The sequence below is a fragment of the Crocodylus siamensis genome, chromosome 5 (assembly GCF_052110815.1).
Source record: "Crocodylus siamensis isolate JL-2025a chromosome 5, ASM5211081v1, whole genome shotgun sequence".
NCBI classification, from domain to species: domain Eukaryota; kingdom Metazoa; phylum Chordata; order Crocodylia; family Crocodylidae; genus Crocodylus; species Crocodylus siamensis.
This window is the reverse complement of record NC_143399.1, coordinates 24,177,455-24,248,637: the sequence shown is the minus strand read 5'-3', so window position 1 is coordinate 24,248,637 and position 71,183 is coordinate 24,177,455. Positions and strand designations below refer to the sequence as shown.

The 71,183-nt window shown below is 39.9% G+C and overlaps 1 protein-coding gene across 1 annotated transcript; it reads left to right on the top strand.

The window, feature by feature from the left end:
* The first annotated feature begins 14,016 nt into the window (after positions 1-14,016).
* LOC149863615 (vitellogenin-1-like) lies at positions 14,017-67,699 on the top strand. Its single transcript, XM_090048504.1, has 36 exons — positions 14,017-14,056; positions 14,400-14,420; positions 14,644-14,795; positions 17,318-17,569; positions 19,697-19,858; positions 20,321-20,472; positions 22,595-22,745; positions 22,856-23,013; positions 23,120-23,285; positions 25,580-25,705; positions 30,208-30,426; positions 31,934-32,151; positions 32,244-32,341; positions 37,693-37,817; positions 37,906-38,004; positions 38,090-38,209; positions 38,438-38,627; positions 38,718-38,811; positions 38,930-39,115; positions 45,930-46,074; positions 47,920-48,139; positions 48,936-49,085; positions 51,172-51,440; positions 51,618-52,256; positions 52,343-52,399; positions 53,153-53,275; positions 54,489-54,695; positions 55,646-55,788; positions 56,490-56,628; positions 57,934-58,069; positions 58,979-59,165; positions 60,563-60,660; positions 61,535-61,629; positions 61,970-62,129; positions 64,285-64,446; positions 67,526-67,699. The coding sequence occupies exons 1-36, from the start codon at positions 14,017-14,019 to the stop codon at positions 67,648-67,650; spliced, it is 5,784 nt and encodes a 1,927-aa protein (XP_089904630.1). The 3' UTR covers positions 67,651-67,699.
* The last annotated feature ends 3,484 nt before the right edge of the window (positions 67,700-71,183 follow it).

Here is a 71,183-nt window from a genome sequence, read left to right as displayed (position 1 = left end):
CTAAACCTAAACCTAGGAGTGGTGCAGCAGCCACAGAGGCAGCTGGAGGTAAGTAACTTGGGGGTGGGGGTGGAGGGAGATGAGGCAGGAAGGGACTGGTGGAATCGGGGGGAGGGAGATTGATGGGTCCAGGGCAGGGGTGGGCAAATTCCAGCCCATGGACTAGATCCAGCCCACAAGGCAATTTCATCTGTCCTGCGGGTGGGTGCTCACCAGTTTGTATCTGGCCCAGGCCGCAGCTGCCCCTGCTGTGTTGTGCATGGGGCTGACCCCTGTCCACTCCCACTGGAGCATTAGGGTGCACTCTAACCCTTGTGCACAGGACTCCAGCCAGCACATAGCTTCCAGGGGAACTGTTCAGCTCCCCCCACCTCCAATGGCTGCTCCTCCTGTCCCTGTTGCAGCACCCCAAATATCAAGTAGGGAAGCAGAGGCAAGCAGGGGGAAGCTGCAGCTGGGTGGGAGTGTGAGGCCGCGACTAGTGGTAGCATGGAGCCTGGACTGCAGGGCCTGTATGCAGTGGGGCAGCAGGAGCATGGAGCCTGGGTTGGCCCAATTCCATTGGGTGAGGCTCCCCGAAGCTCATGTGCAGCTTCTGGGACTCACACACCACTGGGGGCAAGCTCCACATGATGGAGCTGATGACCTTCCCCACTTCCTGCTGCCATATGCAGCTCCTGGGAATCCACAGAAGTAGTGGGGAGCCCTGCACAAGGGAACCAGGCCAGGCCTGATTCCTGCTTCCTGGCAGAGTCAGGGTGGCAGGGAGTATGGCCAGGCTACCAGCTCCATCACATGTGGCTTCTCCACTGTGGCACATGGCTCTGGCTAGGTTCTGAGAGCTGTCCATGCACTGTGAGGAGCTCCACACAATGGAGCAAGTGGCATAGTCCCACTCCCTGACACCATGTGCACCTCCTGGAACTGGCTGGAGACATGTGCTGTCAAGGGGGCTCCACTTGTGCAAGCCATGAGCACTGCAAGGGCCCACTTCTGCTGCTACTCCATGGTGGTGGATGTGTGCCATGGAGGGTAGCATGTGGGGGGTCTCCACACGCACACCGTACCACACCCACACCCATATGCCCCCACACCCACACCCTCTCCCACAAACTCCACACCACCACACATAACCATACCCTCCCCCCACACCCTCCTCACACACATACACCAACACCACCCACAAACCCCATACATATACTCCCACACAATCCCAACACTCACCTACACCCCACACACGCACACACCACAACCTACCACACATGCATCCATGCCCAGTCACACCCCTCACACCCCCCCACACACATCCCACACACAATAGACAAAAGTATGACTTTATTTTGAGCTATTATGTAATCACTTCTATATACACTATGAAAAAACACATAAATCAGGACAAAAATATATTTTAAATGACATAAAAATATATAATAGCAGGTGTTTGATTTTTAGCATATGATTTGTTTTTTTTCTGGTTCCAAGATGCTCCCTCTCAACCAAGGAGTACTTCCGGGGGCAAAAGGAGGGACTTCCAATGGCAAATGTACAGAAGAAGTCAGTCTATGAAGTAGATTTCATAGACATTACGGCTGGAAGGGACCTTGGGAGATCGAGTCCAGCCCCCTGCCCAAAGGGCAGGAAGTCAGCTGGGGTCATAGGTTCCCAGCAAGATAAGCATCCAGTTTTCTCTTGAAGGTGTTAATGTAGGTGGTTTCTTGAAGATAGGCACCACATTGGCCTTCTTCCAGTCTTTGGGCAGTACACCAGAGCACCAGGAGTTCTCAAAGATCCATGCCAGAGGCTGGGCTCTGATGCTCACCAGTTCCTTGAGTACCCTGGGTTTCTGGGGTTGGGGTGGGACTTCTGGTCCCAAGATGGTGATCAGGGGACAGAGCACCTGTCAAGTGGCAGGGCTACCTTTGTGGTCCTCAACAGGCCACCAAAGTAATTAAGCAGCCCTCCAGTTGGAGTAATTGCCCACCCCTAGTCCAGAGGGACTGACCAGTCTGCAATGGGTCCATGGGATGCCAGATCAGGGTCAGGGTTACAGGAGTAAACACAGCAGAGCCCCGGGGCTGGGGTGAGTGGCTGGGTTCTCCCAGCCCTAGGGCTGTTCTGTGAACATGTGCAAGTGTTTCATAGATTTCATAGATTTCATAGACATTAGGGCTGGAAGGGACATCGGGAGATCATCGAGTCCAGCCCCCTGCCCAAAGGGCAGGAAGTCAGCTGGGGTCATAGGATCCCAGCAAGATAAGCATCCAATTTACTCTTGAAGGTGTTCAATGTAGGTGCTTGAACCACCTCCGATGGCAGACTGTTCCAGACCTTGGGGGCTCAGACAGTAAAGAAAGTCTTCCTTATGTCCAGCCTGAAACGGTCTTGCAGGAGTTTGTGACCATTCGACCTAGTCATCCCTTGGGGCGCTCTGGTGAACAAATGTTCCCCCAGATCCTGGTGGTGACCCCTGATAAACTTATAGGTGGCCATCAGATCGCCCCTGAGCCTGCGCTTTTCCAGGCTAAGGAGTCCCATGGCTCTCAGCCTGTCATCGTAAGATCTGTTTTCCTGACCTCTGATCATGCGCGTGGCTCTCCTCTGGACTCTCTCCAGCTTCTCCACATCCTTTTTGAATTGTGGAGCCCAAAACTGGACGCAGTACTCCAGCTGTGGCCTCACCAAGGCCGAGTACAAGGGGAGAATGACGTCCCGGGATTTGCTTGAGAAGCATCTATGGATGCACGCCAGCATTTTGGTCGCTTTACTAGCCGCAGCATTGCATTGCAGGCTCATGTTCATCTTGTGGTCAATGATGACCCCCAAGTCTCTTTCTTCTGTAGTGCTAACCAACGTAGCACTGCCAAGCCTATAAGGATGCTGCAGGTTTTTCCTCCCAAGGTGGAGAACCTTGCATTTTTCGGTGTTAAACACCATCAGGTTCTCATCTGCCCATTTGCTGAGCTTGTCCAGGTCAGCCTGGATCACCCGCCTATCTTCTGGCATGGATGCTTTGCCCCAAAGTTTGGTGTCATCGGCGAACTTGGCCAGTCCACTCCTGACTCCAATGTCCACATCATTAATGAAGATGTTGAACAGTATGGGTCCCAGGACAGAGCCTTGAGGGACCCCACTGGTCACAGGGCACCACGATGAGTGACTGCCATCGATTACAACCCTCAGTTCACTAGACTGGGTTAGCACATTTTAGATCAGGGGCACTCAGGTCAATTTAAAGTTAATCACTTCCTGATGTGAGCTAACTGAGATTGGGTGAGCTATTGTGGGTGATATAAGCCCTGTGAATGCCTGAAACAACCAGACATGTCCATCAACCTAACCTTTGTGAGGTCAATCTAAATATAATACTTGTACATACTCCTAGCCTCAACAATAGTGTTATCAGTATTGCTCACTTCTTTCCTTGATGATTTTCTTTTCCCTCCAAACTACCCACTGCCCAAATTGATCCATCTTAAAGCTAATTCTTCACTAAGCCAATGCTGTAAGACAAGAAGCAAACTGACCATGCTTTGCTTCCTCCTCCCCCCACCAACAAGCTTCTAGGGAAAGAGCAGAACGTACCAAAGTCAAATTTTCTTCCCAAGCTAGAAAGCCAAGAATAGGGGAAAACACCCATGGTTATCTGCAGGCTCCAGAGATGGAGCAACTTTAATAAACAGGACTTTATCTTCATTTTGGATTGATTTTTTTCCTCATCCATTTCTGCTATGCCTGTCCTAAGAGCAGGATTAGTTTTAACCAACAGTTTTTCAAAGTCAGCGTTTAGGATTTAATCAGGATTTTCTCAGCCAAATTATTCACAGTCTCAGAGCTATTCTCATGGCTACTCTCTACCCTCATCTTCCAGTCATCTCTATTAAACCATGTTTCGTATCCTAAATAATCTTCTTGTGAAAGGGGACATCCGCTTTTTGTCTCCAATGGGTGATCCTTGGCATTGTCTTCCTCTTCCTAAATAGGCCTAGATGTATGTTGATGCAAACTTCCACCCCTTCAAACGATTGTCAACAAATCTCTCCTTTTATGTTGTTTGTGGCTGACAGACCTACTCCCACTTGCTGTACCTTCAGAAGCAGTGCAAGATGTCAGAATAGTTCTAGGAATAACAGCAAACATTTTCTTTGTGTTGTGATATTTCTAGATGGGCACAGAATATTCTCTGTTTCAATACTTTAAACACACAGCTTCATTAATTATCATCTGGGCTTCTAAGGTTGAATCCATTCCTGTGGTTTCAACTGTAGTGTAGACAGTTCTATATTTTTCAAGTTGATTAACCACTAACTTACAGGCATGGGGGTTACTTTATTCAGCAAATGCTTTGCAAGCCTTGAGCTCATAACCTATTTGCTTGTTTTTCCTTTTTTCTTGTTTCCCAGGTGACTGATCTGGCTTTTCAGACTGTACTCTGAGATCAGTTTCTTTTCCATGCTTCATTAACATAGAACATTTGTTACCCTCTTTTCAGACATTGCCTAAGTATTGGTGCATTCACAACCATCATTCCCTTTTATCTTTCTATATATTTTCCATGGCGTTGGGCGAGTCAAAATTTATAGATGGAGTTGCTGATGTGTTTTCACATAGAGAATTTTTTTTTCACAGCAGTATGTCTCATAATTTATTTTTCATTGTTGTTACCAGACAGTAACAACTTTTGCACCTGAAAGATCAGACTTACCAGACTCCTCCACAGCTTCTTATAGCAATGTTGCTTTGTGGACTGGCTATTGGGAGATATTGAAAGGATGCAAGTTCAACACCTTCCAGCAAGATACTGAATTATACAGTATCAACTTCAGCATTCAACCTGAAATCAGAACTTCTCCTGATTCTAATGAGTTAGGCACTGCAATCCCTGCAAGCTACAAATCAGTCTCATGCATTGCTGAATTTTAAACAACCTATTGAAGTCTCTGAAGTAACAGCTTATGTCTTCAAAAGAAAACCTAATTATATTTACAATCTTTCTCTCACTATAGTTACTAATCAGTAACCAAACTTTCATTAGGACAACCTGGTCCTAATTGTCATCACTAGTAACAATCAGATGAAGGGGAAGGTAAAAAGGCTGAAGAAGCAGCATTTATATCAAGATGTTTGTATAACTTGCTAGTGTCAAGCAGCTTGTTTGTACCAGGTTGGATCATGGACAAATTGCATTTGTCCATGCATATGCTATGTAAACTAAAGAAATCAAGACCTAGTTCTACATAAGATAGGTGACAACTTCCTGTTTGCTTCCATTTTTGCTTTCTTACTTTCCATTTTTGCTTTAATGTCAATGGGCACATCTACACATGCAAATTAATGTGACACAATAAACTCCGGCACAGTTTGCTCCAGAGTTTATTGCTCTCAGGTGCCGTGTTTGCACATGCACCTGGGACCTCGACATGTTGAGCCAGGGCCTTGCAGGCCAAGCTGATAAGAGGCCCAGGGGGTTAGCCTGCCTGCCCAGGGCTGCTTCAACCCAGCTCAACGTTCTGTAGAGTGGCTGGTTGGGGCACAAAGGTCCTTCAGTGTGGAGCTAGCCAATAGGCAGCCCTCACACTGAAGCACTCTCATGCCCCCACCAGCCCTATCAGCATCTACACATGCATTGCAGCAGAGTAAATAATTCCACTATAGGATAGTACTTGTATCTGGCACTACTAACCTACAGCAGAATTAGTTACTTTACTCCAGCCTAACACCTCTGCATGTGTAGACCAATGACACTTTACTATGGAGTGAATTAGGCAACTCCACAGTCTGAAGTGTCTCATATAGATACACCCACTGTCTCCAAAAATTCTGGGAAAGACATTTTGAATCCTGAAACATGTAATAGGTATATTTGAGGGATGTTTAGGTTTTTACTATTTAACTTCTTTTGCCATTTGGAACTCCATGGTTACTATGTATGATTTGGGCAAAGTGAATTGGTATGCATCCTATTACAAAAAAATAATGAAACTACTTTTGTTACACTAACCAGCTTCTTCCTGCGTGGAAAATTAGAAACAGTGGGCTAGATATTCAACTGAAGTAAACTGGCGTAATCCTGCCAATTCAGAGGAGTTATGTCAATTTTCCCCAGTTTAAATTCTAGGGCATGAAAGCCTACAATACAGTAATTGTCAGAAATAAAGTTAAAGAGTAAAAGCAGTATAAACCTCATATGGCAGGACATCTTTCTGTTTATCTCTGTCCATTGCCTGCCATGTAGAGTCATACAGGTTGATGGTATTATCAAAATTTGATTTCTGGAATCAGTATTATTTGCACCTTGGTTCAGGAACTGGCACAGAACAATTCAGAATTTGCTTTCCTAGGTATTTGCCTATGTAGCCAAGAAAAGAATAATCCTGCTAGTACTTTTCCCAGAGAGGTAAAAAAGGAAATGAATTTAAATGTTACAGCATCTATGTACCAAAAACTGAGAAACTGGATAGTTGCTGAAATAAGGATCAGCCTTAAGGGGCTTCTAAAAATGTGCTGAAATATTTCATGTGTCAAGGCCAGATTTTGCCCTCCAGATTTTGGAGGAGTGTTTTATTCCTGGAAAAGTCCCATTAAAGTTAAAGAGACTTCTCAAAGAGTAAAACATAAGACTTACCATGTGCTTGATTTAGCTCCTGTTATAGCCAGTGGACACATTTACATGAGATGCTACATCCCTTGTAGCTCACTGCGATGGTGACATAGCGTTAGTGGGCACAAACTGTGGCACAGATGCTACTGCACAGTAGCAACGAGATGCTGCGCAGTAGCTGCTAAGAATAGCCATGCGGCATTGGGACTGTGCAGTAATGTAGCTTAAGCAAGTACTAAATGACTGCGCAGTAACAAATGTGCAGGTTAGTGCACGTGTGGATGTGCCCAGGGAAGAGTCCCCGCAACTCCAAAGATCAGGCTTTGAAAACAGGATTGGCAGAATTTGGCCTTAACCTTTGCATAGGCATAAATTAGGATGTGAGCTTGGTTTGCATACATCATACAGCATGGAGCAAAATGTACCATTCTGTCAATGTCAGATTTCATCTGCCCTACAGAAAAGGAAGACCTTTTTGGCAGAGCATTGGTCTATGCCATCTATTCTAATGGGCAAGAAGTAGACAGCCTTGGTAGGAGAGGAGAAAATTTAAAAAGCCAGGACACAATATAGGCATGAGCTATATAAAGCAAATCTGAATCTCACTACAAATTCACCTGGGGGATTGTTCAGGCCCATCTCTTATACTGAAAAACAGAACTAGATATATTCCTGATGATCCCACCTCCTGATAAATCAATGAGTTAATACCAAGAATAAATTTGTCTCGTATTATTTATGACTGGTAGAATTTTTGATATTGCTCAGTGTTGCAGGGAAAACTTTGAATCATGAACTAGCCATGAGCTGACAATTATAATTTAAAGACTTTTAGCACTATACAGCATATTACTATGGGTTTAAGCTTGCTTGGTTAATAATACGAATATCGTTTCTGCATTTCACACTTTGGACTGAAACTGTCTAAAACAGAGGAGGGAATAATAATTAATTTAAAATAAAGCAGAAATAGTTTTTTTCAATGCAACAAGTTTCTTCCAAATTAATTAAACATATGGTACAGTAAGTATTAATTAATTCATTTCTATGGTAGTGATCAGATTAATTTTAAAATTAAATTGTGTTCATCTGTGCTGTTGTCATCTTTTTATACGATTACATCCTGGAGTTTTTTAAATCAGAACAGTAGATCAAATGCTGGTAGGTGATTTTGTATTTTTTGAGGGTAAAGTCAATGTCTATTATTTGAATTGGCAGAAATATGTGTGCTGCTTTCTTCGGAGCTATAAACTGCTTATCTTATCTGGCCTCTGACCTGGTGTCACAGTGACCCAGCACTATGAAACGAAGGCATCATACTCTTATACGTTCTGCCCCTAAGCAAGATTATATTGAATTTGTAATGTAGTATCATAACCTCCTTTGGCTTTCAGTAATACAGGGAAGTTTTGTATTGTACAACAACTGGATAGTCCTGATTTGCTATTCTGTTACAATAGTTTTATAGTGAGATGAAATAGAGATTCAAGCCCAGGGCCTACAAAACAAGAAAAAAATGTAAAAGCCCTCTCTGAGAAACATTGTTCTGTGGAACAGGTGCAGTGGCTTCATTTAGAAAGCACCTAGTATATTTGGGATGGTGCTACAAAGAAAGAAACAATTTATTTGCAAAGTAGCATAAATCTACCCCAATTTATTTGCAAAGTAGCATAAATCTACCCCGGATAAACAAGTAATGAGCAAGTCTAAGTCCTTTCTCAGAAGACTTTAAAATCTTAGAGCCCCGCATGGGATTTACTGAAGAAGAAAGGGTGCACAGGGAATTCCTTTCTTCCTTACGCAGTTTTGCCAGGGGCACACAATTAATTGGTTCCTGTGCTGTCAAAGGATAAGAACAGAGTCACAGCCACACCTTCACAAAGATGGGTGCATTATGGAGGAGCATGTGCTCCCTTTTACAGTGGCTGATGGACTGTAGTCAGTGTGTGGGACTCACAGGGACTCCTGTGACAGCTTATAAAAGCAGCCATTCCGACATGCACCGAGTCCTCCTTTTTGCTTTACTGCTATGGCAGACAATAGCTCCCCAACCATCTCTGCACCTACCTACTGCAGGGGATGGTGAGAAAAGCTTAACACTTAATATACCCATGCAAAATATATAAGAATAAAACATTACACCAACATTTCTTTCCCTGAGGTGTGTATAATCCACAGTAATCAAAGCCAGTAATGCAAATATAAGTATTGCCCCTGTGTATATAAGAACATTATTTGGATTACATGCATTTAATATTCTACTTCCATAGTGACCATGTTATTACCAAAATGAATTAGGCAAAATTATATTTGCCTGGTATAGCTAAATTGCAATGTTACCCATGTCTCATTATCAATGCCACAGAGATTACCTGACCATGTAGTCTAAAGTAGAATGAAGGTGAACTTGTAGAAGGTATCTTCTAGTGTAAAAGAATTACATAACATCAATAGCTATGATGTTATTCAAATAAGCTGCCTGGCACTTACCAATATCCAAAGACTATCTGAAGGAAGAAAGGAAGGAAGAACTGTAGCCACATTGTAAGAGAACTGTAGCCACTGTAGTCATGCTGTTGATGAAGGTGATGGTAATGAATAATGAAGTTCAACAGCAGGCATAGTGATGGTGAGATTTGACATCACTAAAAAATAGCAAAACTGAAATGTGTCAAAACATCTATTTTCAAGTGGAAAAGATTAGGTTTTCAATTCTGTTCTCTCTCTCTCTCTCTTTCTCTCTCTCTCTCTCTCTCTCTTCTTCCCCCCACCTCCCTTGGTCTGTGGAAATGACCAGAGGTCTCAGAATCTTTGTCAAAATTGCTACATCTCCATTAAGCATTTTGGCTTCAGAATAGAATATTCTGATGGAAAAAGTCAACAAAATTCTATCACTCAGCTGTACCGAAAGCACTGCATGAGCGCCCCTTTTCATTGTCCATATTCCAAAAGAAAAAGGAAATAATAAATAACATTGCCACCAGTTGAACTGCGTAGACTCGTGGTCCAATCCTTGCTGCTTTAACTTCATTGGTATCACAACAGAATAAAAGTGGGGTCGCAATGGAGAAGCCGGCCCCTCTAGTGCATAGAATGGCATTCAGAACAGCAGAAGCATCTTTTAAAGCAAGCAAATATAGCAAAATCCTTCTGCAAATGCACTAGAATCAGCATCTGGCAGCTTGTCTCAGCCCAGAGTGTATGTTGGTTGACCAGAGGCAGCAGAAAGAATGCAAATGTTATCTGGGTGGCCACACAAAAATTGTGGCTACACAATACTTTTACAATTTCTCATCAGGCAAATGTTAGATATGCAATATATATTATTTACTTATGTAGTTTTAAATATTGCCGTATATTTACAAATTGGGCAAAACTGAAAGTTAAAATCACTTAGCTTAGCCATCTGATTCTATCCATTTCAACCTACTGCGGTTGCTTGGGAGCTGTTTTGCTAATCCCCACTTTGTCACTAGAAAGTGTTTTAGCAGGATGAAAACGCACCATAATTCAACAACATAAAAACAGAGCAAGGAGGGTGTGGGGCTATCAGCAGCAGTCCAATAATAGATAATGAGACTCTGTTACCCAAGCAGAATGTATTATGTAAAGACAATGACCATGTGGCAGAAATCGTTCTAATCAAGTTAATTATGCTTTATTCATGTTTCATTTATGGTGCAAGTACCCTGTAAATTCAGAGCATCTTAGCTCATTATATTGCCATGCAGCTTTCTAAGTACATGCCTCACTCATGCTTTCTGTAACTGTCTCCGCAACAGTCCATGTTACATGTGTTGCTGTGGGAATGGCACTAGAGTACTAGGAGCATTATGAACTTCTTTTCTTAAGAGTGCTCCCATGAGATTTCCTCTGCTATTTTAAAATTCTCTTTTTCTCTCTGCTTATATTTTAGCAATCCTTATACAGCCGGCAAAGAGGCTGTGACAAGAGGAACATTTCCATCTATCATGAAAGCAAGCACCAACAGGTTTGTTTGTGTGGATGTCTTTAACTGTATATATTGTGGGATATTATGATGGTGTTCATCTCCACACCATCTGAGTTCCTGAAAGTATTTAAGATATGTATGCTTTTAGAAAGCATGGCTCTTGGACATACTCTTTTTCATCTGATTTCCTAAATTGGTAGGTTATTTGTTTTTAAAGTCAGAGTTGGATGTCATTCTAACATGACTGCTTTGGAGAAATACTAGTTTAGGCTAACACTCAAAGTCTTTAGCAAACTTTAATTATGTCTTTCGTTTACCTGTTGAATGTATGTGTATTTATGTGTGGTGTGCCAGGCTGCCCTTTGACAATACCAAAGGGTGTAGTGAATTTTTTTGAATCTCTCCTCAACCCCAGGAAAAACAACTCACACGGGGGTGGAAGAGAATAGTGAAGGGGAAGGCAAGTGAGGGGAAGGGAAGAAATGAACCGTTGATGAACTCAACATCCCTACGGTTGTTGTCTCAGTTAAGTATCTAATATTTGGGTTCTTATACAAACTTACCACAAACTTTGACCCTTTCAGGTTTCACCTGCCATTAAGAGCAATGCAAATTTTTCATTATCAGATTAAAATGAAGCTATTTATGTTTTCATCTTTGTAATAAAGCCTTTTTAATATAAAAATAATTTTAGCACTATATTAAAATGTACGTGGCCATTCTCCATTATTCCAGTTTTGGGTTGAGTCTCTGTTCAGTTAATTACCTCACTTACATTGTTTCAACATTCTGTACTGTTGTACAGCCAAGCTGATTGGAAGAATAGTAGAAGCATGATAACAGAAGCAATAGAATTCCATATGTTATGACTCCAGATGTATTCTGTTGCCTCTCTCTATATCTGCTTTTTCATAGAATGCAAATAATATGACTCCAGGGAAATTTTTTCCTTTATAAGAAATGACCTTGTATTTTCTTAAATACTTCTTCCAAAAATGACAATTGCCTAAGATCCTACAAACAAAGAAGCATGAAGACCTACATATCATTTTGAAGAGACAACATCCAGGAAAACATAACATGCACTCGATGTTTCGGGTCAGATGTTGTTCTACCGTTTGAAATGGCATGGAACCAATTGCCAAAGTATGACTCTATCATGACAATTCATTAATTTATCCTCCATATTTTAAAAAATATTTATAGTTTGAATAGATGAAGATATTTTGTTTTTGTCCACTAGAACATTACGATTGCATACAATAAGCATATCCAGATACACACACACACACACACACACACACACACACACACACACATATATATCTCTAGATACCAGTGAAGGAAAACAGTGGTAGAAAACATATGATGAGGGCACTACTGTTTGTATATCTTTATTACTGCTTACCCTGGAAGTTCTAAACAATGTTTAAATCAAACTTTCCTTCCATAAAACAAAAGCTATACACACACACACACATACACACATGCACACACACACACACACACACAGAGACTATCTAAATTATATAAAATCAGAATATCCAGACACAGAGAGAGAGATTAGATAGATAGATAGATATCCATCTTGAGATCTATATACTGATTATGTAGATATATTAGATGTTGATATAGAAATATAGATATATGTATGTGTGTGTCTGAATTTTCTTATTCTGTCATCTAGATGATATATATATGTGTATGTATGTACGTATGTATATATGTGTGTATACATATGTATATATACGTGTGTGTGTATCTTTTGTTTTATGGAGGGCAAGTGTGATCTAAACATTGCTTAGAACTTCCAGGGTAAGCAGTAATAAAGATATACAAACAGTAGTGCCCTCATCATATGTTTTTGCCACTGTTTTCCTTCATTGATCATCTATTCAACTGCAGTAGTGAGGCAGTAGTTGCTGCTCCATCTCTGGACCTCAATGCCATCTACCAAGTAAATGACATAGCTGCTGCTAGGCAGAACAATACACAGATGATTGTTCACTACACATTTGCATCAGGTTATTCTGCATAGTTGACTGCTCCATGTACTCCACAGAAAAAAAACTTCATCTCAGGTGCACTGGCACAGCAATAAGCTTCATTATTCCTGCAGCCGGGCGGCACTACTCCAGGTAAATGGAGTAATAAGGTATAAAGAAGGCTTTTTGATGGGGACCACAGTAAATCATTTCTCAGGATCAGAACTGAGGGCCTGAGACCTGTAGCTCTGGTTTTATTCTTCTTATTTCTAGTGAATTAGAGGCCTTTCTCCTATGGATGCCATTTACCTGTCTGCATGAGCACTTTACTAGCAAGCAGTTTTTACTTTTTGCATCCTTAAATGAATATTAGATGCCTTTTGCATTCTTCCCTCAACAACCTTGCAGCCAAAATGTATAAATGAAATCTTTTATTTGCTATGTAATTTATATATATCATTTGCCCAGAGACAAAGTTGTATTCTAAACTGATGTAAACTATTTCAAAATGTACATAGCTGAACTTTATTTTTGGAGAAATGTGGTTTATATTGTGACCTTTTTCTAAAGGAAAAACGGTGTGCAGTCATTGTTACAATGGGCTAGGCATCACAAGGTTCTAGAAGATGAATTGGGAGGTGGTGGGTAAAATTTTCAAAATGGCCTTAATGATTTAGTGGCCAAAATCCCTTTGGAAATCAATGGTATATGGCCTAACTCACTTAGGTGCTTCTGAAAATTTACCCAGTTCCTTTTCTCGAAGTCTCCTCTTAGGAATTACACAGAATATACAGAGGAGTTGCTTTGGACTCACATCATTGTGACTTAGCAACAGAATCCAAGATATTACTAAGGTTTCTCGTCTGGATTCCTGGGCTAAGGCCCTATTCATGCAAAAGAGGATCGTGCTAAGGGACCCAGGCAAGAACTGTTGGGATTAGTGTGGTTCAGTTTGCTGGACTGACGTGTAAACCAACTTACAGACCTCTCAGTGACTGGGAAATTAAATCATGCACACATTCCTCTCTAAAACACAGACCTTCCACTAAGAACCAACGTTCGAATCAAAAAGCTTGTGGCTGAGATTGTCACCTGGTGTTAATCACCAGAATTTGCTGATGTCAAAGGAATAATGCTGAGGTGAATTGGCTATAAAGCTGGCCCGTGTTTTTTAAAGTAACTCAAATATGTGTCATTAGTTGATGAATTATTGTATGGAGAACTGGGGAAAGAAAGAAAAGTAAAAACAAGAAATTTCATAAATTGGTTTTATTAAATCATAGACAATATAGATTTGGTCATAATTATCCAATAGTCCAGTGTTCTCAGCATTCCCATCCCAAGAAATGTTTGTTTTTGGTTGATCAATAATGATTCTAAGACATGCTTAGCCACCGAACTGACGTGCCAAAAAAATCACATGGTACTGTATGCCTCTATAAAAGAGGACCCAACACATTTACTTTTACCTTAGCCTCACAATGAGGGGCTTAATAATAGCTCTGACTTTAGGCCTTGTCGGTAAGTATTTTACCTATCTGGATAAGTTTACAGTAGTTTCTTTCATTAATATGGCTTCAGAGTCTAATTGTTGTCCTCTGTAAGTATAACCATCTCAAGTTAGATAAAAGGAAAGAGATAATGATAGCAAATTCCCCATTGTCTAGGAGAAGGTATGGAAATCTTAGATACCTTCTTAAGTTAAAATATAAAACTAAGTTTAAAATTTAAATTAGAATTAACTGGAAAGCACTATGCAATGTGTATTTTACAGTTAAGGTATAACTTGGGACTGTGAAGTACAGTTTATTTTTCTTTTCTTGTTCTTGATGTTTTAATTTCACTCTTGCTTTTTCTCTTTCAGGGAGTCAGTCTCTTAATTATCGTAAGTAATTTTCCTATCAGCTAATGTAGATGTAATGACTGCAACTCAAAATAGAATCTGAAATGTATATGGATGTGTAATTTTATTTTACAACTGCTAATTTTCTTCAGAAGTAATACCAAATTGATCTTTGTTATTTGGAATTGTTCATAAAATGTAATAGGTGTACTTGAACGTGTTCATAGGCTCTCTCTAATATTTGTTGGGCATTGTTGCTTTACAGAACCTGTTTTCAGTGAACGAAAAGTTTATAGATATGATTATGAAAGTGTACTTCTCAGTGGACTCCAAGAGAAAGGACTTGCGAGATCTGGAATAAGAATAAAAAGTAAAGTGGAAATTAGTGGCATTGGGCCAAAACTTTCTCTTATTAGGGTAAGAAAATGTATCCAATTTGGAAACTAAAATTACCTTCCTACATTACTTTTTCAAGCTTTGGGGAAATAATTAAGTTTCATCATATGTTTTGCTTACTCAGGCAGAATGTAACTAACACTATTATTTTTTATGCAGTGCCCTAAATTCTATTTGCACTTTGCCAGGTAATTCTCAGCTCAAGCCAACCTTGGGGTTGAAGGATTTCTTCTGCTTTGTGGCCAGGGAGACAATAGAATGTAATTTCAAATGCACAATAATTTAGAATTGGATCAATTCGATTGTTCCCAAACTGTATAACCTAAGATTATTTAATCAACCGATTTTATAACCAGAAAACAAAATGCAGTACACATACTACAATAGCCAGATGTCATTCAATATTTGGCATAATTAATTTCTCCTAGCTATTTCTTTAGCTGCAGGGACACAAATGACATTTTATGCTGCACTGAGATTGCATTCCTTTGCTACATGCTGACATTAAAATTTCTGAGTAATTACTAAGATTTCTGATTATATGGAAACCATTTTTGCCTTCAATGTAAGCCTGTATGCACTTCTAATGAATGTATTGGAATATACCTCTCTATCACTGCAGACTCCACTTAATTTTATGTGTGTGGAAGAAAACTGATCTCTTTAAAAGCTTTCACTTAGCAAATTGAAAATTATGGATAGAGAAGATTAATCGCTGTGTCCTAATAAGTTTCTAAAAAGTACAATAGCTCTACAACCAGAAGTAGCCAAGTACTATTACGTATTATAAGAGAAAATGAAAATTTAGTTCAGCATTTTTTTCCACGCAACAAGCTTCCTGAAATTTCAGGAAAAAAAATCCACCCTATATTGTGATGAAGGCAAGCTCTGTCCAGGTTTCTTTGCAAAACAGAAATAGGGCGCATCTACACCTGGGCATATGGTGCCTTTGGTACTGCGCTGTCATTTATTCTGTGCTGTGCTGGCTGCACACGGTTATTTTTAGCCACTACATCAAGGCAGCGCATTGCTACGGTGACGTAACGGCACCGTCACAGTTTTTACCAATGGACCCTATGGTGCTGTAGTGCATTGCTACAAAGCCATAGCATCTTGTGCAGATGTTCCCATAGAAGAAAAGAAAGATCCACTCAAGAGTTAGCAATAGCATCTCACTCATGTAGCCTGTAAGAGAACCAAGATCAAGTCTCTGCTTTTCCATTCTTCCACAAAGAGGGCGATTATTACTGTCATAGGACTGGTCAATCTCTCTTGCCACAGTTTTATCCAGAAAATTTATCCTGGACCTAAGAAACTTTTTTCCAAAGAAAGTTTAATCAAAACTGAAATATTCTTGAAAAAGATAAGGAAAAAGTAGAGGTTTAGAATATTGCAGTTAGTGACCAAAAAAAAAAAAAGAAAATTAAAAATGTCTCTTTACATATGTAGTGAGGCGTTCATTTTGATTGTAGGAAAAGTTTACTTTTTCTCCCATGACAATTACATGATATGGTTTGGGGAGAAGGAATAAATGAAGGAATTAATCTTTAACCTTAAAGCTGCTGCTTCAGATCTGGTTTAAGTCAAAATTAGTGAATTCAGTGTTTTCATCATCACTAAACAATACAAATACCATTTCTTTTGGCACTGTCATCACAGACAATGCATTGAATGGATCCTGGAGACTGAGCTAACACTGCCCTAAAATAACCACATAGATTTGGTAGAAGCACACTTGAATGACAGTGTTGAAAGCTTCTACTGACACAGCCCACTCTGGAGACTACAGTCACCAGGGTTGTCAATGACTTCCATTAAAAAAAACAAGGAAAAGGGTCTTTAAAAAAATGAAGTCCAATGGCTACCCAACCACACACAACAAGGAAAAGAGCTGGTCAAGATCCCTAAGCTTATAGCAGTACTGATGCTGAGCTTTCTCTCCTGGTACCACCAGGAGTTTGGACAGCCCCTGGGTGAGACTAGAATGTGAAGTAGGGAACAGAGTTTCTTACATCCCCATACTAATTATGTTTTTATGGTTCACCTAGCAACCATGTTGTTATTAGCTTCAAACTTCAGCTCTGTTGTGTGACCCCAATGGCAGAGATCACAGAGTGCATGCCAAGAGTTAATACTGCCCCTGAGATCTGCAGTTTTGAGGGAATATTCCTGCTTTGTGCAGCTGTTCTTTGGCATATTTCTAGGTGCAAGCCACCTTGGATAAAAAAAACAGTCTAGTCTATGTGGAAACATCCTGTTTAGCTACTTTTTACTTCTGCACATCCCTATCATGGCTTCTGTAAAGTATTGCTCCATTCTCTCAAATGCTTCTTTCTCTCAATCTTTCTCTCTGTCTCTCTTATATACATACATGCCTATAAGTACTAACAATGTTAATGATAAAGTTAAACCTTCATTAAAAAGTGGTGCCCAATAAAGAGACAGGCATACTTATTTACATAGTTTAGTTACATGCATTCAAAAAAAGTTAATGAAACATTATTTAAGTGAACATAGTCCCACCTTTCTCCCTTATTTCATAGATTCATTCATTGGAAGCAGCAGAGTACAATGGTGTCTGGCCCAGAGATACATTCACTCGGTCATCTAAACTGACCCAGGCTCTTTCTGGACAAGTGAGCTTCCCCATCAAATTTGAATACAGCAATGGCCATGTTGGGAATCTTCTGGCTCCAGATGCCATCTCAGAGGATGGTCTTAATATTTACAGAGGTATTCTAAATGTGCTGGAACTCACCATGAAGAAGACACAGATCACATATAACTTACAGGAGGTGAGCACTTTGCTTTTTGCTTTGTTTGGAGTGTAATTTAATTAAGCATGCACTTCTGGCTCTTTCAGTGCATTTATTTGAATTCAGTATTGATAGAATATTTAATAATAAGTGACGTCTAGACTTGGAGGTAAGTTGTTTAGCTATTCTTTCTGCACCTTCAGTAATGGTGCAGTATCTAAATGGTTCCATGAAATGGATAGATTTTTAATCTACTTGATCAGCTGATTTCAGTAATGCATTTGTGATATTGTAACCTACAGAAACCAGGTTTTTGGCTCCAGCAAAAGGAAATGACTCTGAAAGCTGAGCCCACATAAAATCTGACTAATACATTAAAATAAGATTAAATTCTCAGCATATTAGTAAGACTACAGCTAGAAATAACAGCAATTTGACTTTTCTAAAACATCATATATGCATTAATCCCTTTTAACCCCTTTTAGGGGGAGTACAATATTATGTTGTGATATTATAATGGCATTGACAGCTGCAGTTGACATTCTGTTGGAATTTCCACTATTGTCCAGGGTTTGATACTTTAGTCATGTTAAATCACCTGACATTACAATCCACCACACAAATTGAAATGTATATAATTTTGCAAAAAATATATTTACATTAATTAGTCTGGTCTTGGTGAAGAGATCAGTAAAAAGCTTGACATCATTGTGATTTCACATTATTTTTATTGCAACTCCAAACCAAAAGCACTTTAATTTAGACAATTGAATATTTAATATGATTAGGGTTAAGTCTGGAAAGGAGCTTCAGAATCTAGTACTTTCCCAGTAGTTGTCCCATGTGAGACACCCTCTTAAGACACTGTGGCTGAAGTATATGCAGTACCTAGTTTCTTCTCCTCATCTTGTTTTTAATTCAGTTGCTTCTCCTTCAGAGCTCTATTGTTGAGCTGTACATGTAAATTTAACTCTTTTAATTTTCTTTGACCTTTGGCATCTTTACCTGACAGTCTCAAAGTATTTTACAAACGACTGCCAGGATTAGTTTCAAAACACAGACCTGTGGGAAAACGAAGCATGACCTTGAGTGTTTACACTCTGCAGACCGCAGTGAAGTCAATAAGAGTTTGGGCTGTATGAGCACTGCAGAAGCAGGCATTGCACAACGTGCCAGACGTGACTTAATGGGAGTTCTTTCTAAGTGACAACTGCTGGGTGAGGGTTTACACAGTGAAATAAAGTTTTAATTATACAATGGTTGTGCATACCTCATCTTGCTTTAATCTAACTAGCACCTGTAAGAATAGCAGTGAGGACATGGTAGCATGGGGTAGAAACCAAAGTATAAGTTTTCCAGGACCCCTGGCTATGTACAAGTCCAAATGGAGCAACTCTACAATATCCCCTATATCCCTCACTGAAGAGAAAAAGACAGGAAAATAACTCTTCTTCCAAATGCATTTATGTACCATCCTTTATCACAATTAGATGTTCTAATCACAGACTAAAGAGAACTAATATCCCTTATAAGTATAGAAGCTTTAAATATTATTAAAAGACTTCAATTAAAGCTGTAATGCAAGAAAATCCACAGTTGAAACTCCTCAGGTCTTAAGTGATTTTTAATTATTGCTTCTCGTATTGTATGTCAAGATCATTTGCTATTGCAGTCTCTAATGGAAGAATGTGTGAGCTATAGGTTAGGTATGATGGGAATTTTAAGAGCCAAATATCTACCACAGTTCTGAAACTCCTTACTTTTAAAGTTTAACCCTTACTGATCAAATTATTTCAAATTATTCATAATCCTGGATAATGTCTCATAGTCAATAGGTTCTGACTGGAAATTTCTACAGACCTCCCACTGGGCCAAAATATTGTTTCACTGAAGTCCATGGGCATTCAGTCAGAGCTTTCAATGGGACCTAAATTCAGGCCTTTGAAAAATATAAATGGTGGGGGAAGCATGAAATAAAGATGATCAGCTCTTTACCGCCTGATTATACTGTAATAAAAAAATAGTAAATACTTCTGAAAGGAATCTGGGTATATGCAGCTGATGCAGCCGATAAAACTAGTATACACAAGCCCACGCTAGGTGTTCAGCAATCCTGCTGAAAGATAAGCATTCTCTGAAAGCTGTTCAATTCTCATTTTTTGGCAGGCTGGAATTTCAGGAGTCTGTAACACTACCTATGTGATTCAAGAAAATAAGCGGGCAAAGCAAGTCTATGTGACCAAATCCAAGGACCTAAACAGCTGCAATGAAAAAGCTCAAATGACTACTGGTTCTGCATACACGTATCCATGCAAGACCTGCAAAGAAGTAAGATAGATTTATGTGTAAACAAGTAGTGGGACTACACAGACATTGATTTTGCATTGGTGGTTCCTGACTTAAACCCCAATGAGTACAGGAGATCCAGGGTGGTTATAACTATATTTGTTCTCTATGTGTAATTCATATATATATATTTAACACAAGGCCTCTGTATCAGCCAAGTCCCCTTCGTAATTTTTTAAGGTAAGGGTGCGTGCACCTTATACTAGCTGCTCAGAGAGAAATTTTGGTCTTGTAGAAGGAGACCACCTCCTCTATTTAGGGAAAAAACAATTGCAGTAGAATTTCTTATTGGTGTGAGCAATGGGACAGGGCTGTACAGTTGAGCTCTATCTTGTAAAATTGTCATGCTGAACAAATGAGTCACGGTGCATGATATACGAAGTAGTATTTCATCACAGAACTTAAATTACTTTGTGCTTCTTTTGTCACTCTTCCATTTTGAAGAGTAACAGACATTCCCGGGCTACTGCTACTTATAGTTACAAAATCAAATCTACCCAAGATGAAGCTATAATTGTAGAAGCTGATGTTCAGGAACTCCATCAGTTCACACCATTCAATGAGATAACTGGAGGAGATGCTGTTGTAGAAGCAAGGTACTGTAAACTGATCCAAAATTTTGCATTGCTTCAATTCACTAATTCCACCTCTAAATAATCTGGTCAAATTCCCTAAATTAAACTAATCCACTGTGCTGACTATACACCATTTGCCAATATTTCATTATATAAAGCCTCAAACAGGTCATAAAACACAATCTTCAATGATAGCCATAAATTTGAAACATACATGTGCATTCCTATCCAGATTTTCTTAGCTAAAGTTGGCGGTGTTTGATTAGTTTAATTCCCAGGGGTATTTGATTTATGTCTTAAGGGCCAAAACAAATATATTTTCATATGAAAAAATTGAAAACTAATATCTTTTCAGTAAACTATTCTGTGACACACTCACTGAAAGGAAGATCTCTGGAAAGCAGTAATGCTAAAAGGGACTCAGGAGGATAGTGCATAGGAAACTTTGTATAGGAGCTTGATATTGATATGCTATCTGACCCGCTATGGGCTGGTTGAAAACTTTTCCACAAACTTTGATAAAAAATGAGTTTTTAATGGTTTTTCTTGTGTGAGTGTGACAGAGAGAGAGAGAAAAGTGTGTGTGTTCCATGGATAATTTTGTATTTCCATCAAAAACGCTATAGCCAAAACCTAAACCTGTTTGGCTAACAACTTAAACCTTCTGATTTCCAGTCCAACCCTACTGAAGTTTCAATAGTTTATTGAAACCAACTTTGTTTTAATTTTTTTTTAATCTTCCACGGGAAAAATTTATGAGGATCTTTATTTATTGGCTTTAGATGCAGAAGGGACTGGGTTTTCAGACTTGCTTACCATTGGCCTAGCTGTCCCTGCTGAAGTCAGTGGGAGTGTTATTATTGTTTTACCATTTAATTACACTGTTCATATTCATTTGCTGATATGTGTGGAATACAACATTTTCCCACCTCCTCCCAGTATATCAAAAATCCTTATGAAACCCTGATGGAAACAGTCTGTGGAAATGTTTTAGAAGATCTCTATAGAGATTCCGAAAGTAAGCCTGCCAATTTTCAATGGAGATTTAAGATACTCTTGTGTATGATTCTGTTTCTGTTGACTTGTTCTCAGATGTCCAATGCAAATACCTAACTTTATTATATTGTCTGGTAAGCCTCATTTTAACTGTAATCAACAAGCCATCTTTGTCTGCAAGCATAACCAATAGAACATTTTTACAAAGACACTCTTCTGTTGAAATTTTTCTTGATAATGAAAAGTGAAGGTTTGGTTCAGTTTGAAAAGCACTTAAAGCCTTAGATACTTTTCTGAATTATGCCAATTTTTTCTGAATCTTTGCTCCACAGGAATCAGGTTGGAAATCTCATGACAACACATTATCTTACAAAATTCCCTGGGACATTAGACTTAGAGATGTCTCAGGAAAATAGAAAGACTGAATTGCTTCTTGCTGTACTTGACTATTGTCACTTCCATGCAAAAGGAGGAAGCTTAGAGATGTGTGAGAACATTTCTGAACCTTTCAAAAAGGTCCAAATTCAGCAATGAATTCTTATGGCAGCTGCCGTCAATTATTGCTGTCTGACACGATGGGATAATACACATCTCCCGTTCAACTTCCATCCTTCACCTCCTGCCCCTGTTCCCTTAACCAAGTAACCTCATGTACCTATGTCCCAAAGGCTCAGACATAGCAGCATCTCGCCTATGTGAGATGCTGACTGCACAGTTGTTACTGCATAGATGGTTTAGTACTAAAGTACTATGCACAAGTACTAAATGATTTTGCAGTAACTGAAGTTACAGCATGGTAGTGTTGCCAAACAGCTTTCAGGTGGTGCGGACTGCGCAGTAGCTACTACTGAGCAGTAGTGTCTCATCATGCTTCGTGCCCCGCAGTGCTACTGCACAATAACAACAAGCTACTGTGCAGTCAGTGTCTCATGTAGATGTTGCTGAAGGGGAGCAAAGTCTGAATCTGATCCTAACCAGTTCTGAGTAACGCATTCATTTATGAAGCCCTTGGTATCTTGATAGAACAATATTTTTTGTAGCTATATTGTTATATTAAATGCAGGAGAAGCATATCTGCTGCCCCTCTTTTGTTTTATTTTTCATTATGCATCTTGTGATGTTATTTCACTGGGGTCCTTTATTGCAGACAAAAACTCATTTTGAGTGATGTGCAAAAACGCTCCCCAGAAATCCCATCAAAAGACTTCCGAAAACAAGGCTTACTTCGATACAGCTTTGGCAGTGAATTGCTCCAACTTCCCGTCCATTTATTCAAAATAAAAAGTGTGGAAAGTCAGGTAAAGTTTAACCACTAAAATGAACTATTTTGCTGTAAGTCATTGTCATTACTGTGTATGGAAGAACTGGGGCATATTTGATTTTGCTGTGTACTTTAATTTTTATGCAGATTGTAGAAACCCTGCAGTCTCTGGTAGACAACATCCATGAGCAGGTTCCCAGTGATGCACCACTGATGTTCCTAAAGCTTGTACAATTTTTCCGTGCAGCAAGTTATGAGATTTATGAGTCAGTTTGGAAGCAGTTTTCCAGTCAGCCGGCATACAGGTAATGATATAGTGACTTTAATTCTCAACAGTGGGATTGAAGAATATCTGAAATGAATGTGTTCAGATGCAATTCTGGAAAATGATGGTTGCCTTTCCTGTTATAGGCGTTGGATTTTGGACATAATTCCTGCAGTTGCTGATCATACCGCAATCAAGTTCTTAAGGCATAAAATTGAAAGGCAAGAACTCACCGAGTTGGAAGCAGCTCAGGCAGTGCTTATGGGCCTGCATTTAACTACACCAACCCGTGATGTGGTGGAGGAAGCTGGGGTAGGATACATTAAAAACTCTCAGATCTTTCTTTACCAGTTCTAGCATCTGTTGTATTTATTCCTTTGCCAAGATTGCAAAGGCTTTAAAAACACAAAGCTGTTATATACTCAACAAGGCTGAAAGGAGATTATTTCCTGACTGCCTTGAAAGTTGGAAACTGCAAATCACAGGCTCAAAAACAAAGCCAAAATGAAACAACAAACTGTAGAACACTCCTAAATGGTCTAAATCTTGGCTGCATTGATTTATGGTATTCTTTTGTCCTGGTGAACAGTTACAGATTAGTTACAGCAGATTAGATCTTTCACTCAGGGTGTGAACAGATGTACAATTACATTGGTTTTAAGGTAGCAGGATTTACTGCTCAAAGGCATATCAACCGATCCAGAATAACTGTTTAATTTGTTTACTTGTAATCTGAAGTAAGTGAAGTTAAACTATAGTAATTTATCCCTGACTGAAACAGGGATAAAATTACTGTAGTTAAGTTTCACTTATTGCAGGTTAGGAGCAAACCTGGAAACAGTTACACAAGAATCAGCTGCACCTTCATAAGTCCGGCCCCACATATTATTTTAGATTTGCCTCAGTGTCCATGCACTGAGAAACTCTACAAAGAGCAGACAGCAAGGCCAGTGTTAAAACGTAGGAAATGGACTTGATGGCGCAGTAGGACCCTTCCTGCTCTGTGTTTCTACGAAATATGCTAGTGTGAAACTGGTGAAAGAAAAGTAGAACCATTGTACAATTTTTTACGTATTATGTGGATTCAACTCTGCTCTTAGAGGTATATGTATATCTCCTCCATTATATATATATAACCTCTGCAGCATGTCCAAGACTGCTTCTGGAATTGAAAACTGCCCACATGCACCTGGGTCCTGAGCCATTTATGCTGCTTAATTTGCCAAATGTCACAGTATGAATCCAGAATCTATATAAATATAATTTAACAGTACATTTTTTCTTGTAACACTCCTGGCATATGTTACAGTTATGAAGCAATTAATCTATTAATTGCACTGGAAATAGTAACAGTGTTACACATTCAGCCAATTTATGGCACCAAAAAGTATCAAACCAGCTGCAAAGATATTTCACAAAATATGTGGCACATCTTTGTTGCTTGTTTGTATGGTGCCATAAATTGAATGTGTAGCACCCCAATCTGATGCTGATGCATCAGCAATGGAGGGAGGCAGCAATGGGGATACTGGTGTCACAATTGGGATAGCCCTAGACCTGATGCCAAAAATTGGATGCCAGGAGAGCTGGTTGCAAGGTTCCCTAAGTGGAAAAGCCAAAGAACTCCAGCCACTGAGAACCTGGCAATCACTGGACACAACAGCCTTTTTCTGCCTTGATCTGCAGCCCCGGCATGCCTCGACTGTGGAAAGCCAAGCTGAATCTGATGGCTTTTAAACCCAAAGCTCACCAATCCTGGGGTTGTAAAAGCCAAATGTGCAGCTGAACTGTCTTGGTGCTGGGCCAACAATCAGCTGATTGTTGGACCTGGCCCTGACTGCCCCAGGTCATGAATCAGAACTGGGACTGTTGAGCTGTGTACCTGGTCCTGGGTCTGGGACAGGGTTGCCCCCTGCTCAGTCTTCAAGATTGGATAGGGAGCAGCTCAGAAGTGGTGCCAATGGGGTTAGAAAAATTTTGTGTCTCATTTGAAACATTGCACCTCCTGCAATGCATGTGTACAATGACAGGAAGTGCAATGTTTGGTAATTCCTCCAACTGCAAACTGCACCATTGTTTTAACAGTTGCCAGGAGCCTAAGAAAGTCAGTGGAGATCAGGTACAGAGCAAAAGGCAGTTGGTTGAAGTCTCAGGTCAGCACTTTGTGTCACGTGAAGAATTCCTTCTGTCTATAGTACGAGGATCTAGTTAGAATGAATCTTAGTTCTTTTGTTCTTTCTTTTTCCCTTTAGCTGAGCTATTAAAAGAGAAAAAGGGCACCCATGGCTTTGTGAATTTTATGAACTCTTCAGGTCTTATTAATAGCAAAAGTTCACCTTTCCTAATGAAGTGATTTTTTCATCCTTTAGATAGTAATGGGAGTGTACAACCCATTTTTTTAAGGTATTCTTATTAAAATAACAAACCTCACCTGAAAAGTCTCTGAATTTTGTTAGGGTCATCATACACCAGGCCTATCTTTTCAGGGAATCTTAGTTGCTATGCATTTGTCCTGTCTTGAATTCACATTTGTTTAAAATATGCTGGAAGGCATTTTTTCTTTCTTGATTGCTAATGGTGGTAATTATGAAACGTTTTCTCCATAGCTCATCCTGAAAAAAGTGCATCCACGCTCAGGTACTTTACTTCACAAAATTTCCTATCTTACCTATGGATCATTGGTTCACAAGTACTGCTTTGTCTCAGAATCCTGCTCTGGGCCAGCTCTCCAGGTACACAGCCTGAATGTCTTTTATTTATCTTTCAAGGGAAAAAAATAACATTTAACGCTTACTTTGTATTTATAAATCTGTATGGACAAAGAAATCACAGCTAATTAAACACAGGATTTCCTCTTTGGAGTAAGAGAGGAGAAAGTCTAGGGAAAGGCCTTAATTCTCGATGCCTTCATGGCCTCATGACTATCTCAGAATCCTTTATAACCTTTTATTAAGTCCCCTCATACTCCCCTGAGGTATTTACAAATATAAGTACTTATTAGATGTTAAAACTAAGGAATATGAAGACAATGACATCCCTGCCCTATTTACTCAGTGATTCACCTATAAAGCAAGGACTGTGTCATCAATTCAAACTGTTAGATTACCCTGATTACCTTGGCCATGTCTACCCATGTGCATTACTGTGGAGTAGATTAAATAGCTGCAGAGTAAATCATCAATGTCAACATGTGCAAAGGTATTAGGCCACAGTAAACCAATTAACACCACTGTAAGACGGTACTATCACTGACAGTACTATTTTACAGCGGAGTAATTAATTGTGATTAAATGCACATATAGACTCTAACCCTGGGCATAAATTGTGCCTGGTCAGTACAGGCAGCAAAGGGCCAGACTCCTGCCTGCTGCCTAACCATACAGCTCCACACTTTCAGCATCCTCATACCCCAGCCAGCCTCAACACCACCTGATTCCCCCTCTCCCCACCTCCCATAGCCCAAGGCAGAGAAAGGCAGGAGCAGCCCCAGTTGTAAACTGCTCTGCCACAGCTCAGATTGCTGGTGTCCTAGGCACCCATGTAGACACTGCACTCAGGAGTAGTTTACTCTGGCTCAAACTGCTCTGAAGTTTATTGCTTCAAATTAATTGCATGTGTAGACCCACTGACAGTAATGTTTAATTTTTATATCGTGTTTTCATTATTACATCCTCAAAGCACTTCACATGGGTGCTAAGTAGCATTGTCTTTCTTTTAGAGTAAGAAAAACTGAAAGGAACATAAAGGAAAAGTGATTCATTCAGAGCTTTGTGGCAAGCAAATGACAGGTTTGGGAACAGAGCCTAGGTGCCCTGAGTCCACTGCTACTTGGTCACATTTGTACCACTAACTGTACCAGGCATGGTGATGGTAAATACTAGGCCTGTGTGAAGCAGCAAGTATTCACTTTGGATTCAGATTCAGACAGTTTGGGGGGACAGTGATTCAATTAATTGATTTGAATCACTGTCCCAATTCAATTTAGCTGATTCAGTTTCAAAGATTCAGTGCTGATTCAGAGATTCAGCCGTAGATGATAATGGGGAAAAGCTATAACTAAAATACCTATAACTTTGTCATTTTTTGAAGATTCAAATGAAAACAGCAGGGATGGTAGTCCCTTCTGAGGGCATGAAGCCTGCCAGGTTTCAATGAGATAGGTGCAGGTGTTTCTGTGAAAGTGCACCTCAAACTGTTGAAAGGAAAACTCATATCACTTGTGTGTGTTAAGGGAGAGCGGGATGAAAACAGCAGGGATGGTAGCCCCTAAGGCAGGCATGAGGCCTTCCATGTTTCAGGCAGAGTAGTGCAGCGGTTTCTGTGAAAGTGCACCTCATGGTACTGAAAGCAAACTAAAATGCAAATAGGTGTGCAGTGAGGTGGGTGGCACTCACTCCGTCTGAACATGGAGCTTGGGAAACCCGAGCAGCGGGAGGTTCACCTTCAGGAACAGCAGGATCCAAGGAGGTGTGGTGGGGTGTTTGCTGCAAGCCTTCTGAATCTGCTATCTCTCTGAATTGATTTGGAATGGGTCTCCTGATTCGATTCTGATTTGGAGATTCAGGCCAAATCTCCTCCGAATCGAATCAGCTACCGAAGCTTCGTACAGCCCTAGTAAATACCTCTGTGCTGCTCTGAGTTCTACCTTTGAACCAGAAGTATTATACCTGTGTTTGTATGTCAAAGCTGATAGGCCCATCTGCAACACCGTATTAAGGTAAATACATTACTTTAATTTAACTACATTACTTTAATAAATCATGTGCCAGAGGAGAGCAGCATGATATGTTTCAGCATGATACCACCTGGCACAGTAAATTAAAAGTAGATACTTGCCAACTGATTCCTCAGCCACATGGCCTCCCAAATGATTAAGGCAAATGTTTCTGAGGAAGGTGGGAGATTTTTAAACCAAAGCAAATGATCATACAGTGCTTCTCAACATGTTTGAAATGTTGGGTTTGACTCAGTTTCATCCTGTGTACCTGTAAGTTCTTAAATGCATCAGTGGATCACAAATGTGATAGCATAAAAACAAGAGGTGGTCTTTTATCCCATTTGATATATAAAAAACAATCTATGATATTTTGCCTATTTTTAGAACCCTTACTTACACATTGAGAAGAGTTTTGTACTATTCAAGAAAACCAGCCTGGTTCTGGCCACACATTTAAAAACTAAGTGTTCTTATCCACAAATCCTTATTCTATCCCATGAATAAAATGTTTCAGGATCTGGTTGCTTTCCAAGAAATGATGTAAAATGGCCTGGCCGCCAGGTTGTTATTTCCTACTATGAAAGTTGCCCTTACAGTTGTTTCTAGGCAATGTTCCCTCTAAGGCCGGAGTGTCCAACCTTTTTGAATGTGGGGCCGGATCGTGAACTTTTTATCACCCAGTGGGCTGGCAAGCCATATTCAAAGACCTCACAGGAAGTGGTATCACCTCACCCCCATGAAATGAAAGTACAGTGTTTACTTTCATATCCCATCGCAGCACCTCAGGTCTCAGAAAATGGCTTGGAGGGCTGCATGGCAGCCCACAGGCCATATGTTGGACAAGCCTGGTCTAAGGTGTAGTGATCTGTGAGTGCACTGCTTCAGTCCATGAGCATGCCGTTTCAGTCCTTCCTCCCCCTTTCAGCATGCACTGCTTCAGAAATCACAAGTGCCTGAGGGGCACCCTGCATAGACCCCCATAAGGGTCAGGGACCCTGGGACTGTAGTAGAGGGTGAGTAGCCTTGTCTAGAGTCAGGGACCCCAGGGGACTGGGATGGATGGATTGATGGAGAGGAGCCTTGCCTGGGCCAGGGACCCCAGGGGACTGAGATGACATGTGGAACAGGGCCAGGGATCTGGAGCCCAAAGGGGCTGGGGAGCGCATTGGAAGGTGAAGCATTGAACTCAAAATATTCTAGAACTCCAGGCTGCAAGAATAAGAATTGGAGTTAGCAATTACAAGGTAATTACAAGGTAATGTATTTATGGGGAACTGCAGTTATTTCAAACTGAAAAGCTATCAGTCATGTAAGATTCTTTCAAGAGCTGTTACAGAAGTCAGTAGGAGTTTGCACACTACCAAAGATGGAACCCCAAATCCTATCTCAGGGGTGGGCAAAATATGGCCCCCAGGTCAACCCCATGTATTCCTATGGCAACTAGCAGGCGCAATGTCAACCCCCATGTATTCCTATGGGGAATCTTGGCCCCCAGGTCAACCCCATGTATTCCTACGGGAACTAGCAGGCGCAATGTCAACCCCATGTATTCCTATGGGCAAATTAATCCAGCCCATAGGCAGGCAACCAATTAATTGCATCTCGTGTGCCCTGCAGCTGCCCCTGCTACACTCCACATGGGGCCAAACCCAGCCCATTCCCCCTGGGACAGTGTGCACACACCCACCAGCAGGAGGGCCCCCCCAGCCAGTGTGCACAGCTTCTGGGCAGGGCAGCTACCAGTGCTGCATGCTGCAGACACAGTCTGTGCCAGTCCCCAGCCCCCGCCTCGCTTCACCTCACCTCTCCTTGCCTTGGGGAGCAAGGAGGCTGGGGAGTGGAGCAATTCCCTGGTGCCAGCCCCAGCTCCTGTCCTCACCTCATCCTGGGCTTTCTCATAAGTGTCCTGCACTGGCCCCGGTGCCTCCGCTGTGCTCTGCACCCAGCTTCTCTTTGGGCTGGCGTGCAGCATTAATAAGGTAGTGCATGGCAAGATTTTAAATCATGTGCAGTTGCACACACGCACACCTTGGAGAGAACCCTGCTTCTAAGTGACGCCCTTACTAGCCATATCATTAGATAGACCATTGATTAATGAACCTCAAAAATAGTTTATCTTTATGCCTCTAGGAATGGTCCATAAATTGGCAGAAAGAGATTTTCAAATACACAACATCTAGATTCCAAATTCTCATTGAAAGTCAATGAGAGTTAGCCTGTGCCTGACTTTTGTGCCTTCATAAATTTCACCCATTGTGTTTAAGGTGTATTGATGAGGAAGAGTTGGGAGCTGTTCATCACTGCTGCCTATGTTGCATTTGTTCCATGAATAAATTGCAAATATCAGTCTCCAGAGGTAAAAATCTAGCTTATTTAGGGAATACTAAAGGTACTTGAAAATATTTTAAACATAAATCAAGCCTCAAGCAGCAGTGAAAGTGGGGATAAGGGGTTATGAGGAAAAGAATAACGCAGCAGCTAAAAGTAACTTGTTTAAAAAAAAATTTTTTTTTCCAGCCACTTCATGACCTTGCAGCAGAAGCAGCCAGCAGGTCCAATGAAGAAGAAATTATTCTGGCTCTGAAGGCCATTGGGAATGTAGGACATCCAGCCAGTTTAAAGCGCATCATGAAATTTATGCCAGGTTACGCAACTAGTGCCACTGACCTCCCACTTAGGGTCCAAATTAATGCTGTGCTGGCCCTAAGAAACTTAGTTATAAATGAAACAAGACGGGTAAGGAAACAAAAGCACCTTTGTTTTGCATGTGCTGTAATAAGTGGAGTACATTCCTTTTATCTGTTGCTGGGCAAAGGTAGCATTCCATATAAGCGAATAGCAGATTTTCTTTAAACTCTTTAATCATCATTATGCTGGTGCCTCTGATTTCTTTTGACATTCATCTACAGTGTTTCAGAATGCTGGAGAAACCTGAGTATGACAATCCCTTCATTAGTCTGTTGTTGAGGTTGTCAGCATGGTAAACTCATATTTTCCAAGGACATAAGAGAGAAAAAATATAAGCTATATTTAGTGCTATTTTAACTTGGCTGTGTGAGAGAATGTACAAGGAAACAGCAGCTCAGACTGCATATGATATGTGGGCAAGGTTTGAGGAGTGGTGGATGGTACCACAGTATCTTCAGAATTAAAAAAAAGCCTGTTTTGGAGTTTCTGAGCAATATTGGGGTTGGGAACCGCCCATCCCACCTGCCCCCACCTCACCCACAGCCTCCTGGAGCCTGGCAATCCTTCTATGACCCAGACAGCTACTAAGTTACATTTGTGCGTACATACTGCGTGTATTTGAAAAACCTGATCTAGAGCATTCCTAAAGTCTGTTACTGGGATTTTCACCATTCAGGAAACAGCTTAATTCCCAGGTTTGTGGCATATAGCACACCCACATTTTCATTAATTACTCCTGCAATGTGTCATTTTATTGCTCGGTTTTGAAATAGTTACTTACATTTAGAAACTACTGCATCCTTCTCTCCAGTTTCATCTTGACATTTACTAATGCACATAATTGAAATAGCATCATGTTAATTAGGTTTGATCCAAAGTTCTTTAAATTCTTCTGGATCAGGGCCTTACATTACACAGCTTGGATGCAATGTACAGGCTAGACCATACTGGTCATGATAAAAATGTGCAATACATTGCATAAAATGAGGCTGCAACTTGATCACTGTCTAAAAGTACCTACATGGGATAGTGATTTCATATAGCTGACTGTTCTTTAATTTAGCTGAAAAAGACATAATGGTAGTGTGGAAATGATGTAGCTGTATCCTAATGAGATCACGTGGTAGGAAGTTGAAATTTGACAAATTCAAACTGGACATAAGGCAGAAATGTTAAGTGAGACTATTTATTGGAATGCCTTAACTTGGGTTGTTCTTTAGGTGAAGGTTTTGATTAAAGACAATGCCTTTTCAAGAGATTTGCTATTTTCTCAAGGAGAAGTCAAGTGTTTGATTTAGAAATTATCAGGTGAAGTGGTATTTTCCTGAGTTATGAGGAAGGTCAGACTACAGTGTTCATAATGGCTCCTTCCAGCATTAAATTCCATGAAACTATGAATACATGTGACTTGTTTCAATTAAATAAAAAAAAAACAATGGATATTTTTTTCTAAAACAAGTGCTGTATTTTACTAGTGAGAAAGGAAAGAAAAACTAAACTATCATCAATGAAACTTGAAACATACAGTGGCTTACCATTTATCAACTATTTTCAGATCCAAGAAATTACCCTTGAAATTTTCCTGAATTGCAAAATCCATCCTCAAGTCCGAATGGTAGCTGCAGTGGTTCTGTTTGAAACCAAACCAAGTCTTCCGGTATTGATGACTTTAGCCAATGCTATGCTAAAGGAACCGAGCATGCAAGTGACAAATTTCATCTATTCTTACCTGAGGGTACTGGGTAGAAGCACAGCTCCAGATCTCCAAGTAATGTAAGGGGATTACACACTTTTAATTTAAAAGAGGAATTTGATGCAACCTGTCATTGAGATGTTAATACAGTACAATTCATTAAATCTTACAGGGCTTCTGCCTGTAGAATGGTTATCAGAATACTAAGTCCCAAACTTGACAGACCTCACTATAGGTTCAGCAGAATTTTCGGCTTCAGTATATTCAGAGGTAAGGCTCCATTTTCTTCACCTGATGTTTCTTGACTTTGCAGGAAAATGCAGATGGGGTCAAGAGAAAAATCATGCAAACTATGGGACCAGTTCTACCCAGATGTTACTGAATAGCTTGTTAGTTGCATGATAGACCTACAAATTCTTCCCTCCCTAGATTAAAGGTTTAGATTCCTGCACATTTCATATTGTATTTCATCAAGGCAACACAGTTTATAATGGCAAGTATTGGACAAAGCAGGCATAGGCCAAATTTCCAAACTATTGTTAGATACCAGACTAAAATTGGGTACCAAACCTGACATTTAGGCAGTGGCCTGATGTCTAAAACACCTAAGAATCTATGACATTCATTAAGTCCAACTGTTCCTATAAATGCTCAGCCCTTGCCCATCTTAAATATCCAAGTGTGAAATTATGTATCAAACCATTACTAGGATGTTTGTTTTCCCTTATGAAATACTAATTTCAATAGACATTCTTAGGTTTTTTTTGTAACTTGATACTCATAATTCTCCACGACAATGCAGTAGATTCTGCACCAAAAGTGAATGATATACCGCTTCTATCAATTGAAGTTGCACATGTTCAAGGACAGGATATAGCCACTAGTGGTAGGAGTGAGCCAAAGAAGATCACTACTTCTTGCTTGCAAAGCTAGATTACAGTTATTTCCATTCAAATGATCTTTTAGAATAGAAATTAAGTGCTCCCTTATTATGTTGACCATGGCATATAACCATCAGGTTAGGCAGATTATATCTAATCACATGTCCTTATGTATGTAGCTTATCCAGGAGAACTCTTGAATGTTTGAGTGCTTTTGTAATTCATCAATATATTTAGAGCTATTTTTTTAAATAAGCAGTAGAAAATGTGTCCTTGAAATACTGTAAGCCTGCGGTGCTAAATGTAGATGTACATTTTTTGCAATACCTTAGTAAACCTTGTTATAGCTTTGCCTCCATTTCATGGATTTTACATGACCATTTAATCTGCTGTACAATAAAAATAAGTATAGTACATACCACTGTGACCACAGTAATATATGATACACATGCTTGCTACCTCAGAGAGGCAGACAGAGAGTGCCTGAAGAAATACAATCATTAATATGTTCTGTGTGAACTTTTTTACCTTTTAAAATGCATTCAGGGAGAGAGACATTTTCCAGTAATAAGCAGATACATGTTTCCAGTTTTAGGCACACGTTTCCTTCTTTTATTCTTGCCTTTAAAATAAATCAGTTTGAGCACGAGCAGTAACTGTGGGGGTAGTGAGAAGGGGCACTCTGTGGGAATAAATTGTTTTTTCTGGTTGTGGCCAAGGATTGTAGCAAAGCACTGATTGTTACTGTTTTATTGATTAAGACAAGTGTTAGGAGTTGATGAGAGAGAGAATTTAATGTGCAAACTTTTCAATTCTGGAGACTTCAAGGCCCAATTCTTTTTTCTCACATGCTAATTTTTCATTTGGAAAACTCAGTTGGTTACATGGAATCAGTCCTCTATTGCACTGATGTAGGAGGAAACTACTGGGTCACATGTAAAATGTGTATTTAGTGACTTCATCTTAGAGGTGTTACCATAGTGACTACAATAATACAGTGTCTATTATTATGCTAAGAGCAGAAGTATGCTCTTGGTATTGCAGATGCTTAAGGTGGTAAATGCTTAGTTTTTAATGACAACCCACTGTATATCATTTGAAAATAACTCTAACCCAAATTCTTCCCAACATGGAATGGTACCTTCAGCCCCTGAGTAGTACCACTAAAATCAAAAGGAGGGCTCAGTGTGTAAGGTGTCACTCCAGATATGGACGAGGGGTAGAACTTGGGTCTTCATACACTAGAATTTTTGCAGCATTGTGCCAGAAAATATATATATTCATATTTTTTGGATTTCATTTTTGAATGTTGCTTTTTGTCATCCCTGATTTTTCTGTCAGTCTCTCAGTCTTCCTTGGAAGATGACATCTAGTCAGATACAAGCGGGTGTTGTCACATCTCTCCAGATATAATAGCTGCAGTGCATCATCTGACAGTGTCAACATGATTTTTTTCCATTAGTAGATATTTTCTGTGCACACTGAAGGAGTCTGAGTTAGTAGCATACACTGCTGGTGAATGAATAACTATGTTCTCTTCAAGTTAATATATTTTGTGCAATCATATAATCATTTATAAGCAATGCTTCTTATTAAGTGTCAGTAGCTGCATCTACACAAGACACTGACTGCGCAGTAGCTCATTACAGCTGTGCAGTCAGCATCACCAAAAAGTCATTCAGGAACACTACTGTGCAGTAACACCAGTTATTGTGGAATCAGTTAGTGCTTGTGTATGCAAGTACTAAATGACTACACTGTAACTGCATAGTCAATGTCTCAGGTAGACACAGACAGTAAATACAATAGTCATTTCAACCACAAGGATTCAGAATGTAAAAAACATGCACCTATAAAAAAAATGGTTAAATGTATCATGTCCTACCCTTATGGGTGGGCAAGTTAGAGAATAAAGCCCACCACTGCTGAGCTAAACGAGTTCTTTCTTTAATTTACATGGTGAAGATCCATTCTCCTGTTTTGAAAGTCTTATTTTCTGCCAAATTGGAGTCAGTATTAAAATCATAGCCATCTAGCCATTAACTATTAGATTTCTACATTGCATGATGGGGCTGCATCATATGGGCCAATGAACATTAAACACCTACTTAATTGTTTTGAGATACTTTTTGGAGTTAAAGATACAGCATAGTCAAATAACACATAATGGGTAAAGGGAATTGGATAAAAACATTTTAATATTCCTTTTCATTTAGCAGTATGTTTGGCATGTCCTAAATGTGCACTGTGATTTTAAAATACATAGGATAGAAATGAAATTAGTCCTAAGGAGTTACGTGTGAAAACCAGACAAAATTACATGGTATTCAGTAACAATACAGTATGATGAGTCTATGCAATAGCAGGGTGAACACCTGTGTTGGAATAAATAAGTTTAAGGAGGAGGAAGTTGATGACTGGTTTTCAAGTGGCAGGCTGTCTCAAATGTAGTGGGGGCTCACAGATGGCATAGGTGCTGATCTGTTGCATATTTGTGAACCAGAGGATACTTCTCTCTGATCCTTACATTTTAGCTAAATTTTTCATGGAATTTAAGTATAGTCCTTTCCTTGAAGTTAATGGGAAATGAGAGGCTAATTTCTACACATAACTTTAAAAAATATATTTCCTAATACTTTAATTCACTTTTGCCTGAGCATCCTCCAGAGCAATTCAGTTAGTTTGCGGGTGCAATTTTTATGTAATCAGTCCCTAAAACCAGTTCTCTACCATATGGAGAATAATTCTGATGTAAAGAGAATTCTCCAGGGACAGATATCTCATGTAGAGGGGAAGTCTATATGAGATGCCTTACTGCAGTAGACTTTTCTACTTTGCATTAGCACATTTGGGCAAAAAACATACTAATGCACAGTAGAATTAGTCTAGTGCACCTTAAGCATCACAAAAAAAAGTTTGCCTTTGCTACTGCACATTGGCATAACTGCTGAGACTTTATCTAATATTTCATATTAGAGGTACTAAACTAAATGCGCAGTAGCAAGGATGCATTAATGAACATGTAGACGTACCATTCAGCCTCCTTGCATCTGGATTAGTAATGGCACAGGGAGTTAGGGGAGGAATTATGGCAGAGATGCCCAAGTGCCTATGTTGATTCCAAATTGTGATTTTAATTTTGTTGTTATTGAAACCCAGGTTTCTTAGAGAAATGTGCAGGTTGTTCTAATAGGCTAGGGACAGACATTACACATAAACTGGTTTAAGTGATCAGAAACTGGTTTAAACCTGTAACAGCAGATGTTCAGTGCACATAAACCAGTTTGAAAATGGCTGAAACAGGTTTGACATAAACTTGGTTGAATGTAGTATCAGACTGAACTGATTTGACTTAAGCCAGTTCATGCAATGTCTGTCCCAGACCCTTTTATGGTTTAAGGTAAATCATACTCCTCCAGCATCCCGGCATGCCTCTGGGCTGGGCTCTCTGCTCCACAGCAGGGCTGGCTTCTCCCCTCTGCTCCCTAGCTGCAGCTCCAGCAGAGACTTGCAGGCATAGCATGTCTGCTGGCTTCCCTGTGCCCCCTCCCCACCCTCACCACTTGCTGCTTAAGCAAAGATCCCTTCCTGCTCTCTCCCACATCACAGACTATAGCCAGCATGTGGTATGCTAGCTAATGCTGTGTAAGGCAGATAGGACAGTGTCCACTTAGGGCTATTTGGAGGTAATCAACAGTTCAGATTCCTGCAGTCCCTGCATTCCTTCCTTTGGAAAAAGCTGCTTAAGAAGAGCATGTTCTGAGCAAGGCTTTGTTTTCTGATGGGGTGTTAAATGGAGTGATAACAGAGCTGATGAATGCTCTGTCCTGCCAGGGCCTGGCCATGCCCCCCTCAGATCAGCCCTTCAAAAGGGAAGGGAGGGCTGCTGTATTGCCCCCCGGCTTCTAGCCTGAGCCACTGCAGGCATGTGCCTGCATTTCTCAGATGTCTGTCTGGTTACAAAATGGATTTAGCCTAGCCAGGTTAGACTAACCTGCAAAGATTGAATCAATTCAGGCTTTTTGAATGTTTGTCCCTAGCCATACAGCTCAGGGAAAGTAGACTGCACATAACTGCCCCACTTTGGTACACCACCATCTAATTGTTGCTCTGAACATTTGCTGTATACAAGGGCTCATTTAATTGTGTATGACAAATCTAAAGAACAGGAGATCTATATAAATTATGTTTGCTCAGTGTTTACTTGATAGGTAACAATTACTGAGTAATCAGTGTCACTTCATGGAAAGAGTTGCAGCATTTATAACTAGATGTGTTAAACTGCCTTAGAACAATTTAGAGACAAATCTACACCTCACCATCTGTCCTTATAGGATAACTATCTCACGTTCCTAAACTTGGAATGTCAGGATGGCAAATCTGTTTCAAATCCCTATCCCCTTTGTCAAGTTGCACTGAATGATGTCTTGTAAACTGATCTCATAAGCTGATATTACAGAATCTACCCAATGTAAATGATATGGCATAAGCAATTGGGAATATAGCATAGCTGCTCTGCAATGAGCCAGGGAGATGTAATTTTGTCCATTAATAGTTCAAATATATAGAACATTCTGTTTGTGACAGTTTTATACTATCACTTTTATGGCTGAAATTTCTGGCCCTTTTCATATCATGCTGCATCAGTCGTGTTATGAAATTAGCAAATTAACACAATCTGCACTTTGTGTTTTTAAAAACTGAACTTGTGTTTTATTGTATGTGTTCTTTACTCTTTAGAATCTCTTATGACTGGATTGGCAGCCAAATATTTGGTCACGAACAATGCAGGCAGCATTTTCCCATCAATGGCAATGTCCACATTTAAGGCACATTTCCTTGGACACATTGCTGACCCCTTTGAGGTAAATGAACATTTTCATAATTTGTCCCTGATTAGCTTCACTTATTCCCCCAATCCTATCTGCATTTATATTTCACTTCTCCTCACAGGTGGGAATGAGAGCTGAAGGAGTACAGGAGATATTAGCAAAAAGAAGTTTCCAGGAAGGTTCTGCCAGTCCATATGACTTGAAAGAAATCCTGAGAGCAGTAAGTTCTTAGGGAGCTAAAATCACTTAAAGATTAATTCTACTAATGCTTTCAACAGTCTAACGAACTTCCTATTCTCTTCCAGCTCTCTGATTGGAAGGCATTACCCAGTGATAAACCACTTGCATCAGGCTACATGAAAATGTTTGGACAAGAATTCCTCTATGGTGCACTTAATAAGAACACCATCAATAACGTATTTCAGGTACCCTTTGATAGCACCATCAGGCAATAATCAAACAGCTTAAAATGTTGTTCCACTTTTTCTTTGTTTTTTTGACTTTACACCCATGAATATTTTTGCTTTCAGACTTTGATCCTGTACAATAAGTTAAAATGTTGATCAACAGTAGTTATGATCACTGATCACTCTCTCCCAGAGTATAGTCCATGACACAACCCAGGATTTCCAAATTCTATTCTCTAATTGCAGGCATGGTATGGACCAGAAGGAAAAAATCCCTCTATAAGGAAACTCATAAATAATCTTCAAAGTGGTGTTGGAAGCCAGTGGTCCAAAGCTTTATTGTCTGCTGAAGTCCGTCATATTGTTCCTACCTGTACTGGATTCCCAATGGAGACAAGCTTGTATCATGCTTCTGTCACTAATATTGCAGGAAATGGTAAAGCATATTGAAAAATGTGTACTGTGTACAGTGTGATTGCAAAATATTTTTAACACAGGTTAATTTGCTTCATTTTCATTATAATAGTTCAAGCACAGATTACACCCACCCCAAGGTCAGATGTTAAAATATCAAGCTTAATGAATGCCAACATTAAACTAAGATCCAAGCTGGCCATAAGGTAAATATTTATCATAAAGCAAAATGATCATGTTTCCAAGTGACTCAAGCTGGTTGTAAATATTCATCAGCTGTTTACTATACGTATGTAATTTCACCATGCTGTTCTAATTTTTCAGCATGGCCAAGGACATGATCTTCATAATGGGGATTAATACGCGCTCGGTCCAGGCTGGATTAGAAGCACATGCCAAAGTGAATGTAAATCTCCCTCTGAATGTTGCTGCTACCATAAACATTAAGGAAAAAAGCTTCAAATTTGAAATCCCACCTGTCAACCAGGACACTGATGTAATTACTCTAAGGTAGGCTGTATCATTTATTATCTTCCTCTGTAGCAGCACCAAATCTTTAAAAATGAAATATTTCATCTTTTTAGGGATCACCCCTGTGGCTATAATAGTTTGGCTGACTGGCAGTGTTTGGCCTAGTTTACTTAATAGAAAGTGAAAGTCTTGAATCAAAGTTATGCTTAAATAAATGCCACTTGTCTGTAGTGGTCTTCATTTGCTTTTCTCTTTCAAGCCACTTTAAGGCCCTTGAGGCTCACAAGAAGTTTATAACATATATTGCATTAAATATTGTGTGTGTGTGTGTGTGTGTGTGTGTGTGTGTGTGTGTGCATGCACACACATGTGTTTGCATGCACACACATGTGTTTGCATTTGAAAGCACCAGGTTAGATTTAAACTACACGAGTCTCATCAATTATAATGGGAAACTTACTTATACACACATTCAGTACTTTAAAATTGTACAAGTTTTGGCATTTCTTGTTGTGTTTTTATCTGAATTTCCTATGGTTGGCATTTGATCTTCTTGCCTGTTAGGTCTACTTGATTTACTATCATTGCCTGCAACTGCAATACACTCTGGAAAACTATTGTAGCCAGATGCCAAACAAATGAAAACAGATGGAAATACAAGCACAAAGAGAGGGAGGGAAAAGAAAAGAGTATGTCCAAGGAATCAAAGCAGTAGACCAAGGCTTAGAAAATCTTCACAGCACAAAAACATACTGAGAAAGCCAAGATGAAAATTCATTACAAAAGAAAAAATACCACCAGCAACAAAAATCAGCTATTATTCAATCCCCAGAAATGTTAACAAGTTTCTGTTCTAGGAATATAGCAACCACAAAAGAACTCAGTCCTTGATCCAGCTGAAATTAGCATTCATGGCTGCTGGCCCATGCAAGCTCTGTAGGCCTTTTCAGTTTAGCAGCTGTGGAAACTAATCATTATTCTTCCTAAAATCCCCTTTCTCTTTACTAGTTGCAAACTGTCTTATTAGGCATTCCCTCTTCCCCTCCAAAGATGACTCCTTTACTCTGTGAAGCATGATTGTAATCAAGCTCTCCAAAATGACTGGAATTTGAACAGGCCCAGGAACTCTTCAAGATGTCTAAACAGAGGAGGATGATCCATAATTCACAAAGTATTAATTCAAAGGAGTCATGGTCCAGTGCTGTTGATTTATTCTTGCATGGACCACAGGACTTTTCCTGAAGTCAGACAAGAGGGGATGTTCATGCCAGTCATTTTCATTACGTCCCAGTGTTGGAGAGATCAGGTGGAAAATAATGAAACAAATAATAATAGTCAACATAAACATTAAAGCTGAGCAATTACATTGTGTTTACAACTTCAATTTGCTGTACAAGCATTAACTAATGAATCCTGCAATCTCTTCCTCAAAGTGAATGAAATGTATTGTTCCTGTATGGCAGAAGGGGAAATGAAGACAAAGATAAATTAAGTGAGTTGTCTTAGGTCACAAAGGGAGCTAGCAACAGAAGAATGGGATTAGAACACAGGAGTCCATGGGCTCCTATTCAAACCAATTCCTGCCTGTAGAGTGTTAGGGCAGACTCACCCTGAAGTATTACCATCTATCAAACCATACTAAGTAAAATAGGACTTGATGGAAATAACTACATAAGTTTATGTACATGTGTGCTTTAATGCACCTTAGCCTATTTTAATGTGTGTTAAATGTCACTTAAAAACTGTGCTATTTAGTTAATGTACATTAAGACAGGCTAATGCTCATTTTCCTCATATCTCACAATGGAGGTACTAGATTTAATGTGCATTAACTAAAGCAGGTTCCTGCACATGTAGACATGCCCAGTGGGTGCATCTACATGTATACTTTACTGTGTAGACTCATTAGCTCTGCAGTAAAGCATCATCATCCATATGTGCACGGTATTAGGGAACAGTAAAATAATTCACTCCACCATAACTTAGTGCTGTTGGGGACAATACTATCTGACAGTGGAATAATTAACTGTGCTGAGACACATATGTAGATGCTCACCACAGGTGTAAATTGTGCACAGTCAGCCCAACCAACCAGAGGCCTCCTCTGCTCTATATCAAATTGCTGCTATCCAAGGTGCACATGTAGATGCTGCACCTAGGAGCAATTTACTTCAACTTGAAATTCTCCAGAGTTTATTATTTCACATTAATAGCATGTGTAGATGCATCTAATGTCTAAATGAATTGGTAAACTAATGGCATAACACCCCCATCTCCAAATGAGCAAAAACATCAATTTTTCATATAAAAATATTCCAATATAGTGTTGCCAAACAAATGACAGAATGTGCATTTAGAATAAGACAGCAAAAGGACAAGAACTAATCAAGGAAATAGCTAAAGACTATACTCCAGAACCATATCACTACATGCTTATGGGACACAATAAACTCTTAGGGCCTTTGTACACACCAGGTTTTTTGCCCTTCCTTGTGCTGCAAATCTGTTTGCACAAGCAGGTTCTCCAGATGCTTTAAAAGACTTTCTGGTGTATTAAATGAAAACTACTTGGATGTAGTTTAGTTTGGCTCCCCGGAAATTAAAGCATCGCGATCATGGATTTGTTGCATGAGTGCAAATGCAAAGGCACTCAAAGATGTGTAATGAGCCTCTTTGCCCACCAGAAGGCACTGCAACTTTTTTGTAGATCACCCCTTCAAATTGCTTTTGCTTTCAAATTGCTTCTGTTTTAGTTTGATTTTTTTCTTGTGTGGTTTTGCCAGCTCCCTGCTTCCACTGCTGAATGGAAGGGCAGGGGCATGGGGTGGGCGGGGGGCCCCAGGCCTGGGGGGCAGTGCTGAACCATCCTGCTCTCCTGCAGTGCCAGCCAGGGACTTAATTCATTCAAAAACCTAGTACATGCAAACACAGATGCGACACTCCAGGGCTCAATTTGTTGAAAATCTAATACATGCAAACACAGATGCAATGCTCCAAAATGAACAAGCTGAAATTTTATAAACCTGTTTGATTTAATGAAGATTAAAGCCCGAGAATCACCAAGAATTCTTAGTAGATTGTTGACTTACACTATATTATATTTTGAATAGTTTAGTGCTTCCTAACATGTTATAAAATATACTGGACTCAATATTTTGGACATGATCTGATGCTACCTACCTAGTTTACACTCTTAAAGGAACTCGTGGAAATAATTCTAGAAGAAAATCTATGAAGTTCGTGGCTTTTGCTCTTTTAGCTGATCCAGGCAGCGAATAGGGCAGCTTACCACTGAGACCAGCTGCTTCAGAGAGACATAAGCCTTCAAAAGCAACAACCTACTTCATCACATGCTAGGAATGGTTGAAGTAGGTTGTTGCCTATATGAGTTCATGCCCCTCTGAACCAGCCAGCCTTCACAGTGATACTCTTTTCTATCTTCTGCCTGGCTTCAAACTAGCACAACTCACTAACCCTTTGAAGGACTGTGAACAACTTTGAGACTATTTTATTCTATGGTACTTTGTTTGCTTCTATGCATGCAATAATATTTCAGCTAGTCAGGAAACGTCTGTATTAGCTTTCCCAGTTAACCCCAGCTGTTCCTACTAGGATCCATGTGCAAACAGTAGAAACATAACTTCAGTAGCAACATAGATACAAGTAAAATTAGGTTCAATGTGGTCTGTTATAGTGTTCCTTAGTGTGTGAGAACTGTGAAACTTAAGACAGTCTCCAGCAACCAAGGGAATTTAGACAGAATTACTGGTTTGAGTGGTAAAGAGATTGAAGGTCCAATATAAAGTAGTACATTCTGAATTAAAATCTCCTTCCCAGCACATAAAAGAAATATAAACAACAAATTTAAGTGTAGTCCTGTCAAAGATAAATTAAACTCTAAAGAAATACAAACTTTTAACATATTTATTTGGTGTATTATATTTGGTTTGCCAACAGATGGCCACTTAAACATATTTTTATAATGTTTACAGGAAGAAATAAAAGTAAATACATTTTGGGAAAAATTAGAGCCTTCTTTGTGATTAAAGTATAAATATGGAGAGATGCCAGCAAAGGCAACATAAACTTTGAAAATCTATCACACATTTATACTGACAAGATATTGAAAAATAATCATAAACTCAAATAGAGCATATGGCCTGGTTTTTAAAAATTGCAAGTCTGAGACAAATTGCTTCATAAGGGCATCTTAGATTAATAATAAAAATAGCAAAAATTTATATGACATGAGAGAATACATCTTTTACAAAAAAGGAAAATTTTAATGTGTCTGTGCATGGTATGTGATATCACGTGAGGTAAATGCTATATGTTTACATGGTAGAGAAGCAACATAGCTGTCTAAGACATCCTCGGGCCAGACTTTGAGCTGATTTTCATTGATATAAATCAGAAGGAACTCTTCTGGTTTCAGTAGTGGTTCTGTTCTAAGGGGGTGGGGGGACAAATGAGATGGGAATCTGGCTTTACTACTGTTATCTGCCTATAAGTTATGCAGTTATTTGATAAAAATGTTCATGCCGTTGCTTGAAAATAAAAAAGTTCAGTAGTGTTACTGATAGAGGGACCAGAGCAGCAGTCCTGAGCACTGCCTTTGTTGATGGGGTGCAACAACAGCTACAACTGCTGCAGCAGCTGATCATACCACTACAGTGGGCACCACAGTCACCAGCACTGCCCAGGGCAGAGCTGCCCACCTACACCTCTGAAAAAGAGATGAGTTTTTTAATGAGCATTTCTACTTAGCTCTTATTTGACAATCTATTTTAAGTATATAAGGACACCACTCATTGCTGGCATAAATGGATCTAATTCAGCTGAACTGCCCCACTTCCACCCCTGCAGTGAATATGGCTGATATTATATCACAGAAAAAACGAACACTGGTTTTTTTTTTTCTCTTATCCAAGTACACTAATACTTATATTGGAATATCTCTCTTTTATTTTCTCCCTTGTGTGGGGATCAGAGGGAAGAGATTCTTTCATACCATAGCTTTAGGCCTTCTTTGTAACTGTTTTTCTTGCTAAAGCACCAGAGCTGCCTCTCGTAGCCTATTTTTACTGTGGCTTGTGATTCTGCAGACATTGACATGTGTCACCTGTGATACAGCTACATTTGTCAGCTCTCTGTGCTCAACGGGGAGGAATCGATCCTCCATTTTCATTAGGTGGTAGGAGTAGACTATTGGCATAAAAAATACTAAAATATATACATATATATATATGTATAACTATCAGAGTTTTCTGCCTGGAGACCCAGACTACTGTTCAGTGGTCATTTAAATTATTGAATGGCACTAAAATAAAAGCCATTTCCCTTTTTTGTCTCGTTTGCCCAAATAATTCAGCTGAAATGCAAGTTGATTTCATTTTCTTTTTATCCACTCAGCTTGTTAGAAAGAATATTTTAGTTCAGATTCCATTTTTCGAAGTTCTACTCACACCCAGCATGAAGCATTGCTGTCATGTCCTTATCTTTAAAAAAAGAGAGAGAGAGAGATGGAAAAGAAAACAAAGCCCACGGGTGACATACGTTTTATTGAGGTGTTCCACATGAAGTGCAATTGTATGCTTTACGACGCGCACAGCACGGCAGGAGTCTTCAAGAGGAAGAGAGCCTTATCAAATGAATACAGATTCACATTTCAAATAGGCTAGATAGGAAGCTCGCAGGCTTTAGTATAGCATAGACTACATTATAATAGAGATGATCTTATTGACCAGCTCCTCATCTGTGGGCAGTGGCAATCTTCTCCTATAACCATATTCCAGCTATTCTAGTGATTCTTCACATATGGAAAAAAACACACTTTAAGGGACTTTAAGGTAATTTTAGCTGTATTTTTAATGCTATTAGTACTTGGAAATTAGCTACTAATTAGCTCATTGCTACTAGCAATTAAATGTGGGAAGCAAACAGTTTCCCAGCCAGCAAAAACTGTCAAGATTTTCTCATCAGGAGAAAAAAAACAAAATAGTTCATATTTTTTCATGATAATTTTTTTTAAATGCCCAGAATAAGTAGCCTACTAGTTAGGGCATTCAACCTTGAGAGGGGGAATGTCATCTCATGGTACTAGTACCAGGCCCAAGTGTTCTTAACTACCACAAGTCACTACACCACACCTAAGGGAATTCAACGAAACACAGAGAACTGAACATTTCCACTTAAGATCTGGGCAATTCCTTGGAAAAGCAGTGAACTTAAGACAATGCAGTTACACTCAGTTTGAGACACATTACTCCTCTGACAGTAATCTTCAGGGACGCCACACCAAAAACAACATTTTATTATCAACATTTTCTGGAGCTGTTAATTATAAAATTTAGAAAATAAAAGGATTTTCTGCGGGGAGGACATCCAGATATTTAGTCTCCTATAGACTGTTTAAAAATTGTTTAATCATCTGTTTAAATAAGAAGGTCAATATTTCCAAATATGGGAGCCAAAGGGTTAAGCTGTTACATCCATAATAGGGCACCTCAATAAGTATCCTGATTCATCAAGGTGTAAAGGTGTATGCCAAAACCTGTTGATTTAGATGGTTTTTGCTGTTACTCGACACCTCTGAAAATCAAGTAAAAATATTTAAAAATCTAAAGTTGATGTGCCTGCATTTAGACACCCATGTTTGAAAATGTTGGCCTAAATTTTAATTCAGCTTTGTGGGGCTTGCAGATCCTGCTAGCAGGATGAATGCTTAAAAATATCTATGAAGCAATTTGCAAGGTGGGTTATTTGTTACTAAGTACATGCCGCAAGATATAATTCAGATCTTTTCCTCAGAAGTGCTTATCAATACAACAGCCCCCTAATGTTTATTCTGCAGATCTAAGACATATGCTGTTACAAGAAATGTTGAAGATTTAGCTGCCATTAAAATGACTCCAGTTCTTCTACCTGAGGCAGTGCCTAACATAATGAAAATGTCCTTCGATTCAGATTCAGCATCAGAGGAGGCTGATAAAATAAGGGTAACTCATCCTGGGGTTTGATTATTTCTTTTGTTTTGTTTTTTATGTTGTTTAGTTTAGCTTAGTTTAGTTTTGATCAGTGTAAGTCTGTCTGCTTTATCCATAGGAGAATTTGTATGAATGATTTCTGACTGGTGTTGTTTCTTTCAAAATCAGTCAAGTTCAACCTGGGGCCAAAAATAATCCCATAGTAACATTAAAAAAAACACTGGAATTTAATCACTGCATCAGGCTAAAATAATTGTTTTCAGAAACTATCCCATTCTCTTTAGTAATTAATTTTATAGTGCCATCTACAGGATAGGCTCACAGCTGTATAAAAAGCATTGTAACTATTGCTATAGCTGTCCCATTTAATTCTCCGTACATTACCAAGAGAGTTACAAAATATTCAGTCAGGCTATTGGAATATTCAACTTGTAGAACTGAGATTTAATATTAAGACAAATAGAGCATTACTAATCCAGGGATGAAAGTCATATTTTCTGCTGAGGTAAATGACAGACTGTAATGCCATTTTAGGGCACAGTTTTCAGCCAGGGCCAGATTTGGGGTTCCCATTAACATCCTTTAAATTACATTTCTGTAGCACAAAACAGACACTGGTTCTATGCAGGATTTCCCAGTGAAGGAGCAATATAATACAGCCTTATACCATTTCCCTTACAGCCACCTGCAATAAGGATATGCTGGGAGTAGATTTTCAGATGGGATGGAGGACAACTGGGGAGTGGTTGTGGTTCTTTGCCTCACAGAAGCCGATAGAAAACAGGGGAGGCAGCTACGTGAGTGCAGCCTCTGGGACTCGGGAATACACACATTTCTCCCAGGTTGCACCTCAGTGCTGCTCCTACTGAGAAGTGAAGCTGTGAATCAGTTCCTAACTCATGATCTGGTGCTAAATGAACATCAATTTACTAATGAAACTAATTTGAACAATTCCCAGCTTAGTAAGAATTTGCCTAGGCAAAAAGTTACTATTAAAACTTCTTGTCTGAGTATGTCTCAGGTGGCTCAGGAATTTTGTGGGGCAGTACACAAAAATGTGCCATACAGAAAAAAATTACACACTCCTGAAAAAAAAATAAAATTAGCTGTAAAAGCTTTTCCTACATGTAAAAAGGCATCATACCCCTGGGTGGTAGAAACTCATAGTTTGCCTCTAGCTGTTTGCTTCATTGCTCAGGGAAAACATACATCTCATTTCATGGCTTTAGTTCCAACTTTAATTACTTGTAATTAATTGCAAGTCCTTTGTGACCCATTGTTGCTACATATGGGGTGTTTGTGGGCAGCAGTTTCTAGTATCATATACTCTGACTATCTTTGAGATCTCTGTGGCTTTCTTAGCTACTAAATCCTGCAGTCCATAGTAGGCCTTATTCAGACAGAAGTCCTATTGCTGTGAGTAAAGATCCAAAAATTTGGCTTGATATGTTTGTTGAAGGATGAAATTCCAGACCACGGATTTTTCTTCTCTCTAGAGGAAATAACATGCCTAGGGTTCCAAGATACTGGAATTCAGGGGACACAGCTTGAGTCACTGTGGTGAAAAAAAGCAAAAGAAAATAATTGGCATTATTTGGTGAATGACTTTTCCTGTCTTTAATCCTGATTCCTTTTCCCCCTTTATTTTAGGATGATGCCCTAAACAAGCCACTCAGCCCAGCTTATCCAGCTGACTAAAAGTGTTGTTCCATAGCAGGATCTTAGAGTTTCATGAAATCAATTAATTTCCTCTACAAAATGTATAGGAATACACGGCTAAAGCAAGAACTTTTAATAAGTGGATAGGTTTTTTATTATTACTGAATCTAACATTGACATGTGCTTATCACCTAATAGAACAGACCGTCTTCGGAAATTGTTTCACAAGAGCACCCTTCTACAGTTGAAGAATCACCTTACAAGAAAAACCCAGCTGTTCATTTAATGTGTTTCAATGCAACTACATTTGGATTTGGAATTTGCCTTGAAAGGAAAAGCATACATGCTGCATTTCTCAAAAATGCCCCTCTCTATTATCTGGTTGGGGAGCATACTGTTAAGCTGACCTTCATATCAGGTAAATACTATCTTGGATCAGGTGATAAAGTAAAATTAATAGATCTTCATCTGTCTTAGATAGTAATATAATATCTGATCATCCCACAATCTTTAATACATTTTATCTTCACACATCCCTGACAAGGAAAGGATGTGTTTCTATATGTCTACCCTGAGGCACAGATCCTCAAAAGGTATTTAAGGATTCAAGGAAATCTGTAGCAGAGTAGATTATTGAATCTAAATCTCCTAAATCCTAGGCTAACAGCTCAACTATGTGGCCATCTTTTAAATGTCAACAGTAACTTCTCTGACTACTTCACTAACGTATACACATGCAGAAGGCAGGATAGAGTGGCACCTACATTGCCTTCTACCTTCCTTCAAACTAGCATAGCTAACTTCCTTTCTCAAAGTTTACACAGCATTAGTGTCAATTTGTCAAGAACAATTACATCAAACAATGCCTAATCTTCTGATCAGATCTGTTACCCAGTAAGGCACTACTTATAAGCTCTGGCCTGTCAGGCACTTCTTTCCACACAGTTTGAGCTACCTATACTTTTCATTCACTTTAATTGATGCAACATCATGCTTAACATGATGAACAGTGTTTGTCATTCACTTGTAAACATTCATATATTTGCATGGTGTATTAACAAAGTTACCAACTACTGAAAATGAGCATGTTGTAACTATATTTGCATTTAACAGAACAATGTGCTTTGCTGCCCTGTTTTGAGGTGGTGTATTTTTTTCATGCTACTCCTAATTGAAGAATAAAACTGCTGATAGTAATTTCCACATAATTCTAGTCCCTACAGACGTGCCAATTGAGAAAATACAAATCACTATTCAGGCAGGTGATGATGCTGCTGCGAAAATGGTACGTTTAGTGACTTTTGTAGATGAAAGAAGAGAACTAAGCAGAGAAGCAGTTGAAAAGGTGAAGAAAATCCTTGATGATCCTTCTGATGAGACTCAGGTATTTACATTGTTCTGGACCTGTGGGCAAAAATGTAAGCCTATGTCATACACTTTTATTATTTATAAGGTAATCTTAGTGCTTTAGATAGTGGGGAAAATGAAATCATGCAGAATTAACATTTATCAGGCATGATTAGTCGCCCTATGACTTCTACATATGCTGTACTCAACATATTATTTTTGGGTACTCCTGGAACTGGAACTGGTACCTTGTTCCAGGCAGACCCAAACCATCAGACCAACCACAACCTCTCCATTTCATAATAGACAAATTTCATTGATACACAGTGATAGCAGATAACAATAATGCAAGCAAGGCAAACAAAATAACCCCAACTCCCCAAGTCTAAATCTACTATTCCTAGAGCTGTCAGAGGGAAGGTATATCTGGCCAGTACATGAGCTTCACCCTGAAGTTCTCTCTTGAATATCAGATGTCAGCAGCCTGGAGGTTGAGCACCGAGCCCCTACCCCTACCCCCACCCTCAGTGGGGTTGGTAAGACAGGCTGATCATGTGCCCTCTGTCCATGATGGCATCAGCTTCCCCTCAAAAGGACTCTTTGCTGCTCTGAAATCCCTCCTTTTGTATTCTTTCTCCCTTCTGATGACTCTTCATCTCTGGGCATCATTGATTGGTCTCCCTGTGGTCATCATACTGTCCACCTTCTGTCCTGTCAGTATATTCCTTTGTTCCAACAAACCCATCACATGCACAAATCTTAATTTGGTTATTTATCAGGCCTCCTAATTTGGCCTGTTTACCAACAGCAGAAATCCCAAGGGCCCTGCAGTTGGGCATTGTGACCTGATTCCAATGCTGCAGAGTCCCTTATCTCTGTTTGGGTACACCGTTCATGGTATGGAATAATAGACATGTCTTTAATTTCCTGGCCCGTGTGTCTGTTGGCTTCAGACACAGTGAGCCTTGAAGGAAACTTTGTCACAAACAGGCTTTTAGAAACCAGTTGACCCTTGCCATTCTTCTGGACCATTATTCTAATACATATCTACTTTACCTACAAGTCAGTTCCTACAAGCAAACCTCTAAATACCATTTTCTAGCCATCTAGTACCATTCCATGTGGACATTAGTAAGTATTTTAGAAGGTATCACAGGCTAGGTGCAGACATTCACAAACACAAGGTGGAATCAATCTAAAGGTGCAGAAAGAAGTATAGCTCCTGGGTCTAATTCATGGCACTCCACAGAAAACTCAGAAAGCTTCACAGAAAGATCCATAGACCAATCCTCCTAAACCAACAGATGTTAACTGTTAGGTCAGAAGGGTGGGGCATCAAGCTTCAATTTGGAGCCAATCCAGGGAGAGGGGCTGCATCTCTACAGCCTCTTCCCCTAGCTCTGCCCCTCCCCATCCACCTAGCTCCCATTCTGTCTCAGGATGGGAGGGGGAGAAAGCAGGGGAGGGAGGTCCATTCTGGAGTTTCCCCAGCCATGCTGGAGTGGGGGAGGGGCATGGTTTGGAGCCCCCCACCTCAAAGGGCTGCAATCCACCATCTCCACCTGCAACCCTCATACTGAGCTCCCTCCATTCCCTCATCCTCCTCCCATTCTGAAAATAGTGCCAGGATGCAGGATGCAGGATGCAGGCTGGCATGCATCATCTGAACCCTGCTCTCAGTGCTCACAGACAGAAATTAATGAAGGTGCTCTGCTTTGGAGCACTTTCATCTGAACCCTCATTTCATGAAGGTTCAGATTGTCATGGGATCAGGCCCTCTTAAAGCACTCTGCAGCCATGTACTTGGGTTTGGTTATGGCAAAAACTATCATTTCTGTCTATGCCTGAATTTATGTGGCTTTAAGAGGTATAGTTTAGATTGCCATTCTTCTGGACCATTATTTTAATACATAGATTGGTTTCTATTTCTGGATACATACATAGATTAGTTTAGATTGGTTTCTATTTCTGGATTAGACCATGTCCTTTGGAGGAGTACAGAGGTGTTTATTTTTCTGTGTAACAGATTACTTAAAAACTCTGGTAAGTGAACAGAATTACATTTTTCTCTCTCTCATCATGCTGTCCACTAGAGAAGACCACATAGTCTCCAAAAATCCAGAAGATCATCCTCCAGCTCTAGCCGTGGCAGCAGCAGCAGCAGCAGAAGTTCAAAGAGCACTGAGAGCAGTAGCCCATCCAGCAGCGATTCTCAGGCAAGAAAGACAGGTGACCAGATAAATCTGAAGAAGGAAGCATCTTCATTTGGCTATTCATTGGGCCCATCAAGCAAGAAACAGCAGAAGAAGGTGCCACGTGTCAAAGAACGTTCCAAAGGCAAACAAAAGAAATTTTATCCATTTGGGGAGAGCATCAGTAGCAGCAGCAGTGAATCTCTGGATAAAAAGCGCTCAGGTAAGAAACGTTCAACTCCATCCCCAACTGAACGTGCTACTAGTGATGATGTGTACAGACGTGAGAAGAAACATTCCCAGTTTGCACACCCAAGCAAGCACCGCAGCAGCAGCAGTAGCGGCATCAGTAGCAACAGCAGCAGCAGCAGCAGCAGCAGCAAGAGCAGCGGCAGCAGCAGCAGCAGCAGCGGCAGCAGCAGCAGCAAGGGCAGCAGCAGCAGCGGCAGCAGCAGCAGCAGCAGCAGCAAGAGCAGCGGCAGCAGCAGTAGCAGCAGCAGCAAGAGCAGCGGCAGCAGCAGCAGCAGCAAGAGCAGTGGCAGCAGCAGTAGCAGCAGCAGCAAGAGCAGCAGCAGCAAGAGCAGCAGCAGCAGCAGCAAGAGCAGCAGCAGCAAGAGCAGCAGCAGCAGCAGCAGCAAGAGCAGTAGCAGCAGCAGCAAGAGCAGCAGCAGCAGCAAGAGCAGCAGCAGCAAGGACAGCAGCAGCAGCAGCAGCAGCAGTAGCAGCAGCAGCAGCAGCAGCATTAGCCATAGGAGCCGCCATAAAGGTAGCAGCACAGGTAGCAATAGTAGCAGCAGCAGCAGTGACAGCAGCAGCAGCAGTAGTGGTAGCAGCAGCAACAGCAGCAGCAGCAGCAGCAGCCAGGCTACTGATACGCCTCGCCATACAGCTAGGATCCATTCCAGGGGGTCACACCATTTCAGCAAACATAGCAAGGATGACAAGAAACATGCCAAATACACACGTTTTGGCAGTTCAGAGTGGTCTGTTGAATGGGTAAGGGCTTTACATTCATTGTGCTTGAGCGTGACACTAGTCTTGTTGAATCACTGCAGACAATAATTTGTGCTGGGATTTTGCAGGTAAAACATCTTCCAAAAGTATACCGGCTGCGCTTCAAGTCTACGCATGGCCATTGGGTAGGACCAACATTCAAATATACACTTTTATGATCGTTGCAATTAAAATGCTTTACTGGGGAAAAGGGAGTTGAAAATAATTTGTTCATTTTACTTGGATGTTTCCTTGCAGAGTAAAAGAATCTGAGTAATTTGATGTCCAAGAATACTAGAGTCGCAATAGAGATCTGAGTACAAAAATAATAATTTTCATTGTTATGATTATAATAGTATCTGGATATGGTGCAGCTCCTAAAGATTCCAACCAGGCCACCTTGGGCTGTATAACCACAACTGCATAGTTAACAATAAATAGGTCTAGGGCAAGACAGGGATAATAAAATAAAGGGCAGAGGGGAACATACTAGTTGTGTGAACAATTCTTAGATAATCAAGAGCAGTGGTGAGAATTGATGACCTGCCTTGGTGTTCTCTGAATCCAATTGAAAATTGCGTTGACATATAAGGAATTTTAAGAAGGTGTTTAAAGAGCAATAATTGTGGTCCTCAAATAAATTTATTATTAGAAATTATCAAAAGGTAAGAAAGTGGTCTATGACCTTTCAAATTAAAACTGCCTCCCTTTCTCAGAAAAAAATAAATTTGAAAATTGATTTTTTTCAAATAGTTTTAGTTATGATGTTATAGCTTATATATCTCCATGTGCATAGAATCTGGTTATTGAAAGAAATCAAAGGGAGGGAGTGCTCACGATAAGATGCAGAGTCTGTCAGTCATCTGCTCTACAGTTTCTTACCTATTTCTGCTTTGCAGGATCAAATTAGCAAAGTAGAAGGCCACTTGGCATCATCTTCTTCTGAGTCAAGCAGCCTCAGCAGCAACAGCAGCAGTAGTAGCAGAAGCAGTAAAAGGACGGTTTCCAGCTTTCCACATGAGGTAAAATTTTATATGGCACAATTAAGTGGCAGAGTTTTTCTAGAAATTAAATATTTGGTAGCAGGAGCTATTGATCTCAACTGTCGATCTAGCTATTAACTCTAAATAGATTCTTGATCTCTAGAAAATGCCAAGCATACAGAGGTCTTTACTTTGTAAAATGAACTTCAGAGCCAGTTAGGGTAAAGATATTTTTCTTCTGAAAAATGGTGATTTTAGTTTTCTGGGTTTTTTTAGAAAAAAAATCTTCAAGATAATTTGGGTTTTCACCAATTAAAAAAAATTCAATTTTTTAAAACATTATCTTTGCCTTGTTAAAAGTTGAAAGATTTTTAATTTTGGTGATGAAAATCCCCAAGCTGTTAGCAAAAATGGATTTTTCATGGGGGGTAAAAAATTACATTTCCTTGGAAAGGTAAGCCTCTTATTAAGGCTGGTATCAGCTGAAACTTTGAAAACAGCTTTACTGACAAAAAACAGCATATGAACTATATAATGTATGTATCTGGCCATAACCAGAAATGTCAAATATACATTTAAAAGTTAAATCCTATCTCTCTCGCTCAAAAAATAAACCCACTGAGGTCACCAGTGCATTTTTGACACAACGGCTGTACAACGTTAGATAATGTTAGGAAACACAAATACACCAGTTAGCTTAAAGCACCAGCTATCTCACATCATGATTATGTATCCTTAGGTTTAGTACACATTTGTTATTCCATATCTATCTTAAATAAATGTATATTAATAACAATAAAACAACCAGGACTAATGATGAGGGAAAATGCCTAAGGATTAATAATATTGAAGACTGTTGGTGTTAATAAGAACCTCATCATATTGGCTCAAACAGTCTGTAAGACAAGTGGTATGTACTTTGAATGAATACATTGCTATGGCAATACCTAGCATACTTTCTGAAAGCTATAATGAAAAGAATAGCAATAATACTCAGAATCTTAATACTTCCATTGACATGGGTTTGTGCAGCCTTAGATTCCATTTTCAGATAGTTGGCACCTTTTTAGCATCTCGATTAAACTGAAACTAAAAAAAATGGAACAAACCACCAAAACTTACTCTGATATAATGACAGGAGTCAGGAAATATTTTCATTCTGAACCATCGAAGGCTCTATCATACTGAAAAGCACAATGCGAAGTAAGGCCAGGGTTCATCAGTAAATGCATATGCATTTTTTATTTTTCAGCGTACCTTCCTGGGAGAGAGAATGCCACCAGGCTTCACCATTGTGGCTCACGCTGTTAGAAGTGACAACAAAAATCAAGGTTATCAAGCCACAGCATACATGAATTCTGGTGCTAACAAAGTTGACCTGCAGATAGTTGTGGTTCAACTCGCTGAATCTAACTGGAAAGCTTGTGCTGATGCTGTAGTCTTACCTCTGAAAGCACAGGTAAACAGCTAATTCCACCAATAAAAGCTTTAAATGGATAAGGGTTGTATACAATAACTACAAAGTGCTATACAAATGAAGAAATTGCCTAACAATGAGGATACATTTTCCTGAATCATTTTATATGTGTTATCAGCAACATTTTGATTTTTTTAAAACATTCAGCTGCACTACAAGCTGTTTGATGAAACATCACAAAAATACAAATATTTTCAAAGTTGTTTGTAAAGGTTTTGAAACATTTGGAAAAGTTTTGACCTGCCTTATTACCAATTTCTGCCAGCTACAGATCTGGTCCATTCCTCTCCTCCTTATACATGTCAGATCATTTCTTTCTCAAGGGTATTTCTCATAATTCGTTAACTGCATTAGACAGGACTCTGTTTGCAGCCTCTGTATTCAAGTCTCTCTTTCACACTCCTGTACATCTATCTCAGTTGAGGAAACCAGCAATGTGTTCTGTGGATGTAGTGATTTAGAGACCTCTATTGTTCATATTGTTCATTTCCAAAATTGCCTCAGAAATCGCAGTAGTAAAAACTGCTTTTCTCCGCACAACCAGGCATTTTGCAAAGACAGCTGTGAAATTGTAAAATGAGTGAACTATTTCTTTTTTTAAATATTCAACCAAAGATAATGTTGCCAAATGTAATGGATCCCAGCAATCTATCCCTGCAACATTTTATATCATAATTCAGTGCTTGTTTTGAAAATCAGAAAAGGAAAAGCTTATTCCTTTCCTAAAAGGAAAGGCAGCTTAGCCTTTTCCCTCATGTCTCACCCTCGTTCTGCTCCAAAGGTAGCTAGATTTCCTCCGCTATAGGCTAGAAGCAATGGGGACTGTTTTGAAGTTTCATAAAGACAAGAACAAGTCATACTTTGATATAACAGATAGTTATACCCTGATTCCGTTTCTGAAATGCTAATGAATATTTCCTTTCTTCACAAAGGCAAGGTTGAGATGGGGCAAGCAATGTCGGGACTATAAAATTGAGGCAAGGGCTTCCACAGGCCAGCTGGCAAGGAATCCAGCAATACAGTTGAAGGTGGCATGGACAAAGCTTCCATCCTGGATAAGGAGGACATCCGTAATGTAAGTTGTTTCTTAGCTTGTCATTTGTTTTGTTACTGATGTGACTCTACTTGATGACCTGAAGGTTTTCGGTGGAACTAGTTGAAAACCTCAGCTATCATAAATTTTTCCTGAAAAAATGTAGATTCAACAAAGCTAAAATATTTCACAAATTTGCTTTTAGTTTCACTGTATTGTTTGCACTGAAAACAAGTAAAACAATTCAAAAATATCAGATAAACCAACCTCCCATCTTCCATTAATTGTGTATCTGCTACCCTGAGAATTTCTCTCACCCCCCTGGCTGATTTTCGCTAGGCTGTGATCAGAAACATGAGGAAGAATGCCTTGCACCCAAAAGTTTGTCCCACTTGATCCCTACTATATAGTTGGTCTAGTAAAAGATAGCGCTGTACAGAATCCTTGCCTCTCACCCCAACACAAATAAAAAATATGTTATTACAACGTTTTCAAAACTAGATTGTTTGATTTTTTTTAACTTATATCTTAAATATTAAAAAAATTAAGATGGTCAAAATAAAAACAAGATTAATTCAATATTTTGTTTGATACTAAACAGCTATCTGTATATTTTTTTAATTCTCAATTCACTGTCTTCTTTTTTTGATTTCTCAGAGCTGCCAGCCACCCCCCCCCCCCGCCCACAATCAGTTATTTTCACAGCTATACTTCTGAGTAAGTCATGACTCATTTCTCCTTAGGGTTACAGACTATGTTCCTGGTGTAGCGTTCATGTTGGGATTCTCACAAGCAGATCAAAGAAATCCATCACGTGAGCTTGTCCTAAGGGCAGCTGCAACATCTCTACGAACAATTGACGCAGTTATTAAAGCTCCAGGGGTATGTGTGGTTTTATACTTTTTCTCTAATGTACTTTTTCTTGGTACATAAATTTACACTAAATCTGAAAAAGGTAAAAAAAAGTAGAGCATTATCTCCAATACAAACTAGTCTAGATTCCTGAACATACAGAGCTTGATTCTGCACAGCTTGGGTTCAGTATACCAATAAGCTGAGGATAAAAAGTGATCAGCAGGATAAAAAGTGCTTGGAAACCTGATGCTTTAATATTGAAAAAAATTGATGCAAAGCCACCAAGTCAGTCCTGTCTAGTAGCAGAGTAAGGCCAAAAGGGGAGCCCCTAGCAAAAAACTTTATTTGCATGCTGAGGATTACCCTAAGGCCTCTAATTACTCTGATACGTCATTCTGGACTCTAACTTTACTTGATTTTATGAAGAGATCTCAAGAGTGAGGTCTTGAGGCTTACACAAGATGCATGGGGAACAGTCCACTTAGAGCTGACTCTTACTTGCACCTATATGTAACATCTATTCCCTGCAGTGCACTGCACGAGGGATATAGGATCAAGTTCTGTAATAACCATAAAAGCAGCACTCCATTGACCAAATAAGAAAGGTTAAATTTTCCAAGGAACCTGCCTGGATTTAGTCTGCAGAATCCCTTTGATTAATTGTTCCTTGTCCACCAAATCCCTGTGGACTTTTTTGAAAAGTTTCCCCTTGTGGGTCTGATTTAAATGAATAACAGCTTGGCTGTTCATAAATAAGGAAGTAGGTATGTCCTTAGCTTCCCTTGTGCCCTAATATTGCAGAGCCTTTCATATGTGATAATGAGACAGTGGGTGTATTAGGCTTCTGTCTGTTTATTTAAGTATGTTTAATGTGTACTTAATACAAAGTATCCTTTATGTTGGAGAACTCAGCCAAAATCACATCACACCAATATTTAGTCTATTAGACTGTATGATAATATATTCAATTTAGTCAGCTATACTAATTCAGCCTCTAACTTACTTAACTAGCTAGCAAGTTTCTTTGTTTGCTTTAAGGAAGTCACACAATAATATGTTAAATAACATTCACACACATTAATATCCCACATCATTGAATGTAGAACTAAATTCTCAAGATGGCATAGAAGTCATAATAAAATCGAAGATAATGGTCCCTCATAAAATATATTCTATGTCTGGGGCATTCACCATCAACTGCAAATACTCCAAATGAATAAATACTTAGTTAAAATATGTTTATTAGGAGACTGTTTGTTGGTGTGATTGACAAAATGGAGATTTCTAATTATACTATTGAATATGTTATATTTTAATTTACTTCTGTTTCAGGCAACCCTTTACTATCAGGGTTTCCCGATTCCATTTGCTTTGCCTGTAGAGCCATATCAACCTTATAAGTCTTCAGGAATTACTGCATGGAATGTCCTTCCAGAAATAGCTTCAAGGATTGCTCAAGAAGATCAAGGTAAAATTCTTATTATAAACACTTGTCTGGAGTGGCGTAGATGGTGATGATCCTGCTTTGAGCAGAGCATAGGACAACATGGTGTCCAGATGTCCCTCATAGCCCTGTTGTTCCATGAGTCTATGACTGCACATGTATTTGGTCTTGTACCTGGTAAAAGAGCAGTGATTATCCATAACATATTTAGCCCTACCTGCGGCTCTCTTTCCTGTCATCTTCAGCTTTTGACTTTCTTAGCAGTACTTTTTTGGAGAACCATGATAATCCTTACCCTTCCCAAAAGAATTGCCTTTTCCACAGCCCACTCCTTGTTTAGCAGCAGTCTTACTGGATTCTGCCTGAAAGGACTTCAACTTTACATGGCAGCTATAACTTGGCAGAGATCCTAAGTGTAAGATCTGTCCCTTATCCCTTGTAAGGGACTGCCAAGCATACTGCATGAGATGGTGGATATGGGACAGAAATATGAGTTTCCTACCCTCTTTATGTTCCTCATTTTGTGATTTTTAGCTAGGTGATATGTCAAACTTAAATGACACATACTACAAACAGTTGCACAGTTTTGAGAAATGACAACCGGTTTTACAGTGGTTTCAGCTTTTAATTTCTCAGAAGTTTGATACAATCTAATTTTGAAAACTTGGTTGCTCTCACTAGGGGGTTGTTTTTACAAAGTACAATTAAACGAAGTGCTGGATATACATCCTGCTTACTCATCATTTTCTGTTGCTGCCCTGCCTTTCTGTAAATACATAGTTAGGTTGAGATTTTGAAAGCTGCCTAGGAGTTTTAGAGCTGTCGATTTGAAATTCCCCAGCTATTCAAGCCTCTTAGGCAGTCTCCAAGAACTTTATAGCTACCAACATGGTATTGTCTCATATGAAATTTATTTTCATTGTTGTTTTTCAGCCACATGTGAACTGCGTGAAGATGATTTCAAAACATTTGACAAAGTGAAGCACAGCTGTTCCTTCAACAAGAGCTGCAACCTCATTGTGGCTCAGGACTGCACTGCTCATCCCAAATTCATAGTGTTCACAAAGACAGCTGATCCCAGCTCTTTCTCAAGGGAGGTTTACATCAATATGAGCTCATCGTAAGTGCAATTACCCATAAGCCCCAAGAGTCTATGTAGAACCTTGGGCAGTCACAAAAGGCACTTCAAGGAGGACCTTGGTTACATTAAGGCCCTTGGCAGATGTTATTTCCATCAAGCAATGGGTAACATTATGCCATGTGACTTGCCTCATGTCCATAGCACAAGTTATCCAAAGAGGGAAACAGTGCCCAGTGAATTTGCTCTGCCAGCATTTACCAGCAAGGAGAGCTGGAGAGCTACTGGCAGTGACTGCCAGCCCCCTCCTACACCTTCAGTTTTGCTGCCAATGAGAAGTGAGCTCTTAGCTCCCCTTGGGTAAAGGTCTGGCACACTTCAAACCTGCAAGTACATAGGTGGGCTTTTTCTAGGGTATTCCACTGAAGGTGCTCTTGAAATATCAGTCTCCAGCGTGCTTGAAAGTCATCGGATAAACACACTGATCACAGGAGTTGAATAAAGTCCTACACAATCCCTGGAGCTGCATGTTAGATTAGTCATACTCCCCCTCTCTGGCCAATAAATCTTTAATTCTTTTTGAAAAGGTGGACCAGTTTCAAAAGGAAAGGTGGAGAGCATTTGTATTCCAGGCTTGATGGTAGGGGCAATATACAAAAGGGTTTGAGTCAGTACTGAACCTGTAGAACCTATATTTGGACAAGTGCTCTAGCCACAGACCTCTTGATTTAGAGGATCCACTGCCCCTACCTTCTTCTTCAGCTGTGTGGTCCTATCTCTGTTTTGACAGGACAAGTCACAGACCCATAGACTGTAGGATTCTGAGCTGGGAATTGTAATCTAACATTGGCACCTCCCTGCAATCCAGAGAAAGCCACCTAACTTCCAGTTAGAAACAGGATTTAAAAGTCACTGGTATTCTCAGCATTGCCTATTTGGCCACAGTGCTTGCTGCTGTGAATCCCATTCGGAAGCCCCTAACTCTACTCAAGCACTGTAAAGACAGCTTGGGCACCTAACGCAGGGCTGTGGATTACAATCCAAGAGCCACGGACCTGCAAGTTAGGCATTGTGTCACTCAGCATCATGTCATAAAAATCCCTTTATGGATCTAGCCATTTGTTTGAAATTTTGTTACAAAGAGAAAAAAAAATTAGAACCAGAGAAAGAAAAACTCTTCTGGCTCTTACCCTGTTATCTAACTGTTCCGTTTCTTGGGCCGTATCTCATCACCAACTCCTGGAAATCTGCCCTTTTCCTCCTTTCCCATATGTCTATGTGGATTATACTACAACTGTAAATCCAGCCCCTATGGAAGTCTTGAAAGAAAGGGACGCTTTTAAAGATTGAATTCTGAGCCTGGTTCTCTGCTAGATTTGGTAGTTTGTCAATGTTTCACACCTTTTAGTACAGCAAACATGTTGTTTTCTTTTTTCAAGAAACATCACAATCTATCCTTCAGAATCTTCCTCTCTCCTTGTGTCATACAACAACGAGCCCATACTAACAGACAGTGATGAGTATGAAAACACAGAAGGTACTGTATGTTACACGTAAAGCACACACCTTAATCATCTCAATTAAACTGATTCACTATTTTGAACTAGTAGGTGTTCAAATACCATAATGATAACCACCATATTAGAAGCACACTCTTTGGGACCAGAACTTCAGTCCTAGTTGTTTATAGAGCATAATGTTTCATCCCAAACCTAACAGCCTATCACAATAGCATGGTTAAGGAAACCCACTTTCTGGAGCTAGTGATTTGGCTGTCACATCCAAGTTAGGTACAGACATTTAAAAAGCCCAAGGTGGAATTGATCCAAGTTATGCAGTTTTCTATAAGTGGCATAGTTTAGATTGATAGAAAACAGAACATATATTCACCATTTGGCAGGGGGGGAGGGGGAAGGGATCTTAGACCGGGTTCCACTATTTTAAACCATTCTGTGTAGGTCGAACTTCTGTTCCATTATGGGTATAGACCAGTTTCTGATCGCTTATAGTGGTAAAAGTGTAATGTCTGTACCTGGCCCAAATCACCTCTAACTCTCCCACCCCCACCTCATCAGTGACCAGGTAGGATCAAATGGGTCAGTAGGGACAGCCTTCAGCATGAGACTCAGTTTAAACTCACTGTTTTACAGCCACAGAGAAGCACCTTAACTGCTTTGCCACTAAGCCCTTTCTGGTACAGAAAAGAAAAGTCAGTGCCAGCTGTATTGTTCAATCATAGAAAAATGTTCAGATGTAAAGAAAAATCTCTTCTTTGGCAAAAAATGTCTTCAGAGTGAAAGAGAAAGTAGTCATTGTAAATTACACTTAATGATTGGTTACATGAGTTCAGAAACTTTTTTTTTTTTTTATTTTAAAGTTAAAATGTCTAAATGTTGACCTATTTTTTTCAGAAAACATTAAAGTTTATAGAAATGACTCACTAATTATAGTAGAAGCTCCAAGCCAAGGACTGGATAATGTGACTTTTGATGGTGTGATACTTAAGGTATTTCTGGTTCTGCTCTATGACTAGCTTTGTTTTCTCTTGTACCCATTGGTGATGCATAGCGGGTGCACTGAGATTGGCTGAGCACTCCCTGGAAACACCAACCGTGAAACCAGAAGTGCTGGTGGAAGTATACTTCTGGTTTCACTAGTGGTGATTTTGGGCTTGGCAATCAGCTACTGGGGGACCCCCCCCTCCCCCCAGTTGGCAGTCGGTCACTGGGAACCGCCCCCCGCCCGGTCAGTGATCTGGTGCCTCCCTCAGACTCAGGAGACACCAGTTGCCCATGCTTATACCTTGGCATTGTGATGGGATGTTGAGGTCTTTTATCTCTTCATAGGTCACTGTTGCTTCATGGCTAAAAGGAAAGACCTGTGGTATCTGTGGAAACAATGATGGAGAGAAGCAAAATGATCTCCTCTTGCCAAATCATAGGCTAGCACACAGCTGTTCTGCTTTTGTCCATTCCTGGGTACTGGTAGAAGAGGTCTGTTCTGGAGGTTAGTAGACTTGAAAACAGTTGTTCCTTAAAGGAGAAAAATATTTGTATTTTATTTTAACCATACCATTTTAAAAATTAAAAAATAATAAAAAGCCACTTCTGTTTGAAAATAGATAAGACAATAACAGTTTGCATTCATTTTTAATTTAACTAATCAGGTATCTAGATGCTCCCAGTGGAAAGAAGAGATTTATATTCAGGTGAAGAATATGTCAGCATCTTGTACTCAATTTAATATTAAAGACTCGGTTCTGCCACCCTTTCTCATGCTGAGGAGGGTTTTTTTTGGTCGTCTTTTTTTTGTAAGTGGCAAAATCAGGCCCAATCTTGCTGCCATTGAACTTAGCAGGAGTTCTGCCACTGATTTCCAGCAGAGCGGGATCAGATTTCTCTCACTAGACTTTATCTAATCAAACAAACTATAGGCTTTATAAATACAGCACAGACTGAATGTTAATAAATTGGGCCAGATCTTCTGTTGGTGCACATAGAACAACTGATCATCTGTGGTTAAGACCCATCAGAATGTTTGCAAATATTCTCAAAGTAGAAGCTTTTTCCCTTGCGCATACTTAGACTAATAATAATGTTGATTTCCAACAGCACAATACTGTTCATGCATAAACCTGTTTTTTTCATAGATTTCAATGGCTGTGTGAATTGTACACATATATGTGTCAGGAATCAAAGTCAGATATGGAATCCTTTTAATTCTAATGATATGTTGTAGTGCTAATAATTACAGCATTAAAAAATCATTCAATCAAACACACTAACATTGAAATTTGTATATAAACCCCCGCTCACTAACAACAATGTTCCCCGATAGGCTTGGCAAAATTTGATTTTTTTTTTCCATAATTTTGATGGATAATATCAATGTTTATTTTTAAGCATTTATTTCCATTTTAATCAATTTAAATTAAATTAACAACATAAAGATCTTCCGCCCCTGGGATGGCAAAAACAACAACAAAAAGCCAAGAAAACAGAACTTTTATCCTTTCTAATTGGAGTTTTTCAATGTACCAGTCTCACCAGTAGGCTGCTTCACCTCTTTTTACAGTCTCTCCCCAGTTGCCTGCAGCTGAGTTGTCCCACTCAGGTGTAAGGAGCTCCTCGCTGCTGCTTCACACACTTTCCTCCACAGCCACTGATTGTGGTCCAGCTCAAATACTCTTCAGCCTCCTCCCCCGTTGGGCAGGGGTGTACGTGGTCTGTTATCTCTCTCCAGCCCAGCTTCCAAGCATGCTGCCCACTGTCTTCCTCTTCAAAGAGACAGGCTTGTGACTCCCTTCTTCTCTTCTTCCCCTCTCTTTTCAATTATTAACAATGGAAATATATTTTCATCAGCCCTTCATTGTGAGGTGAACTTGCCGTTTATCGATGTTTACCAATAAAAATCGGATCCTGCCAAGCCTAGCAGTAGACTGTCTGTTCTTAATAGCCCTCCAGTCTGAGCAAGTGGCTATTTTCATTGGACCATGCATTTCTTGCATTAACAATATACAGGATTTCATTTGCATCACATTATGAACTCAGATTTTAAACAAAACTGTCATTTTTTGTTTAATTGAGGGACCTAATTCTCTTCAGCCTTCACAAGACAAGGATGAGCGCTGATCTTGTGGTTGCCTATAAATTCATCAGGGGAGGGCAGCAGGGTATAGGAGATGCTCTACTTGCTAGGGCTCCCCCTGGAGTAACTGGGAACAGTGGCCACAAATTGACAGAGAGCAGATTTAGGGTGGACATTAGAAAAAACTTCACAGTGAGGGTTGCCAGAATCTGGAATGGGCTTCCTAGGGAGGTGGTGCTCTCCCCTACCCTGGGGATCTTTGAGAGGAGATTGGACAAGCACCTAGTTGTCTGACCCCAGCTCTCTTTCCTGCCTAGGGCAGGGGGTTGGACTCAATGACCTACTGAGATCCCTTCTGATCCTAACATATATGAATCTATGAATCTGTTTCAAAATCAGTTTCCCTCCCCCAACTATTTATGGTCCTGATATTGCCATCCTTACTCTGCGAAGACAAGACATTGAGAAGCTGAGCTTAATCAAAGCTGAGCAGACAATATAACTGCATAGTGATGTAAGGAAAGAATGGTGCTGCCTTAGATCTGTTATGATAATACTATCTTTTTTCTCTTAGACTGCAACCTGGAACACCATTATGTGAACCTGGAGCGATATCCTATTATTGATGGAGAGGAATCTACATGCTATTCTGTTGACCCAGTACTAAAATGCAGGAAAGACTGTACTCCAACTGAGAAGGAGTCAGTGAAGGTTGGCTTCCACTGTTTTGCAAAAGGTATGATACTTTTTTCCTTTTTCCTATCCAATTTCCAAGAAGCTCTATCAGAACAGTTCATCATGGTATATCACAACAATATACACACAAACACCTTCTCCCCATGTGCCTTTAGAGCTGTTTTTCTTAATCCCCTTTATATTTTATATAAACAATTATAGTATTGGGTAGCTAAGAGCCTGCTTGGATTATCTGGCAGGTAGCACTGTCTGAAAAATCTTTCAGACGGTAAAAGGGGCATTTGTGATCAATACAAATGTTTTCACAGTTTCTAGATCTTCATCAAGTTGTGATAAGCAGTAATAAGTCCTTTTATTAGCACTACAGTCTGCAATTTCATGTAGACCAGGGCGAGCAAAGCAATTGAGAGTCAGTCAAGCAGTGTGAGATGACTGCAGTGTGATTAGGCTGCCATGCTGTACCAGCGGGCAATACATCAGCAAAAAAAAATAAAAATTAAAAAAATGGTGAAGTGTTCTCCAGACAAATAGCTTGTTTGTGAAGGTATTTAACCCCTACACACAGCTTTTTAAAAGAAGTCATTATTCTGCTTTCACTTTTACATTAGCTTGTCTTTGGTGAAATCTACTCTCTGCAACATCGAGGCATGGGTGTAGGAGGAGAGTCCTACCCCATCTCTACAGTTTGGTGGGGGGGGTCTTTCTCTTTTCTAGTTCATTACATTGTAATCCTTAAATGCACAGCAATTGACAGTACAACCCATATGTATCATAAAAATAAACACTGTTCTAGAGCTGACGAGCACAGCTCTGTTCGCCATGTTAGCCATTCGGGCCAGATCCTCAGCATGAACTAGCAGAGCTGAAGTCAAAGAAGCTACGCTAAATAACACCACCAGATGAACGCAGCAGTCTATGTCTGATTTTAAGCAATGTCCCTGAAGATTGCTCACATTATTAGAATTTCCAATGTACTGAACCAGTTCATAAAATGTTGAGTATCTCTCTAGGCTACTGAACTCTAAGTACAACCAGTAAGAAAAATAGCACAGTGAGATTGCTAATAGCATTCTGACTGCACCATGGGATGTGAATAGATGCATCCTTTTATAAAAGAAAAAACACTCCCCATAACAGAACCTTCTCCAAAATCTTGTCATATCCGTATTTCACAGATTTTCTTTTGTGTGCCCGTGCTCTTTATCTATGAAGTGTCATCACCCTAGGCCACTCATTGCCTCAAATTATTAGACTATAATAAAGCTGTCTCATTCTCACACACAATGTGTGAGAAAAGAAGGAAAACAGAAAAACTTCTTAGTCATCACAGTCACTGCTCTGTGCACAGTAACTGCAGGCTCCTCTGGTTCATTTACTGAACCTGAAACTGAAGAGTCTGCTACTAGCTCTGCTTCTTACTCTTTTATCACAGGTTTTTGTTTACTTATTTATTTATTTCTGAGGAGATAGAAGATATAGGATCCCCATTGGTGTTCTTCTGTAATATTCTTTCTTTTCCTTAGGCTGAGAATCAATAATGATACAATGCACCCCTTTAAGTATTGCTCTTTTCCTTTGTTTATTTGGTGGACTAGAAAAGTAGCAGAAGCAGCAAGGATATGCTTCTTTTCCCAGGTTCAGAAAATGAGCTTGCACACACGTGGCAAATTTCTTCTTTCAGATCCACAGGGAAAGGCTCAGCCAATGACACTGCTCTCCCTAAAGAGGAGAACCACAACACAATCAAACACTCACATTTGCATGATACAGACCATAAGCATAATATGAAGGATGAGTTTCTGCTAGGTAGAAGTGACAGGATTTCTCTTTTTTTCCCTGTTTTAGAGATCTCTGGGCCAAATCCTGATATCCCTACTTAGGCAAATGTCCTATTCACTCCAAGCCTTAATTGTATACCTAGTTTATGGTACAAGCATGTTTATAATGAATGGGCCTATATATATATATATTTTAAACTCAGATAGATTATTATTACTCAAGGGCACAGTGCTATAGCCAACAATAAGACCATTTGAAACAGTAGGGATTCTCTACTTAGATAAAGGGCCTGGCCCAGGAACAGGTCCAGGGTCTGCAAAAATTTGGTGGTACAAAGTATAAGAGAGTTGAGTGAACACAAGAGTGTCAAAAAACTGACCTCAGACTTTTTGTCCAGTTTTCACTTCCTAGCTTAAAAATATTAAATCTTTAATAACAAACATCTCAAGCACCGTGCTAGGATAATGTGTTTTATGATTTATTACCGGAAACCTGAGTGTCAGGTTGGTCAGAGAGGTGTAATTCCATCAAAAAGTGCATTAACATTTGAGTAGATGATTGTCTGATACAGACCAAAGGCTTTTGAATTTTCCTATGATGTAATATGACATGTTATAAATATATTGCCCATATGAATGATAAAACAAATGGAGATAAAATTATGAAAGCTTTGCACATTCTCGTTATGCAAGCTTAATCTAAATGGAGGTTCTAATATTCTTCCAGATGTAATGATAAACCTCCAACCAGCTAAGAATATTTATTGGGAGGATGAATATTATTATTCCATTTAGATTATTTTAGTATTAAAGGATATGGCTTATTCAAGCTGCTGTTGATAAAGCAGTGTGGTAAGGTTAATACTGAAACTGACAATGCTCTGCGAGATTTGAGTATATACGGAAAACTTTAATTAGAAGTTTATGAACCTCTGAAAATTCTCCAAAGAGCTTATCCTTTAGAATGAACTTAAACAAACAGAGAACTGAAATATCCCCCAGGATGCAGTGAGAACCTGAAAGGGGATTGCTGATGTGTATATGCACACTGTGGTCTTATTTTGAAGACTGGCTGTCTCCAGTATGTCTTCCAGCTCCTGCCTGCTGTATTTGTGCATATGAAATGCAATTAATTTTGTTTTAGGCAGGTATTATAATAATGGTACCAAGGATGAAAATCCTGCTACAAGTCAATGGGTCAGCATGATGTCAGTCATGCAGATAGGATTCAACCCCATATTCTTTACTTCATGAAACAGTCAGCAGCCATCAAAACAATATTGTTTTGAAATGTGTTCATTTGCTTGATGTTAGTTAACAGTGGCTATGCTCTTCTGACAGATACTGCTCCAAGCCTGTCTGAATGGGAACGTAATAGTGACAAGAGCTCTGCGTCTGAGGAAGTTGTGGAGTCAGTGAATGCCGATGTTGACTGTTCCTGTCCTAGTGACTGTAGTTTAACTTAATGCTTTAGCACTGTGGTTATAGAGATACTACACCCAACAAATTGAATAGCTGGACCAATACAAAGAGAATGTAATAGCTGCAGTAAAATATTAAGAAATATGCTTGGAAAAAATAGATAAGCCTAATGCATTGCATGCACAGTAAAATGCTTTCTGTACAGTATGCCCTACTTAATAAATATGTTGCTCATTAAATAAGTATTCATGAAGTCTCTTTTTATTTCTCTTATCGACAATGCAATCAGGCCAAGTATAATATTATCCAGAAATTCTGCTCCCTTTAATCTGAATATAATTACACTGGTCCTCTCTTAAAATTATGTTCAGTAGGTGATGAAAGGAAAACATGATTATGGTTACCACTAACATTCCATTGTATAAGGAGTTCATTTTTAGCAAACTAAAGACACAGTGAGCATTTGTTTTCTTTTATATTTTCTAGCAAAGAGCAAAGTCTGTGCTTGAAACTGTTCTGAAAAAAAAATACACATTTTACTCCCAGCAAGACTATTAGCCTTAGTGTTTTCTACAAAAGAATGATTTGGACTGCTAGACTCCTGCTGTAGCTTTCTAGAGAGCTGTAGTGTGTGACACAGTCCCCATTTTGATTTAAATTTAAATGGATGTAATGTTAGTTCATGGGTTAAAGCAATGAAATGAAACTTTTGTGGCCTAACATTTTTATTACACATCCATGCAAACGTACCTTAAAAAACTTTAGGAAACAATAATAAATTCAACAAAATTACCAATATTTATATTAAAGTCCAAATCCTATTTCAATTTTACATACCTAAGTAGCTGCTCATGTGCCATTCTGGGACTTATGCAAAGTTTAGATTGTGTTTCTACCTGTGGTGGAATATGATCAACCAAGTATGTGTATAACTACTCGAAAGGGTAACAGCATCTCCACTTTCAGCTAGTGGTTAGGGAACTTGCTAAGAATGTGAAAGACCCACATCTCATCTCTTCCCCCTTCATGCTGAATACTTCCCCAACTTCAGAAAGTGCCCTAATTAATAGGCCACAGGTTAAGCAGTACCTACAGCACTTTCTATGCAAGGTACAGAAACACCATTAAGGAAAGAAGAAGGCAGGAGTAGAGGCTGGGGAACAGAACGCAGGGCCTTTACCTTTCTAGTACAGACTCTCTCTCTCACATGCAACATACCCCAAAATATAATACACACCCTTGTTCTTGAAATGAAGAATATTTTTTTCCCCACAGTTACAACTACAAAGAGCAGGGACAGCACTTAATCTTCAAATATTCAACGGACTCATCCTCTCTTTCCTGCTTAACTAAAGCTAGAACCCTAACTTTTCCCAAATCCTGGTCTCCATGGGTAGATCTATGATTTTGAAAAGAGCGAAAGCATTTCCAAGTCTGTGGAATAGGAGGAGAGAGACCAGGAGCACCTACTAGACAAAAAATTTGCCCTGAGAAATTATAGTTTGATTAGTGGAACATCAAGACCATTAAAAAGATGATCATTAACACATCTGGAGTGAAGAACAATGAACTGTTAAGCCAATTCACTCCTTCAGCTACCTGAATAGTAATTCAACACCTGCTGCACCGTGGAACCAGAATCAAAGCAAAGCACTGCTATACCAGGCAGAAAATCTGCTTCTTCATTTAAGACATGCACCCCATTTTGTGAGGGGACTGATTTTGCAGGGAAAAGATATGTGTTGCTTACAAGAAAATACAGGATCTTCTGGTCCAGCGGTCAAGTGACAAGAGAAGGGCAGCCACACAAATGGAAATTGAATCTAAAGTCTGCATAAATGCCAAAAATATCACATGCATGGATGGCTATGTAAGTGTTTCTTAGGCACAAAAAGCTAAAATTGGATTTGGCTCCAAATATTAGAAATACAGAAAAAAGTATATTACAAATTGCTGCCTCCCCTCAAAACATGCACACACTGAATACAATGTTCCCTCTAAGGTGTAGCGATCTGTGAGTGCACTGCTTCGGTCTGTAAGCATGCTGCTTTTGTCCATAAGCACGCTGACTTTGGTTCCGCCTCCCCCTTTCAGTGTTCACCACTTCAGAAATCACAGGTGCCTGGATAGAGCCCTATAACCGTCAGGGACGCTGGGACTGTAGTGGAGGGTGATGAGCTCTGTCTGGGGTCAGGGACCCCAGGGGACAGGGATGGATGGAGAGGATCCAGGGACCCCAAGGGACTGAGATGACATGTGGAACAGGGCCAGGGGCCTGGAGCCTAAAGGGGCTGGGGAGCGCATTGGAAGGTGAAGCACTGAACTCAAAATATCCTAGAACTCCAGGCTGCAAGAATAAGGATTAGAGTTAGCTAAGCTATTTCAAGGTAATGTATTTATGGGGAACTGCCGTTATTTCACACTGACAAGCTATCAGTCATGTAAGATTCTTTCAAGAGCTGTTATAGAAGTCAATAGGAGTCTACACAAAGAAAGACGGGAACCCCAAGTCCTATCTCAGGGGTGGGCAAAATACACCCTGCAGGCCAAATCCAAACTGCCAGGCAAATTAATCCAGCCGACAGGCAGGAGTCCAATGAATTGCATCTGGCCTGCCCTGCAGCTGTCCCTGCTACAGTCCACATGAGCCCAGCCTAGTCCTCCCAGGACAGTGTGATACGCTGCCACACTCACCAGCAGGAAGGCCCTGGCCCCAACTAGTGTGTACAGCTTCCAGACAGGGCAGCTGCCAGGCAGAGCCTGCACCAGCCCCCAGCCCCTGCCTCACCTCAGGGAACAAGGAAACATATGGCATCAGGTCTGGGGAGTGGAGCAGTTCCTTGGAGTCAGCAGAGCAGTTCCCTGGCACCAGCCCCCAGACCTGGCCCCCATCTTGCCTCGCCTCGCCTTGGGGAGCAAGGAGGCACATGGCATTGGTATTGGAGCAGTTCACCGGCACCAGGCCCAAGCCCCAGCCTCCGTCCCCACCTCACCTTGGGGAGTGAGGAGGCACATGGCGAGGAGGCACTCTGCCCCAGCCCCCATCTTGCTTCAGGGAGGAGCCACTGCCTAAGATTACCTCCAGTAGGTGTCCCACACCAGTCCCAGTGCCTCCACTGTGCTCTGCACCCAGCTCCTCTCTGAGAAGCTGCTGCCCAGATCCTCCCTGTGTGGGTGCATGGCATTAATAAGTTAGTGTGTGGCAAGATTTTAAATTGTGCATGGCCACTCACACACACACACCTTAGAGGGAACTTTGATTGACTATTAAATCAATCAAAGATCAGCTTTTGTCTGGCCTGCACACAGTGCCCAAGAAGCCTCTAGCTTCCTATTGACCCTTGCCTGATCTAGATAAAAATCCTTCTAACTAAAAGGCATATGGCACCTCCAAAAACCAAAGGGATCATGGGACAATATCTGACCCCTATGCACTGGCCTGGCCAGCCAGGGAGAAATAATATGTTGTCCCCATAATAGGATGTTTTTCCTGCATAGCTGAGAGGTTTCTCAATGTCATTCTACACCACTCCTTACTTTGGGGCAAGGTCAGTAAAAGCCTTGTCTCACATTATAC

What these genes read in the sequence shown, in the direction of transcription:
- LOC149863615 (XM_090048504.1), top strand. Translation starts at nt 14,017, where the DNA reads ATGAGGGGCTTAATAATAGCTCTGACTTTAGGCCTTGTCG. An exon ending in CATGCAAGACCTGCAAAGAA is followed by an intron (nt 19,859 to 20,320) that starts GTAAGATAGATT and finishes TCCATTTTGAAG; the next exon opens with AGTAACAGACATTCCCGGGC. An exon ending in CCATCAATAACGTATTTCAG is followed by an intron (nt 38,210 to 38,437) that starts GTACCCTTTGAT and finishes CTCTAATTGCAG; the next exon opens with GCATGGTATGGACCAGAAGG.